This window comes from Adiantum capillus-veneris, chromosome 12 (genome assembly GCF_014529385.1).
Source record: "Adiantum capillus-veneris isolate H3 chromosome 12, ASM1452938v2, whole genome shotgun sequence".
Classification (NCBI taxonomy): Eukaryota; Viridiplantae; Streptophyta; class Polypodiopsida; order Polypodiales; family Pteridaceae; genus Adiantum; species Adiantum capillus-veneris.
Window position 1 is genome coordinate 67,093,328 of NC_140942.1, and position 72,089 is coordinate 67,165,416.

The 72,089-nt window shown below is 41.4% G+C and overlaps 1 pseudogene; it reads right to left on the bottom strand.

Moving 5' to 3' along the window:
* Positions 1-43,621: 43,621 nt before the first annotated feature.
* Positions 43,622-44,695, bottom strand: LOC147445864 (uncharacterized; annotated as a pseudogene).
* Between the last annotated feature and the right edge of the window lie 27,394 nt (positions 44,696-72,089).

The following is a 72,089-nucleotide window of genomic DNA, read 5'->3' on the forward strand; positions in this document are numbered from 1 at the left end:
CCTCCTGCCAATGACGTGCTGCAGCGGGGCGGGCCTCTCTCTGCGCTGCAAGTATATGACATCCAAGTAGAATAGTGTACTGAAATAAAGGGACTCCTGGGCGGTCTGCAGAAGAGAAGGGGTCCCTCCATAGCCACTCATCAGGGTCCCACTGTACTCGTGCCAGTGGACAACACTTCCAAGCAAATAGCCTACAGTGTCCTGTCTCGAGAGCTGCTGGGTCAGGGTCTATGACGCAAGTCCTCCCACAGATGCCCACAACTCTTATCCTCTGGAAACATTACTCTGCTACCTGCGGGTCCTCTACTGTAACTCACTGTAATCGTCCCCCACCCTGAAGCTCAAAGAACAGGGCTGGGACAGTCTCTGAACAAGCCCTGTCTGAGATGAGAACCTCCAGTCGTGTGAAGGCTCCCATCCATCGGGGTGCTACTGGCTCGAGAGGCGTGAGCCACTCAGATGGAACTGACTCTGAGATGTCCTGATACATGCTCTGAACCCCTCTCATGCCCTGTAGCTGGACACCCTGCACCTCCTCTGACAAACCTGTGAACTCTAGCTAGTAACCTAGAGAGCGCGCTGGACCTGCTGCCATGGGACCCCATGACACATGAGGCCTACTCCCAACCAGGTGGCCTCTTTGAGTGCTAACCATGGAGTTCCAGACAAGAGGCTATTGCAGGCGCTCCTCCGTGCATGTCGGTTGTCTCTGCTCTAGGCCACGCCGTAAGAGCTCCCAAGAGCGAAGCAAACTCACAGCGAATCGGTCCTCCAGTCTCCAGCTCAAACCAACTCGGCGCAACTCTGTAAAGATCCATCTGGTCGAAGGTTGCCAAGGGCCTCTTGACTGAGGCACCCTGGCACGAAGCCTCTGCAGTAAGAACTCTTTCCAGGGCTCCTCGCCTGGAAGAAGTCCTCTGACGACGAACTTCCCAAGAAGGGATTTGCTCTGCTGTGCTGGATCAATGATCCCAAGCGCTCCCTGAGAACAATGAAGTGTGATTACCGACCAAGCCACCTTGGCTCGGGCAACCTGAGTGTCGCGACTTGACCAAAGGAAGTTCCTGATCAGCCTCTCTACCTGGCTGATACAAGAACTCGAGAAGATCCAGCAAGAAGTGATGTACCACATAGTTGCCAACAACACCTGGTTGGCAACTACTACTCTACCAGCCAGCGAAAGTCGTGCTGAGCTCCAGTGGAACAGCTTTCTCTTGACGGACAGAAGAAGAGGAGCAATCTACTGCTCGGGGGACAAATCCAAACCAACCTGACAACCCAAGTATCGAACTGCAGTCCCTGGGGAATCCACCTGAAACCCTCTCCTGGCATCCACTCTGGCCCAGGAGCACTGCCAACCGAGAAAGCCACTGTCTTTCTCCAGTTGATCAATGCACCCGATGCACAGCAGAAGGTCTCAAGAGCCTGCCCACACCTGTGTAAATTGTCCTCCTGGCCCTCTAAGTACAAGGCCGATTCGTCGGCAAACTCAGCGTCCAGAAGCTCATCTCCCCGTATCGGGAGTGCTAAGCCCCTCAAACCAACCTGCTGTGACACCAAAGATCTGCTCATTGCCTTCGCATAGAACAGAAAGAGAAAGGGGGCAAGAGGACAACCCTATCTGACCGATCGTGTGAGCATGAAGCGCTCTCCTCTACCTCGTGCCAAAAGCACCTGACTGTGAGCATGTCTATACAAAGCCGACACCCCTCTGATCCAAGCATCTGAAAAGCCCATCTTGCGAAGCGTGCCCTCTAGAAAGTCCCAGTCAACTCTGTCGTATGCCTTCTCAAAATCGAGAAGAAGAATCACAAGGTCCTCCCCACGGAGACGTGCCAGGGCAGAAGCCCACCTGAAAGTGAAGATGTTGTCAAGGATACTGCGTTCCTTGACAAAACCTGTCTGAGTCCCATGTATAAGGCTCTCCAAAAGTGGCTGAATCCTCAAACTCAGAGCCTTGGCAAGAATTTTGTAGGATGAGTTGAGGATGGTGATGGGGCGCCACTGTCAAATCTCATCCAAATCGGGTCTCCTCAGCTGAGTGACCTTGGCATGCGAGTGCCCAGGTCCTACTGTCTCAAAAAAGGCACCTGTCACTGTGTCACCTACCTGAGTCCACTGAGATGCCTATCGGTGAAAGGCAAACTCATGGTGCCTCTCCTATGTGCAAACAAGCTCCTGTCGAGCCTGCTGTAACTGCTCCTCCAACCATGGACTGTCTGGATGCTGCTCCTGCATCCGCTGTAGTGAAGAAATGCCCCGTCTGAGACGCTGCTCCTCCTCTCTCGCTGCGGCCCGCCGAGCCAAAGACTCCTGGAGAAAAAAGTGGCTAAGCTGAGCTAGGCCTAAGGCCACTCTGTCTGCTGGTAGAGCCTGGCTGTCCATGCCCTCTGTCCAAAGAGCCTCTACCCTCTCTCTGGGTGCTGTGTCCAACAAGACCCGCTCTGGGATGCAAAGCATCGTGCTCCCACTCCTCTGCCTGTCTGCCACTGTGAGGATCACTGGTGCATGGTCCAGGAAGGATGTCCTTGCAAGGATGCCCACTGATCCCCCCAAGTCACTGAAGTGGTCACTAGTGTAGAAGCGATCTATCCGCGATAGATTCACTCCTCCCACTCTGCGGTCTAATCTAGAGAAGGCAAGACTCTCTGGAGGCCTCACAAAGCCAGAATGCTGCCATGTATCCGAGACCCTCAAGGTCATACACAACCTCTCCCAAGCTGCTAACTCGACTCCATGCACAGTAGCATGGCTGCCTCCAATCCTGTCAGAAGGGTCCTCCAACATGTTGAAGTCCCCTCCTACACACCAATGGTCAACTTGTGGCAAAGACTCAACAATCTGTGACCAAGACTCTGCACGAGCACTCACCACATTGGGCGCATAGATGTTCAGGAAGCCCACAAGGCCACCCTGAACCTGCAAAGTAATCCATTGATCCCTGCCTGGCACAATAATCCCTCTGCCCACAATGGCCTACTGCAATGAGTCCTCAATAGTCATACATACCCCACCCTGGATGCCTCCAAGTCCAAAATCAGATAACCAAAAGGAATCATAACGTCCACGCAAAATCTGACCACAGCGCCGGATGCGGCTCTCAGACAAATGGTGCTCCTGGAGCATAAGGAGATCAATCTCTCCTCCCACAAGGCAAGGCTGAAGCTCCTGCCGCAATCGGCCCCGCTGTCGCTGAAACTGGGGCCCACCTAATCCCTGCACGTTTCATGAGACGATCCTCATGGGGAGCGAGAGAGAATAGATGCTGCAGCAGCAGCAAGACGGTATTTCTTCGAGGCAGGCTTGGATGGGGAGTAATCCGCATCCAAGCGTCCTCTAGATAGGCAAGCCTGTAGTGAGTGCCTGGCCCAAGCCCAAGCAGAGCGAGCCGAGCGTAAAGCAACCTCCTCTATCCAGAAGTCCTCATGTATGTATACATAGCAAGGCAAACACTGTGTAACAGCAAAAAAGTACACCACAATGTGCCTACATCCTGCTGAGTCTGGGGGTGTCACCGCAAACTTGGCCAGTGGCCACAAAGTCTGCAGCAAATCTGTAACTCCAAGGGACCACTCTGTCTCGGTCCTACCGCAGAGAGGAAAGGAGAAACCAACTGCTGAGTCCAAGGCCTCTGTCCCCCTAGCGGCGAGGAACAGAGTGTGGACCCTGAAGCAGGCTACCTCGTGGTTTGCTGCGGAATCGCCGAGAAAGCGAGTGAATCCATAATCGAAGAAGTCCCAGCGATGTCGGAGGTCAATGCTTGTCAGACCACGAGGGATAGCTGCAACGGAAGATGTCTGAATTTGCAAAGGGGGCCGCAATAAGGGCTGACCCTCTCTTGCTAGGCGACTCATGGCAAAAGCGCTGCCAAGAGATCTCCTAGCTGCCGGTGAGGGACCAGTCTCCTAAGTCGACTGTGGTACTGAAGGAGGAGGAGGGGGAGAAGGAGCTGGGGGGGCGCAGGAGAAGAGAAACGGGGCAGGACAACAGAGACAGGGGGGCGAGGTGGGGAGTGGGCGGGAGCAAAGGGCGGGGGAGGGGATGAGGAGGAAGAGGGGAAATCTGAAGGTGGAGGGGCTGGCGAGGGTGAAACGAAAGAGAAGGCTGGCGTATGAGGCTCCTCCTACTCAAGAGGACCAAAGCGGTTCCCCGTGGGAACCCACTGCTGCTGAGTAGGCACGTGAGGGCCACTCTGAGTGTCAGGCTGTCGCTGTGGCCCCTGGCGTCGACGGCCACGGGCCTGCTACCACCCCTCCTCCACTGGAGCCCCAGGCTCGGAGGGTGGCTCAGAATCTGTGCGCTGTGTCGCTGGCTGAGGCTGCGGCCTAGCCTTGGCAGACTGGGGCTGAGGCTGAGGTGCAGGTCATGGTCTCCTTCGTGGAAAGGCCTTCGTTAGGTGGCCCATCTGTTTGCAAATGAAGCACTGGTTCGGGAGACCCGAGTACTCCACACTCTGCCTAAACCAACCCCCACTCACCCGAGGCAAAAGGATGATCTTCGGGAGCGTGTGGGTATCTCTGACCAAAACTCGAACTGAAGGGATGCCGGCCGCCTTGGCAGCTACTAATGCTTCCGTACAAGGTGTCTCCAAAACAGTCCCGATGGCGGAGCCAATCCTGGAGAGAAGTGGAAGGTACTCCCTCCGTAAACCCGGAAAGCAGACTGAGATGGGGATGTATGCCTCCTCTACGAGCACATCTGATGTCGGGTCAAAACCGTGTCGCGACTGTCGAAAGTGGGCGCGTGATGCTCGGATAGCCAGTGGACTCATAGCTATGACCTTGGAGGCCATCTCGGAAGTCTCGAACTCGATCTGGTAGTACCCCCGTCCGAGGATCTGGACATCCAAAATCTTGCCCACCTCTGCGAGAAGGCAGGCCTGGAGAAGGTCACGCAGTTCTCCTCTACTGGGTCGGGTGCCGAGAATCTTGCAAATGATCGAGGTCGCCTGCAAACACTCTACCTCATCGGTTAGGCTCGCTTGCTCTGTCCGTGAGAGAGCATGTCGAATGGTGGGCTCAGTGGTGTCGGGAGAGGGGGCTTCGGAGGAGTCCCTCTGAGGTGGAGCATGAGCCTCCATTAGTGTCTGCTACTCTGAAGGAGAAGGGCGGACGAGAAGGCCAACTCTTGAGAGATCGGCAAGGAGAAACCAACTGAGAATCCACTGCCAGGCAATTCAAACGAGGCCTTCGGAGGAGGGGCGGGGGGGGGGGGGGGGGGGGGGGCGAAGGGCTTGGGGATAAGGGGCTGGAGCGGCGAGGCAGTGGGCAGCGAACAACAGGGGGGGCAGTGGGCGGGGCTGCACTCTGGCTGGGCTGCGCGCAGGCTGGGTGTAAGCTCAGCACTGCGCGTGGACAGACAGCGCACAGGCAGGGGCAGCGGGAGGGCGAGGGCGAAGAGGGGACTATGGCGCGGGGAAGCAGGAGCATGCTGGGGGGGGGAGGGGAACGCGCAGGAGCAGTAGCGAGCATTGTATAATAGATGTTATATTGTTAAATTTAATATCTACCACTGTCCCAAAAGTTCCATTAGCTATACCTATTTCTAGATCTATGTTTTGTGTAAACATTACCAATGCCCCTATTGCTACTTTGGATAGGGTATGAAATTTTGTATCATTTATCCAATGTTGTAGTTTTGATATATGATGTGTTGTTGTAGCAATATCTATATTGAATGTATTGGAATGTTTCAATATTTTTAATAAGGTGATGTCATTATAGCATATGACATTTTTATTATGTTTACATAATATAGTGTCTTTATCTATATATTGTTCTAAATCTTTCTCCTGTATAAATGTATGTTTTAAGTATTTATTTAATTTTGATTAAAATGGTTTACTTTGTCTGATTATATTTAAGAATTCAATGAAGTTTGGATCTGAACAATGATGTATTGAGGTATATAATGTGTGGTGTATAGCTAATTTCCAAAATGTAGAATTTGTTATTACACATTTTTGGCATATCAAGTCTTTATTTTACAATTGCATATTGCAAGCAATTGTGCTATATCTCCAAATAGAAATAGTTTTTTAGTGTTAAATATTTCTAGCTTTGATAAATTACAAGCTTCTGAAATTTGGAGTATAATTATATGTAATATTTATGATGTCATCATTGAGAATTCATCAGCTATACTTACATCAAAAGATCTTATTTTAATTGAACGAATATCATTTGGTTCTAAATTAGAATAAAATAATTAATTTTTATTAAGTAAACAAAAAAATAATGTGAAGTATGTGCTAATTGACTAAGTCTTGTAGCTGCTACTCATGTGGGTGCTGTAAGGAGGACTCCTATGTTTTTGGTTATACATTTAAATATGATATATTGAACTAGAAACGTTTTCCCATATCCAGGTGTTCCAATTATTATATGTAACCCACCTGATTTTTTGAAAATTTTATTGTATATTAGTTCTTGCTCTTTAATCAAAGTTGTATTTTCTATGTGTTTAAGCTCTCGTAGATGTATTATTGGATCATATTGATTCCCTCCTATAGTTTTAATATTGGTCTGTTTTTCTATAAAATCATTTGATGTTAAATGTTCTTCTAAATTATGTATGGGATGCATTTGAAGTATTTGACTTGTAATTTGTTGTCTAGATTCATCAAGTTAGTAGATGTAATTGGGAATAATTTCCAACTACGTTCTCTATGTCTTCTTCATTGTTTATTATTTATCGTATTTGACATTCTAAAAAGTAATATTTTTCTATGTTGTTAATTGAGATCAATTCTTTTTCATTACAAAAATGTATATGTTTTAATAGATAGTAAAAAGGAAACCTTCCATTTGATGGACAAGGTGAAAATCGATAAATCTTACTAGTGTTTATACTCTTCTATTTCATTTCCACATAATTCATGCATTTTACATATCTTTTTTATTGTATGCTTGAGTATTTTGTTAATTCTATAGTGACGAAAGTATGAATAAAATTTTAAACTCTCCAATTCTAATGGTCTTGCTGTATATAGATCAATTGGATGTAGTATAGAGGTTAAAATATTTTGTATATATTTTTGTCTTTTTTAGGAGGTGAACAATCTATATAAGCTACCTTTTTTGATTCTTTTATGATTGGTATTTCTAAACACACTATGGCTCCTTCGATTGCTGATATTGGTTTTCTTAATACATAAGAAATATTAGTTTGAGTTTTGTATCATGAATATTATTTAGTCCTGATGTTTTTGTTGTTTCTAAATCGATATCTATTTTTCCTATAGGTTCTAATTTCAATGCATATTTTAGTAAGTAATATGATAATCCTGTATTGGTTACTTTTTGAATATTCATATGGGCTTGTCATAACAATAATACTCCTGCATGATAAGGGACCACATTTTTGTGTTCTAATGTTTGTCTATAATAAAGCCATTGTTGATTTTGTTCATGAATAATTGTCTTAGTATTACTTTGAATATCGTAAATCCATATTTACATTTAATTTTTTTATTTTGTAATTCTATTTTACAATATTCTCTACAATTGTGTATTTGTTTTTTGATAACTAAGTTATGCAATTTATATTCAATTGATGTGGGATCAAATTTATTTATTGTATGTAAATAAGGTATATAGCTATCTATCTCTGAAGATATTCGATGGATATCGTTTGAATCTACCCATAGCATTATATGTGAATGTGGTGAACCTCTATTTTTTATCTCATATCTCATATGAACCTCTAGTGGTTGATGGTACCTAATAATCTATTAGGAATAAATATGTATTTGTTAAAAAATGTATGTAATCGTTTGTGAAAAATCATCATGCACTCGGTTGGACAATCTATCTAACTGAGTTTTAAGCCTATCTTTTGGATAATTTTTTCTGAATCTTCTATTTCTACCCATCTACTAGAGGATACTTCGTCACAAGTTAGGGTTAAGAAGAATTTAGGTAAACCAAATGACTCTACCATGCATAATAAATCTTTTAAATTCTTATGATACCATGACGGAGAGCTTGGAAATGAATAAGAGATATCGTGTTTTATGATATAACATATGGTATCTAGATCAGATGCATGTGGATTTTTAAGTTCAAATTTATCTATATCTGATTGCAGCATTGTTAAATTTGTTGAATTTTCTGTTATCAAAGCTTGACATAGTTGGTACATCATCAATAAGTATGGCTTGTATAAAGTGAATATTGAGAAGAATGAGGCTATTCTCGTTTTTAGATATGTATGAAATTTTAAAGCTCCATCATGAGCTCCATATCCTAATGGAAATAGAAATGGAAATACGGCTTTCTCTATTTTAATATCTTCTAAATTAGATACTGCATCTAAAATTGCATATAAATTAATTATTTTTTTGTTATTTAATCTTTCATACATAACCCCACCATGAGATAACTTAACTATTTTATATTGTGATTTTAGTTGTGTGTTGTCTACTTGATCTAAGATACCTAAATAATTTATATTGTGTGCTACTATCATTAAGTCATAAGGAGAAGATGATGCATGTTTGTTTAGTAAAGTAGTAATTGCATTAGAGGGAATTATGGGAATTGCTCAAGTTTTTTGTGGTTGTTCATATATAGTATAGAAATTTACTACTAATGGATTATCTTTTACTAAAAAGAGCAATATTGTGTTTATGTCATGTAAGTTTTTTGTTAGAATATTTAATAAATCATTACTATTTTGATATGAAAATAGAGGATTATCTAATAATAATCTTTGTTCTATATTATCTATGGCTATAGATGTTATCTTTTTAGTGATATTTAAAGAGATATCTAAAGTAGATAGCATTTATACTTCATGTACATTCATTGTTAGTATTTTTTTTTATAAGTCGGGTGATAAGCTACCCAACATTTTCCTAATGTTGTTTTGAAAACATTTGGAGCAGCTATAAATTTCTATATTGTCTTGTTTGCTATTTCTAAATGATTTTAGATGTGGATTAGATATTTCATATCCTCCTAAATAGGTATTTTTTTTTCCTATATATTTTAAGTTTTGGTTTCCACAATTGGAACAATATTTATATGCTTTGATCGAATTAGAAAAAATATTTACCCATGAATCAAAATTTAAATTAAAAATATCAAAAGTTGGAAGTAAGTTTTTTTTCTACGTAAATGTCTTATAATCTTGGTATGCTTTGCTTTTAGTTTTAGTTTGGATGATTTGTTTGAAGATAATAGTTTATTTTTTTTCATCTTCAATTACATATTGTTTATTATTATTTTGTATATTTGGTGACATTAAGATTTCATTATATTTATATTGATATGTATATTATTTGTATTGAGCTTAGACTAATATTCTAATTTGGAAAGAAAATATTTTTGATCTTATTGTGGCTATCAAAATATTAATATTAAAATATACTTGTTACACTATAACATATGCGCGGTATTATCGCTCACATTACCGCAAAAAAACAAACAAACAAACTTGAAATATAAAAATTTCCATACGGTAATGGTCTAGCGGTAACTGATGCGGTAATGGATGCAGAAATATTTCTGCAAATATTACCGCGTGATTTGCTGCAACAGTACCCTCACATATTACCGCGTCAGGCTTATCGCGAGCATTACCGCGAAGAGATTTATTATAAAAAAACAGATGATCGTTTGGATTGTCCTTTCAGGACCATCCAAAAGGTCATCTATTTTTTTATTTATTTTAGTTATTTTACAAAATTATTATTAATTACAACAAAATATCACAATTGGACAATACATTGAGCCAAAAAAAGATTGATAATTTCATTTACATAAGTGGAATTACAATTGGGGGAGGTATTGAGCCAGAAAATGATAGGTATTGCATATACATAAAGGGCAAAAAAAGCCCGTGTGTACAAAATAGAGTATGGTCATGTGGGATAGGGCAAACGGGGCCTGCATATACAAAATATAGGATGCTCATGAGGGAGTTGGCGGCATTTCACATGGAACTCCTTGACTCTGCAAAACCATAAAAAAGAAACAATTAACACTTTCATATTTAATATTTGATATAAAATCAACAATTTGATTATTTAGATAAGATTAAACTTACATGTTGCAGACTTCTGCACGCATTTTCGAACTCCTCTCGAGAGATCATTTGATTTTCAAACAACCAACACCAAGTTTGATACTCGGTATGGTTCTCTCTATATCTCTGCACTTCTCTGGTCGGGCGACTCATGGTAATGTTATACTGACAAAAAATAGCAACCAATTAATTAAATGAAAAACATTAGATTTTTTAAAATAAAACTAATATTTTTACTTACATATTTGTCTTTCCAAGCCGTTTTTCCTTCCGAACCATAATGCGTAGGAGTTTGATGGGATCTGGCCTCAACTTGACGCGTATACATCCTCGCACCGGTTGCCCTTTCGTCCTTTTTCTCGCCCATAGCGGTCTCCCACTCCACATCATGGACATTTCCTAGCCAATAGCTATGCTCTAGAGACTCCATTGTCTTCTTTGCCGCTCTCCTCACACTAGAATTTTTGTTCTTCAAAAATGTTTTGACATGCTCTTGCAACCATTGCCTTGAGAATTGTTGCCCCTCAGGGTTGGGGAAACACATGTGCATGGTTGTCTCTATATATGTGAGGTTGTAGGGCTCTTGCTGATCAAATTTGAGAAAACAATTGATATATGTGGAGTGGATTAATTGTTTGACGTGTGTGCGGAATCTCCTGCCCTGTGCTGTCCCGAGATCCACCATACCTCCTCTATGAACCTGGTAGTATAACCCGCGAGCATCTGGTGAAGGCATGTCATGGTCCTCATCTTCTGCTGGAGCAGGGAGCGGAGACTGTGGAGGAGAATCTGTAGTACTCCCCCCCCCCAAAACAACAACTAGCTCCGCTCCCTCGTCGAGATCAACCGGCGCTAGCGCGCGAGCTGCCCTGACGTTGACTGCCAGAAGAGCGCCGACGTGAATCTAGGATAGAAGGTGGGATAGGTGGACGCCCGTGGCGTCAGACCCTGTGGCGTCGCACCCAACGGCGTCGGACCCTGGGGCGTTGGACCCTGTGAAGGAAAAGTTGAACCTGGAGCTGTAGCTGGAAAACTCTGTAGGTACGGAGTGCCACCAGCCGGAGTATAGACCTCTGATAATCCAAAAGCTGCTAGCTGCACCGGTGAATAGTGCTGTGTAAGGGTCTACTGTGAACCTAACCACTCAGCTCGAAGACGCAATGCCCTCTCCACATCTGGATCAGTCATAGGTACGGCAGTGGACCCACCTAGAGCATCCCGAAACCAGCCGAACCCTGATGATGATTGCTGAGGCGACGACTGTGAATGATAGGCAGAGAGAGGGTCGGGATATGACATCCCGTTTGCCATGAAATCCTCAATGCTGTGAAAGCGTGGTGTGGAAGAAGAAGACATGGTCTGCATTTATTACGACAAAGATTAAACTAGGGTATAAAATTTGAATATATGATAAAAAATTTACACATTGATTTTTTTCAAACATTGGATTTTTTAACATTGGATTCTCTATAGTATCCAATGTTGAAAGAATCCAATCTGGAAAGAATCCAATGCGTGTCTACAACCTATAAAAGAGTCTTGCAAAGACTCGAGTGCTAATAAGATATTAGTGTGTGTATTGACTAATAAGAGATTATTGTGTTTATGATTAGTGTGATCAATTGCGTGATCACTTGGACGGTCATTGGGGCCTAATACGTCACCTACGACTTAATCATAGAGGTATGTTTCTGTTTCTGTGTTGATTGTTGTTTAATTTAACATAATTAGTGTGTGTTTTAGTGTTGGCTTGTGTAATTGGCTTGTGCACACACTAATTAGTGTGTGTTAACATACACTAATTAGTGTGTGCATTGGCTTGTGTAATTGGCTTGTGCACACACTAATTAGTGTGTTTTAACATACACTAATTAGTGTGTGCATTAGATTGTGCACACACTAATTAGTGTGTGTTAACATACACTAATTAGTGTGTGCATTGGCTTGTGTAATTGGACTAATCACACACTAATTAGTGTGTGCATTGGCCAATTCCATTGGTCAATGCACACACTAATCACACACTAAATAGTGTGTGTATTGACCAATCACATTGGCAAATGCACACACTAATCACATACACTAAATAATGTGTGTATTGGACAATCCAATTGACCAATGCACACACTAATCCAAAACTAATTAATGTATGCATTGACCAATCACATTGGCCAATGCACACTGTGCTATTAGTGTGTACATTGACCAATCACAGTGGTCAATGCACACATTAATCACACACAAATTAGTGTGTGTTAATGAGCACTAATTAGTGTGTGCATTGACCAATCACATTGGCGAATGCACACACTAATTAGTGTGTGCATTGACCAATCACATTGGCCAATGCACACACTAATAACACATTAATTAGTGTGTGCATTGACCAATCACATTGGTCAATGCACACACTAATAGCACACTAATTAGTGTGTACATTCACCAATCACATTGGTCAATGCACACACTAATTAGTGTGTGAATTGGCCAATGCACACACTAATAACACACTAATTAGTGTGTGCATTGACCAATGTGATTGGCCAATGCACACACTAATAGCACACTAATTAGTGTGTACATTGACCAATCACATTGGTCAATGCACACACTAATCACACACAAATTAGTGTGTGTTAATGAGCACTAATTAGTGTGTGCATTGACCAATCACATTGGCCAGTGCACACACTAACAACACACTAATTAGTGTGTGCATTGGCCAATCACATTGGTCAATGCACACACTAATCAAACACTAATTAGTGTGTGTTAACACACACTAATTAGTGTGTACATGGCCAATCCCAAATTTAACATATTAGGTTATGCAAGTAATAAAATCTAACAAGTTTAGATTTTGCATGTAACTAATAATAAACAAATTTAAGTTTTGGTGTGTCTTTACTTACACTAATTAGTGTGTGTAAAGAACACATGCACTAATTAGTGTGTGTAATTAGTGTGTGTAATTAGTGTGTGTGTGTATGCATGTGTATGCATGTATGTGCATGCGTGTGTATGAGTGTATGCGTGTGTGTGTGTATGCGTGTGAAAAAATCAAAAAACATAACAACAAAAATTACATGGGATTGAAGCGCATATTGGGAGAGGGTAGGAGAGTGGAAGAGTAGAGATGGTGGAGAGTAGAAGAGTAGAGATGGAGGTAGAGCTCAAGGTTGTGAGGTTCGCGCTCTCGGCTTCTGTGGAGAAGACGATGAAATTCGAATTTTAGGGCTTTGAACTTCGCGGGGCACGCCGGTGCCCCTATTTATAAAAAAATTTGAAATTTGATTTCCGCTCCTATTACCGTGAGCATTACCGCGTCTCTTACCACAAACATTACCGCGTATATTACCGCGGCGCAAATTCGGGCCAAATAAACAGATGGCCACGTTCTGACATTATTACTATTGATCCTCACAATCTATTGGTACTATGTTTTTTATAAAATATATATAAAATGAAAGTGTTTCTAGTACTTTGAAATTGACATTTTTACCTAAATGGTTAATTTTTACTTTTTACTGATATTTTATTAACATTCTTTGGTAATTTGATTTTAATTAGTGTATGTAATTTATTAATGTAGGTTGCTTGGGATGATTTTGGCCCGTCCACTGAACCGGATAGATCACGGTGGTTGGCCAAGCGATTACCATGCCCATGCGTGCGGTGCAAATGCACCATTGCTCGACTTCGACGGATATGCTTGAGCCATGTAGAAGATTATGGACTATGGGACGATCCTCGCAAGCGTGCACGGATGGAAACAAACGATCCGCGAATTGTTGCGGCTATTGACGTCACCCAACATTGGCGTGTGGTTGGTGGAGGAGGGGAAAGGAGGGCGGAGGAGCGCATGCGCCAGGAATCCATTAGAGAGGGAGGAAGCACATCAAATCAGTCAAGTACTACTGCTCCCTCTTATCCGAGTGACCACATCCCATCTCCTTACGTGGATGCAGAAGACGACCATTTGCATAGAATGGTTGAGGATCTCTTTGCATGAACCAAAGTGTGCATGCGAAGAAGCTTCCGAGCGAACGAGGAGTGAGCTACTCAATTCAGCACACACCGCACTATATGATAGATGCTCTTGCTCCATTTTAAGAGCTTCTCTCGAAGTACTTAACCTTCAGGCGATGTTTGGATGGAGCAATGCTAGTGTCGACGCACTTTTGAGGTATGTTTATAGATTGTGAAGGATGCTTGTGGAGTGCATAAAATAGCTTCTAATGTACTTTCTTCTTGTGATAGGTTGCTAGGAAAGATGCTGTCAGCTGGCAATCACATTCCAGAGAACAGATAAAAAGCCCGCGAAGTGCTGACTGTATTAGGGATGGATTATGATCGCATTCATGCTTGCGTGAACGATTGTGTGCTCTTTCGTAATGAGCATGCCGATTGTGACACATGTCCATCGTGCGGGGAGCCTAGGCTCAAAGAAGGAATGCAGAGCAACAGAATTCCACGTAAAGTTTTGAGGCATTTTCCACACATCCCTCTCATCCAACACATGTTTAGATCGAAGGGTACGAGTGAGGTTTTGAGTTGGCATGCAAAAAACCGCTCCACAGATGGTATTATGAGAGTGCCAGCTGACTCACCAGTGTGGAAGCACATAGAGGACACATGGCCAGAGTTCATGGATGAGCCTCGTCACTTGAGGATTGGGTTAGCTAGTGATGGAGTGAATCCATTTGGTCACCGCTCTACATCATGGAGCACTTGGCCGGTGGTTGTTGTAAACTACAATATTCCGCCTTGGGAGGCAACAAAAAAGGGAAACATTTTACTATCACTTCTCATTTCAGGAAAGCACAAGGTAAAAAACATGGATGTATATCTGCAGCCTCTTTTTGATGAGCTTCAAGAACTATGGAGAGGCATAGATGTCATTGACATTTCACGGCCACCACGAGACCGCAATGCCGTCATCAACTGCATCCTCATGTGGACCATGCATGATTACCCAGGATTTGGAGAGGTATCTGGTAAGTATGCACATGTTAATTGTACTCTTTGATTTAGGTTTATCGTCTCATGTGTAACGTTTGTTTACCTTGTCATAATAATCAATATCTAATTCTCCTAAACGATTTTCTCATATTAAACTGATCATTTAATGTGGGGAGGTACCAGGGGAGAAAAAGCTAGAATATTGGTTAAGCTAGCAGACCGGCCACAATAGGGATCCAAAGGAGGGAAAATAGGGATCAAAAAGGGGGGGGCCATCTGCAAAAGAGCCATGTGCAACAATGGGCTAAAAAGACCCTAAGGTTCAGCCCATTAAGACTTCCAAAATGCTAAGGTTCCAAAATTCAAAGGTTGTGTCCAAAGGTCAACCCTAGGGGAAATTTGATGCTTAGTGTGTGTACAAAAGTCTTCTTCAAAGCCTACAAAGGAGGGGGCGAGCCCATTTAGTAGGGTATGAGAGAGAAAGCCACACACACACACAGGCTCCCTTTACACAAAGGGAATTAGGGACACATGTCAGCTCCCTAGGCCAGATGCCCACAAGGTGTGCCCAATTCCTATTCGAAGACCCTTGAAGTGGACCAATGAGAATTAAGCTAGAGTAAATTTAGTTTAATTAATTTAAAAACATTTAATAAAAGAAAACAATGCTAATTAAGTCTCCTAGAAGACTATTGGGCAGTCTCCCAAGGGGTCCAATGAGCATTCAAGAGCCCAATGGCTTGCCTGATTCCTATTGGCCAGGAGGCAAAGGGGTCCAATGAAAGTTTAGTTTAATTATTTAATTACCTAAAGCTCTCACAAAAGGGTAAAGGGGGACACATGTCAGAAGGCTATCACTTATGCTGCTTAACACCCATTGGTTTGACTTGGGGAGGTCCAATGAGGCAAAAGCCAGACCAATTTAGCAGGAAGGGATCGCCCAAGAGAGAGAGAGGGGGCTGATTTTTGCTTGGCATTGACACACACACACTCACACTTGACCATATGTAAAGAAAGAATACTCTATCTCCTCTCAAGCTTTAATGGAGAGCTCATCACCTACTCCAAGCTTGTGAGATAGAAGCCTACATCAACACTATCTTGGCATGTGGATGCAAATCCAACCAAGAGCCAAGCTTCAATGCATGCTCATCTTCTCTACCAAGCTAATTACTAAGCTAAGCTATGCTAATATGAGTGATTATGTGAGGAGATGTACATCATTCTCGTAAGATACTCCTTCTTCCTTTCAATCTACTCTCATACCCTGCTAGCTCTCACCATCTTCAAAGGTGTGTGAGGTCTTGGGTCTAAGAACAGGGATAATTCAAGTTGTGTTTGATTAAGTGTTTTGCTTAGTGCATGAAACTTCCATCTTCATTGTTGAGATGTAGAGAGAAGGAGAGAGACGAGACAAGAGACACACCATATACGCTCCCAAAGACTGACTCATATTGAGGACAAGATACAAATATATAGGTAAGACCAAGTTGAGTAGAGTGAGCCATATATAGCTCCAACATCCCCACTCAAAGAAAGGTCTCTAGCTTTGGATCAAAAAACCCTTGGGGAGTTCAAGGGAAAAACCCAAGCCCCTATACAATGTGAAAATATGAACCAACGACGATGATGTGAAAGTGAATTTTGCATCTATGTACAAATATTCAAGTGAATTAGAGATCACAATGTGCAAATGTGGAGTGTGCATAGTGCATGGTACCTAAAAGATTACAATGTCATATGTACAAAGCTATTACAATAGCAAAGAAGCTAATTTAGAAAGAGTGAGGTCGAAGAAACTCCAAGCTCCGAGCGCAAGAGGATGGAACATGACTCGTTGAGGCCTTTGGTCAAAATGTATGCAATCGTCTGGTCACTTGGACAGTGTTCAACCATAATGGTTCCTTTGCGTACTTCATACCTGGCATAATGATAATGGACAGCAATGTGCTTTGACTTATTATGTTGAACATAGTCTTTTGCAAGACTAATAGCACTTTGGTTGTCACACCGCAAGGGTGTGCTAGAAAGAGGAGAGTGACCAATATCAACTAGCATTTGTCAAAGCCAAATCAACTCACGAGCTGCAAGTGATGCCGCAACATATTCTGACTTATTCGTAGAAACTGCAACACAACGTTGTTTCTTGCTAGTCCAAGAAGCAGGACAACCATTTATAAAGAAGCAATTTCCACTAGTAGATCGCATAGATAAATGTGAGCTTGCCCAGTCTGCATCTGTGTAACCCAAAAGAGAAAGAGATTGCAAAGAATCCGATGTGAGTTGTCGTCGATAGACTAAACCAAAATCTGTAGTGCCTTTCAAGTATTTCAACACACGCTTTGCAGCAGACCAATGCTTAAGAGAAGGACATGCAAGATGTTTTCCAAGATAATTAGGAGCAAACAGAATATCTGGACGAGTGTTCATGCCAACAAACTGAAGACATCCAATCAAGTTAGCATAAGGTTGATTTGTGACAAGTTGACCGCCATTGTCAGAAGTGTTCTTCGTAGAGCTCGCAAGACAAGGTGTGTTGGCTGAATGTGCAGATTCCATACCAAATTTCTGAATAGTATCTGCAATAAACTTTGACTGTCAAAGGAATAAAATACCTTTTGTACGGTTCCGTTGGATTTGAATGCCAAGACATGAGTGAATCTCTCCAAGATCCACCATATCAAATGCAGAAGACAATAACTTTGTCACTTGCTGAAGAAATCCCAAATCATTGGAAACAAGGATGGTATCATTCACATAAAGAGCAAGAATCACAAAACTGCTACCTTGGCGTTTTATGTATAAGTTGGGGTCTGACGAGCAAGAGATTAATCCTTTAGAGGTGAGAAAAAGATCAAATTTTGTATATGAGGCTAGCGAAGCTTGTTTGAGACCATATAGTGCCTTATGGAGTTGAGCAACAAGGTCTTCTTTACCTGGAATAACAAACCCTTCTGGTTGTTCCATATAAATTTCCTCTTCCAAGTCACCATTAAGAAAAGCAGTTCACACATCCATTTGATGAGCTTCTAAATCAAATTGAACAGCAAATGCCAATAAAACTCGAACACTTGTAATGCAAAAAACTGGTGAAAAAGTCTCTTGATAATCAACACCAGCTACTTGGGAGTAACCTTTTGCAACTAAACGCACCTTGAACTTGTCAAAAGATCCATCTGCTTTTACTTTTGTCTTATACACCCACTTACATTTAATAGCTGTACGACTAGGAGGTAATTCAGTTAGTATCCATGTACCTTTAGAGATAAGAGAATCGTATTCTGCTTCCATAGCGTCTTGCCATTGATCCTTTTGTGGTGAAGAGATAGATTCATCATAAGTAATGGGATCTTCGGAAGTAGAAAAAGCATTATCAGCAATATCGTCATCATAAACATGACATGAGCCATGTTCAAAATCAATAGGCAGATCAACAAAAATATCAATATCATCATTGGCAACATTCGGAATGGATGGTTGTGAAGAGGAAAGTTGCTCTATAGGAAGAGTTTCATCTTCTGAAAGAAATGGAAAAGCTTGAAGCAATGATTTAGTATCATCAGAATCATCCATGGACCATGAGCCTCCCATAAGCTGTTCGTTAAAAGTAGCATCACGATTCACAATTACTTTCTTGGAGGAAGGGTCATAGAATTTGTAGCCTTTGGAAGTGTCAGAATATCCAATAAAAATAACTTTAAGACCAGGAGCATCAAGCTTTGTTCCCGTTTCTTTGCGAACATGAATATAAGCAATACATCCAAAGGTTCGAAAATGAGATACAGAAGAAATGTCACCTGTCCATGCTGTGATGGGTATCTTACCAGAGGGTGCAGTAGTAGGAAGATAATTATGAATAAATACTGCTGTCAAAGTAGCTTCAGCCCAAAAAACACGAGATAAGCCAGAATGAATCAACATACATCTTACAACATTGAGAATAGTGCGATTCTTTCGTTCAGCAACACCGTTATGTTGAGGCGAATATGGAATAGTGTGTTCATGATGAATTCCACTGTCAGCACAGTAACTCACAAACTCTCGAGAAACATATTCGCCTCCATTGTCACTACGAAGCTTCTTAAGGCGACGACCAGTTTGAAGTTCCGCAGCCTTATGGAATTGTTTGAAAACAGATAAGGCTTCAGATTTTTGTCTAAGTAGAAATACATTCGTATACCTTGAGAAATCATCAATGAAAGTAATGAAGTAGCGATATTGTGATCTCGAAGAAGGTAGAGGTCCACATATATCAGTATGAACAAGATCCAATATGTCATGAGAATGAGTTGTATTTGAAAGAGGAAAGGGTTTGCGATTGTGTTTCCCAAGAGCACAAAATTCACAAATTCCCATATGAGGATGGGCTTTAAGATCCATGACATGAACAAGATCACGACATTGAAGATCAAGGAGTTTTGAGAAATCAGCATGAACAAAATGGTGATGCCATACTTTGCAATCATGATCACCTGGAGCAGTGACAACATTTGCTACACCATCATTGAGAGAGAGTTCAAACAAATTACCATTTCAAAGAACAGTGGCTATAGTCTGTCCATCTTTCTCAATTCGGCATTTGGTATGATCAAATCCAACAAACAGACCAAGATCAACAAGTCTAGCAACTGAAAGAAGATTACGTTGAAGATCTGGTACATGTAATACTCCTCGCAAAATTCGAGTGGAAGAAGATAAGGTACCAAGATATAAGTCTCCAATACCCTTTACTTGACAAGTAGTATCATCAGCAAGATAAACAACACGTTGAACTGGCAGTGGATGATAGTTATGGAGCCACTTAGACTGATATGTCATATTTCCTGTAGCACCAGAATCGACAATAAAAAGTGATCCATCGCGTACATGAAGTATTCTTTCTGGAGCAACTAAACATAGGACGCAACTTGTTTCTGGTACAATGTTGTTTCGATGTTCAGTAGCATATGCTCTATTCCGATCTGTGTCGAATCGACGCTTATAACACATATGAGTGGGATGATCAGATCGTCCACAATATTCACAAGAAGAAGAAGAAGAGTCTCTAGATAAACGTGGTTGTTTTGTGGTAATATTGTGTTCTTCATCATATTGACGTGCCCAACAATCATCTTCAGTATGGCCATTTTTGTTGCAGTAAGAACATTGCTTATTAGGAAATTTGAGACGAGAGAAAATATTACCGCGACAGCCATCTCTGCGGTTTCCTCGTTGAAATGGACGCCTTGGAGCATAAAAAGCCCGTTCCATCTGTTGTGACTCAGTCTCCTCGTGTGAAATCATAGCTGTATCATGACTAGCATTACGACGTTCTTGACGTTGAGAGTATTCAATTAAAGACATGCAAGCTTGGTCGAAATCAAGACCATCTTTATTAGAGAGAATAGTAACAATGTTATCATAAGAAGAGTCCTTCACCGTATCAAGGAGAAGTGTAATTAGTTGCTTTTGTGGAACAGGATCACCGGCAGCAGTAAGTTGATTAATAATAGATTTGAAAGATTCAATATGTCCCGTCATGGTAGTACCAACTTCATATTGTAACTTGTTAAGCAACCCTTTCAAATAAAGTATTTCTGTGACAGATTTTTTCTGAAAGTTTGCAATAAGGTACTTCCATACGTCGTGGGAAGTAGGCAATTCGTACGTATCAAGCAAAAGGGAATCAGTAAGAGCAGAAAGAATATACCGACGAGCTACTTTATCACGTCGTTGCCAATCCGTATAGGCAACATTCCAATCTTCAAATATAGGTCCTTCAATGATAAGCACATTATCATTATCCGTATCAACAGGCGGAGGCGGACAAACATGATTTCAAAGAACAACATCGGAGAGTTCATCGCCTTCAAGAATTAACAACATCTTTGCTTTCCAGCCTGGAAAACCTTGACCTTGGAAAGGAGGAACAGAACGCTGGCCAGAAGGAAGGCCGTTGACGAGAATATTCATAGCCATATCTTGTTGCGAGAAGAAGTATAAGATAAGATCGCAGAATTTTCACACCATATATGGTGAAGGCCGCAATTGAGAATGAGAGAGATATGAGGACTGCGTTCTGTCAACAATAAACGTAAGAAGGATGCTCATGGAACTTCCAAAGATGTGAGAGACGTCACCCAAAAAGGGCAGGGTGAAGGAGAAGTTAATAATAAAAGAGTCCTCAAAATAGAGTGGCGTGAGACGCAAGATTGACGGCCACAATACAAATAGAAAAAAGCTAAATCTTCTCGAAAAAGTTAACGCCAAAATAAGAAAAACGATCGCGGACGCTTCACGAAGAAGTAGGAGGAAGAAAGCTGCGTCAAGCTCAATTGCAGTAAAAACAACATAACTTTCTTCTGCGAACTCCGATTGACGCAAACCTGGAACTCAAATCAAAGAGCTCAAGGAGATGAACAAGTTTTGGAGGAAAAGTGCCATTGCGCTATGCTCCATTGCGCTTTTCCCGTTTCTCCAAATTTTGAGCAGAACAGTAAGAAAAATTGAGATGAAGTTCAGGGTGTCATCAACAAGAAAACGTAATCAACGATTAGATTGATTATCAATAAACGTCACAAAAAACACTAATCATATTCTTCTTAACACAAAACAACCACAAATAACAAGAATCAATGCTCAAAAACAAAATTTGTAGCAATTTTTGAATCTTACATGCAAATCGCATACACATACTGTTTTGTCACCATGAATTGAATCGGCGCATGATCGTTACTGCTCTGATACCATGTTGAGATGTAGAGAGAAGGAGAGAGACACGAGACAAGAGACACACCATATACGCTCCCAAAGATTGACTCATATTGAGGACAAGATACAAATATATAGGTGAGACCAAGTTGAGTAGAGTGAGCCATATATAGCTCCAACATACATTGCACTAGCTAGTCTTGAAGGAACACAAAGAATTTTATTGTACAATGTCTCTCTTGATGGGAGAAACCATAATACAAAGCCTTTTGGAGGGGGGACCGGCTCCATGCAAATCCGGTCCTCAACTGTTGTCAATAGCTTAATTTCTCTCTCTTTTGAAAGTATTGTTGATGCTATCTAACTAGGTGTTATGCTTTTCGTTTCTCTCTCCACCCAAGCACTCTTGTAATTCTCATTAGAAATCTATTCTAATGAAATGCCCACTATGTTCATGCTAATTTCCGCTACACATAAGTTATTAGGCTATTACATGTTACATTGGTATCAGAGCTCAAGGTTTCTCTTTTCTTGCTCAAGAAGGGAGGTCCTCAAGCTAGCTACAAATGGTTGATATTATTAATTTCCTGTGAGTAAGTAGAATAGGGATTTTTCAGCCTTACAGTGCGCCTGCCTTTGTGCAGCTAACGGGGCATCACCGTCGAGAGCTATGGTCTTAATAGTGGAGTCCTACGGGGCTTGCCTACGGCTTAACCACTATTGAGCTATTAGAAGCTTGACAGGAGCCGGTGCTGTTTTGGTGTTGAAAGACCCTCTCTTCTATTCCTTGCAATGAATGGTATTCGAGCCGCGGGTACAGTAGCTTGAGTGCGTTTTCTAAAGGGGTAAAGAGGAGTAGCAACTAGGGCTTGAAGTGCCAAAGTACACCTAAAAGTTGTTAGAATGGCTGACAATAGTAAAGAGAGTGAAATTAATGTTGATAACTTTGATTTTGCTCATGAGCAAGCTACTAATGATGATTCAATGCTTGTTAACTATCTTGTTTCTAAGCTTCAACAAGCCATGGGCAATCCATCTCTCCAAAGTGAAGTGCAACGGCAGCTCCGTGCTCACGGGATTCTTCAAGCTAATCACCATGACGAGAGAACACCTAGGAAGCCTCCTTGTGAGACTACCAAAAGAGGTCTCTCTCCGATTCGGGAAGAAGAAGAGAATCCTCATGAAGGGCTCAAGAATTTACTTCTTGATGATGTATCTCCTTCCCAAAGGAGAACTCAAGAGCCTCCACTGAAAGAACGAGAAAGAAGAGAGTCTCCCACCACCTCGACGGAGATGGCTCCACGAAGACGGCGGGCTAAACGCTCTCCATCACCACCAAAGCGGAGAAGACCATCATATTCTTCTCCCCACCACAATTCAAAGAGGGATGATAAAAAGCAAGAGAAGAAAAAGGCGAGAAAGAGGACACCCTCTTCTCCATCTTCTTCATCCTCTTCCTCTTATGAAAGCTATGGTGAAGACGACAAAGATCAAGACAAGAAAAAGGCTCCACCTTCTTCAAATTCTTCACCTTCTGAAGAAAGTAATGGTGCAACCTTTGAACCATCAAAAAGAAGAGGCCATAGGAAATCCTATGCTGCATGGAAGAGGTCGTCCAAGTTGAAGAAATTGAAAGAGGGAGGGAAGAGCATCTCTTTCCTTACCTATGATGGTACCTTTGGTGCTACGGACAAAGTCTTGGCCTTTATCCAACAATTCGATGCGGCGTTTGGAGATGATGGCTTCACAGAGTCCTCTAAGCTATGCCATGTAGCTATGCACTTTCAAAAGTCCGCCAGACAATGGTGGTCTAGCCTACGAGCCAATGGTGAAGCTCCACGAACATGGAAAGCTTTAAGAGCTTCCATTATGAAGCAGTTTTTGGCCACCGATGCCAAAGACAAAGTACTCACCGAATGGCGAAGCTTAAAGCTCTCTCCCAATGAATCTATCCACAAATATGTAGAAAAGTTTTGGGACCTACAACTCAAAGCCTCTGTCTTCAAAAAGTTGGATTTTGGAGAGCAAAAGCAACAATTTTGTGCGGGATTAACCGAAGAAATGGCGGAGTATGTCAACTCCCAAAGGCCACGCACCATATCGGCGGTAATACACCATACTATGGTGTCCTCTCGAATCAATTTCCAAACGGGGGTTAAAAGAAATAATAAACCCCCTGGAAAACAAGGGTTCCAATGAGCCTAAGGGGAAGGACAATGTCAAAAAGTCTCCTAAGGGAAACTCCAACAAAGCTAAAGAGAAGGGAGTTTACAAAGGTAAGAATAAACTCTCTCCTGAAGAGCTCGAGCGTTATCGTAAAGATAACCGGTGTTTCAAGTGCGGCGAACAAGGGTATGCGTACCGCGCTTGTCCCCAAAACAACCGCCAAGATCCTCCTAGAGCTTCCTTGTTTGAAATCCAAGAGGAGGAGACTCACCAAACTCACCACAAAGGATCTCCTCTATGCCATGCTTGGGGAAAGGTAAGAGAACATGATGATTTTATTCTCTTTGACCCTGGTTCTACTCACAATTTTATATCTATAGAGTTGGCCACCAAGCTAGGAGTACAATCCTACGAGATGGGAGATGTCCTACCCGCAGACAGTGCCTTCAAGGGGCAAGAAGCTTCAGTCACTCCCTTAATCGGGAAATTGAGGCTTCATGTCCAAGGCTATGTGGACAAAGAGGACTTCTTTATCTCTCCTCTCAAGCATGAGGATGTAATCCTAGGGGCACCATGGTTTGACCCCCTGGCTGCCGATGTTAAATTTCCTGAAAGGAGAATCTCCTTTAAGTTCAGGGAAAAAGACATGTATATAGATGCTAAGGAAATGGGTAACCCCATCTTTCAACAAGTCAATAAAGAGCTCTATTTCCGTGTACATGATTTTTGTTAAAGACTCTCAAAATGAACCTAATGCTTTAGCAAAAGAAAATAAAAGCAACCAAAAGGAATTAGAGTTATCCAATTTTCTCAAGGGGTTTCAAGATGTTTTTATTGACGACATCCCTTGTGAGCTACCTCCTAAATGAGGTAATGATGACCATGCAATTGAACTTCTTCCAGGAAGTTCACCGCCTAATAAACCTCCTTATAGAGTTTCTCAAGCTCAACAAGAGGAGATTATGCGGCAAGTGCATGAGTTAGTTGAGAAGGGTATGGTTAGGCCAAGCTCATCTCCATTTTGCTCACGTGTGCTATTAGTGCAAAAGAAAGACGGCACATATCGTATGTGTGTCGACTATAGAGCACTAAATAGGATCACTATGAAGAATAGGTTTCCCGTTCCACGGGTAGAATACCTATTTGATAAGCTACAAGGATCGACCTACTTCAGTAGGTTTGACCTAAAAAGTGGCTATCATCAAATAAGGATAGTTGATCAAGACATTGTAAAGACCGCATTTCGTACTACATTTGGTCTTTACGAATACATTGGTCATGCCTTTTGGCTTGACCAATGCACCAGCCACATTCAACCGCTTGATGGAGAAGCTGTTCAGGCCTCATCGAACCTTCACTGGAGTGTTCTTTGATGATATTATCATCTACTCTAATTCATTGGAGGAACACAAGAAACACCTCCAGGTAATATTTCAAGTTTTAAGAGAGAATAAACTTTATGTTAATCGAAAGAAAAGTGAATTTTTCTTGCAAGAGATTCAGTATTTAGGTCACATTATCTCTCAAGATGGCATCCAAATGGATCCATCCAAGTTAGAGGTAATAAAAGGATGGCCTAAACCAAGGAATCTTCATGAACTAAGAAGCTTCATAGGTATGTGTGCATACTATAGACGCTTCATAGAAAAGTTCTCACAAATTGCGGGACCATTACATAACCTAACAAAGAAAAGCGTTAGGTATACATGGTCTGCTAAGGAGAACAATGCTTTCGAAAAGCTTAAAGAAAAGCTTATCTCTCAACCTGTGCTTACACTACCGGATCTCTCAAAACCATTTGAGGTCCAATGCGATGCTTGTGGTGATTGCCTTGGAGATGTTTTTCTCCAAGAAGGGCACGCCATAGGCTATGAGAGTCGAAGACTCGACCCTGTTGAGCAATCTCTAGGCATATACGAAAAGGAACTCCTTGCAGTTCTGCATGCCTTAGACTCATGGAAGCACTATTTATTGGGGACTCCTTTCATTCTGCGAACGGATCACCAAAGTCTTAAGTACTTCATGACGCAGACGGAGCTCTCCGACAAACAAATGAGGTGGGCAAATTTCCTTTCGCAATTTCATTTTCATATTGCTCACATTGCTGGCAAGCATAATCAAGTAGCCGATGCACTCTCAAGACGACCGAGAGTGAATGCGGTTTCCATAGCAACTCACAATGATCTATCTTCAATGATAGATGAGTATGCTATTGATCCCGATTATAGAGATGTGATTTCAGCACTTGCATTAGGGAAGAAAGAAGAACCATTTACTTTACAAGATGGTTATCTTCTCTATGGAAATAGACTATGCGTTACTAACCCCCTGCGTGAGAAAATAATGTATGAATCTCATGCTCCCCCGTATGCGGGGCATAGAGGGATTCAGTCTACCTTAAAGGGAATTGAAACATATTTCTATTGGCCTACCATGAAAGTGAACATACAAGAGTATGTTTCCAAATGTGTGGTATGTCAAAAGACCAAATTTGATAGAGGGAAGCAACCTGGATTGCTTCAACCCTTGCCAATCCCTAATTCACCATGGGAGAGCATATCCATGGTTTGTATCTTTGGATTGCCTAAGTCTATCCATGGGAATATGGACGATAGTAGACAGGTTTAGTAAACAAGCTCATTTTATACCTGTCAAAAAGACTATCAAAGCCCATCAAATGGAAACCCTCTTCATTTCACAAATTTTCAAATACCATGGCTTGCCAATGTCCATAGTGTCGGATAGAGATCCTAGAATGACCAGTAATTTCTGGAAGGGTCTCTTTGAGAATTTAGGGACAAGGCTAAATTTCTTTTCGGCCTATCATCCACAAACAGATGGCCAAAGTGAAATAGCTAACCTAACCATTCTCGATCTACTAAAAGCCTATGTAATGGAAGTAGATCAAAGATCCCAATGGGAGAAGTACTTACCCTTAGTGGAGTATGCTTACAATAACACTGTACATACTTCCACGGGAAAAGCACCTTTCGAGGTAATTGAGGGAAGACCAAAAAGTCCCTTGCTACTTAAGGTACATGGGAAGATCTTCGCTGCAGATGAGTATAACCGAGACCTACAAGAATCTTTCCAAAAGATCAAGGATGCTATCTCTATCTCACAGCAAAGGCAAAAGGCTGCTGCTGACAAGCACAGAAGAGCCCAAGCCTTTAAAGAAAACGATTGGGTCTTGTTAAAGTTTCCCAAGGCTCGATTAAGGCACACGACGGGCAAGAATCCTACGGGCCACCAAAAGTACTATGCTAAACTAGCAAAAAGGTACTATGGTCCCTTCTAGATTCTTAGGCCAATCAAAGACATGGCCTATCAACTTAAGTTGCCCAATCATTGGCTCATACACAATGCTTTTCATGTGAGCCTATTAAAGCCTTACAAAGGAGAGCCACCTCAAGAACCAACTATTGAAGAGCCACCGGAGATCGAGGACCAAGAGGAGGTGCTGCAGCCCGAGTCCATTCTCCGACATGAAGACAAGGTATTAAGAGGCGGTAAGACTATCCGACGATATCTTATTAAGTTTAAGAATTATCCTTTTGAAGATGCTAGATTGATGCAAGGCATACAATTAAAGGATAACCTAAACCTTGTCAATGCTTAAAATGCTTCCCAAGAGTTAGAAAATGTACAAAATGTTAAAAATGAACAAAGTTTTTGTCTTATAAGACTATCTTTTTCTTTATTTGTGCACAAAAATAAAGTAGTATGCATGCTTAGATCAAGTTTGTGGAGACGACGTCTCCCAAACACCAAGTAGATCTTGTCACTCTACTATGGAAGACTGATAGGACTGATGTGTAGACATGCTTGCGGCAACCTCAGGCTCTCAAGCGCCAAATGGACTAGTCATCCATTATTGAATGATGTCGTAGGGTAACATAGGGATCCTCTACCCACTAAGAAAAGGACTCATGAATATGATTTATCTTCTCTACACCATAGTCGAGGACGACTATGATTTCAAGAGAGAGGTAATGTCATAATAATCAATATCTAATTCTCCTTAATGATTTTCTCATATTAAACGGATCATTTAATGTGGGGAGGTACCAGGGGAGAAAAAGCTAGAATATTGGTTAAGCTAGCAGACCGGCCACAGTAGGGATCCAAAGGAGGGAAAATAGGGATCAAAAAGGGGGGGCCATCTGCAAAAGAGCCATGTGCAACAATGGGCTAAAAAGACCCTAAGGTTCAGCCCATTAAGACTTCCAAAATGCTAAGGTTCCAAAATTCAAAGGTTGTGTCCAAAGGTCAACCCTAGGGAAAATTGGATTCTTAGTGTGTGTACAAAACTCTTCTTCAAAGCCTACAAAGGAGGGGATGAGCCCATTTAGTAGGGGATGAGAGAGAAAGCCACACACACACACACAGGCTCCCTTTACACAAAGGGAATTAGGGACACATGTCAGCTCCCTAGGCCAGATGCCCACAAGGTGTGCCCAATTCCTATTGGAAGACCCTTGAAGTGGACCAATGAGAATTAAGCTAGACTAAATTTAGTTTAATTAATTTAAAAACATTTTATAAAAGAAACCAATGAGAATTAGGTCTCATGGAGACTATTGGGCAGTCTCCCAAGGGGTCCAATGAGCATTCAGGAGCCCAATGGCTTGCCTGATTCCTATTGGCTAGGAGAAAAAGGGGTCCAATGAGAGTTTAGTTTAATTATTTAATTACCTAAAGCTCTCACAAAAGGGGAAAGGGGGACAGATGTCAGAAGGCTATCACTTATGCTGCTTAACACCCATTGGCTTGACTTGGGGAGGTCCAATGAGGCAAAAGCCAGACCAATTTAGCAGGAAGGGCTCGCCCAAGAGAGAGAGGGGGCTGATTTTTGCTTGGCATCGACACACACACACTCACACTTGACCATGTGTGAAGAAAGAATACTCTTTCTCCTCCCAAGCTTTAATGGAGAGCTCATCACCTACTCCAAGCTTGTGAGATAGAAGCCTACATCAACACTCTCTTGGCATGTGGATGCAAATCCAACCAAGAGCCAAGCTTCAATGCATGCTCATATTCTCTACCAAGCTAATTACTAAGCTAAGCTATGCTAATATGAGTGATTATGTGAGGAGATGTACATCTTTCTCGTAAGATACTCCTTCCTCCTCTCAATCTACTCTCAGACCCTGCTAGCTCTCACCATCTTCGAAGGTGTGTGAGGTCTTGGGTCTGAGAACGGGGATAATTCAAGTTGTGTTTGATTAAGTGTTTTGCTTAGTGCATGAAGCTTCCATCTTCATTGCACTAGCTAGTCTTGAAGGAACACAAAGAATTTTATTGTACAATGTCTCTCTTGATGGGAGAAACCATAATACAAAGCCTTTTGGAGGGGGGACCGGCTCCATGCAAATCCGGTCCTCAACTGTTGTCAATAGCTTAATTTCTCTCTCTTTTGAAAGTATTGTTGATGCTATCTAACTAGGTGTTATGCTTTTCGTTTCTCTCTCCACCCAAGCACTCTTGTAATTCTCATTAGGAATCTATTCTAATGAAATGCCCACTATGTTCATGCTAATTTCCGCTACACATAAGTTATTAGACCATTAAATGTTACATACCTCTTGGCAGGATTGGCAACATCTGGACATAGTGCGTGTCCCACTTGTGGCCCTTCCTTTGTGACAGAGAGACCTCCTCTTCTTGGGAAGGTGATCTATCCCAACAACCATCGCTTCCTACCTCCTTCACGTTGTAGATATGCTCCCCCTATCAATGGAGGGCAGCCATTGCATTGGAACATGGCTGATTGGGCGAAGCATTGGGAGGAGCATCATGGTACCTCACCGCCTCCCAATGGGTTGCTAAAGGGTATGTCGAGGTACTCAATCTTCTTGTTGCTCCCCTATTGGGCTTCGTTGAAAATTCAGCACTTATTGGACCCTATGCATGTATTAAAAAATGTTGGGCAAGCTATATGGGATCACATAATTGGCAAGAAGGATTCATTGGGTGCTAGGGAAGATTTAAGAGCCATTAGACGTCTCCCCCCTTCAGCCACGCCCCGCTTGGGGGAGCGGAGAAAGATGATTCTCCCAAAAGCACCGTGGATAATGTCAAAGGCAGAGGAAGAGCGGACAAAGCAAGTTATTGCATCCATCAGAACTCCAATGGGATATATGCGGTCACTCAAAGGTGCTTTCACAAAAACCAAAAACGGTGGCTCCACTCAATTGTATGGATTGAAATCCCATGATTGGCATAAAATCGTTCAGGTAAGAGTAGAACAATTTGTGGTGTCTATGTGTTATATATAGGTTGACATTCACTAAGATGTTTTATTGCTTGTAGTTTGTACTTCCCATAACTATTAGTGGTTATGGGGACACTAAGGTGAAGGCTGCAATATTCAAAGTGGGTGAGATTGTGAGGTAATGGGTTTTTTCAAGTACTATATCATGTTGTGCATGCATGAACTTTGGAATTTTTTTTCATCTACTATATAAAGTTTGCCCTGTAGATTTGTGAGCTCCAAGGAGATAGAAGTAGAAGCCATACCAGTACCCCATCAACTAGCAGTAGAGGCAGTGTGTGCTATTGAGGATGCATTCCCACGTACAATCCTTGTTAGTCAAATACACCTATTGCTTCACCTTGTTGAGGAGATTGCCATTTGTGGGGTGGTTCACTCTAGATGGATGTTCTTCTTGGAGAGATTATTGAAGACTTTAAAGGATTTTGTTAGATTGAGGTCACAACCGGAGGTATGCAAAATAAATACAATATAGATAGCATTTAAACGCTATGGAGTTACTAATAAAAATATGTGGTTTTAATGTTTTCAGGCGAGCATGGCAGAAGGTTGGGTGGTTCAAGAGGCATTTGTGTATGTCTCACAGTATCTCATCACAGTGGATCCATCATTGCCTCGTCTGTGGAGTGAAGAAGAGGATCCTAGGAAGCACTCAACCATTCCCAGTGGAAAAGGCTCACTCTTGGTCGTGGATAGAGAGTTTCATGCCATAGTCAACAACTACTCTTTACTCACTGCCACTATCATGACCAAATGGGTCAATATGTACTTGGAAGCCTGCGCAGCTAGAGAAAGGGATAGAGATACATGGAAGAGGTCCCATGGCGGTAGACGTGCACCTCCTTTTCCTAAAGAGCTTGCAAAATATCCTCACTTGATTCAAGTAGAGTGGATCCATAATGCCATGACCAATGCCAAAGCACAAGGAGAACAAATAAGCCCTAAAGAATGGGAGTATGCGCGAGGATGCTTGCGCAAGGTGACTGTGTATATGCTAGGTATGCATGTATGAAAATCACTTAATGAAATGCGATGTAACCTCTTATGCATTGTGATTGTAGGGTCTCATTTTCAACTCCATTTGGTCCGAAGGCCGACTTTTTTGCACCCGCAAGATAGATGAGCATTGGACCACTAATGATTGTGGCGTGATGGGAAACTTTGACACAACAACAGATGAGGTCAGATAGTGTGGTACTATAGAGAGAATAATCAAAGTGGATTTCAGATCTTTTCACAAAATCCTCTTTGAGTGTCGATGGTTTGCGGGTGAGGTCAAAAGACATGAAAATGGGCTCATTATGGTGGATTCCACCCAATTCCATCGGGGAAAAACTGACAACTTGGTGTATCCTAGTAGTTGCGAGCAGGTAATTTAGGCTATGTGCAATTAACTTAAATTAAACATTTAAGCACCATTGTCTCTGTCGTAGATCTTGCCCAATGGCTTTGTACTCCTCATCTCCATTTGAAAATTGTACTTTCTTTGTTCTTCCAGAAAAATGGTAGCTCCCTACGACATCCTCATCATGCTCTCTGTCTTCCACCTGTATTACCTCTGTCTTTAAGCTTTCTCCTTCAGATTACGGGCGAGTGGTGTCAACAAGAGTTTGCCTCTTTTTGTTGATGATATCAATGATCTCCTTGTGAAACTCGCGCTTGGCTATGCCAAGGACTTCTCCCAAGGTAAACTCTATTTTGCTATTCAAAATTCTTTCTTCTAGAACTTTCTTTAAGTCTGTAGCAGTCTCAATATCAGACTGTAACTTATAAGTTGGAGTTTTAGGCTTACCTTTTGATGACTCCTTTTTCCTCCCAGTTGTAATTTCTTCCATAGTCACTTCAGGTGGGGGTGCTTCTTGTGTTGGAGGCACTCGAGGAGGTATTGTATCGCTTCTTCTAGTAATTCTTTTTGATGGTCCTTTGTCATAACTCTCTCACCTGCGCTTTTCTTCCACAAAAACTTCGTTTTTTTGACATTTTGCAATATAGGCATGTACTGACAAGGAGTCCACAGGATCATTCCATCCTGTTTCTAGACGAATACAGTAACATGCTTCATGTAGGACTTCTCTTGTAAGCTTTCCTTTCCTTGCTAGCTCCATAGCACTTGGACACAACTTACCATTTTCTTCAAAACTCCTCAATGGTTCAATCTTGACTGTATAAGTAGATGCCTCAGATGTAGAGATGGCATGGGTAGTGGCCATATCCTCTACCAGACTCTGCATTCCTCCTTTCCCAAAGTTAGTCCTTAAGGGTAAACCTGTCTCCCTTAAGTGAATCTTTCCATCCTTGAAGAAGACAAGATCTTTTCTCAAAGCTTCACTGAAGCTATCAGATTCTCTCCTAGCATGCTCTGTACTGTCACACCATATGCATCTATGAACAAAACCTTATTTAGGTTGTTGTTTTTGCCTTAAAGATGGTGCCAATGGTTGCCCCTTCTCTTCAAGCTTTGTAATTTTTACTTTTAAATCCCTCATACCTCTCATAAGCTCATCTATTATAGCGTCATCAACTTTTGGAAGTATAAAGGAAGAAGGATTTACCATCTTTTCAGAAGCTGTGGAGGTAGATGGTGCACTACCAACAACCATCTTATCCCGTCTCCTTTGGCACTTGGAAAGTAATGAAACAGCAGCTTCAACTTCGTTCCAATCTGTCTTCAGTCCCTGGTCAGCATATTTGTCCTCAAGAAGTAGCTCCAATTGTTCATGGAGCTCCTTTCCTGTTGCTTGTAAGAAGAGCTCTGTCTTTTCTGAGTCAAGTGTGGCCTTCTCTATCCTTGTGATTTGAGCATACCGTCGCTCAAAATCCCTGAGTAGCTCTGTTGTAGAGAGCCCCTCCTTCGGCCTGGCTACCCACTCCAGGAAAGTTCTCTTTGTTACTCTCTCAGAGTCCTCCATGAAATACTCCTCCTTCATCGCTAGCTTAAACTCCTCCCAATTTCTTCCATGCTCATTCCCGATTCCTCTCACATGCTCTCTAATCTCAGGAGTCACAACAAGATCAAAGCTTTGGAGCATCTCATCTTCTGGCACACGATGCAACTCCATCTCCTTTACATAGCCAAGAAGATACTTTGTCACATCTTTCCCATTAAACTGGTCCATTTTGTGCACCACTGCTTGAATAGCTTTGGTTGCTGACACTTCTCATCTTTCTGTAGCATGCTGTTGTTGCATAAACAAGGCAAATGCTTGAAACATTTGCATTGTAGTGGGAACAAACGGCATACCTAGCTGCTGCGGATGATGATCACCCATGGTTGAATTAGCTTGCAGATCCCCACTAACTCACCCTGCAAACTTCGCGTCGGGTTCACCAAAAAGTGTCTCAAAGAGTTGGCGAACTTGCCAAGAAGGTGCCGGGCCTCTAGCTGTGAGGGTTTGTGGGGAGACTGTGAAGCTTTTCACTTAAGCAAGCTTAGTGTTTGTAGAAAATACATTGTGTGTAGCCATTGGGATCTTACACACAGACACACACATACGCACACATGAAACCCTCAAAACAAGACAAAGATAAACACATCAAGGTTTTGATCGTATCTAATCAAAGGTAGGATGAAAGGGTTCACTGATGCATTTATAATAGCAAGTCGTTGTGCTCCAAATAGACTGTGAATGGTTCTTTGAAACTGTAACTTAGTGCTTACAAAGATGTAGATATTTTGCCTAGCGATAGGAATGAGCCGTGTATACAAGTCTTCTTGGTTCATAGTAATATTAAGAAAGCAAGACTCAACCACTAGAGGAGAATAAATATGTGCACATCGAAAGAATTAGAGTAGTCTAGTAGTGGCAAAGTAAGAGGATGTGGAGAAAGAAGAATCTCGTGCAGTCTTTCCAGCCCAAAGAGAAACACAATTCTCTGTTGGAAGTGGATTTTACGGCTACTACAAACGTTCATTCTAATATGTTGCACAAAGTGGAAGGGTTGAAAAGCTACACCATTGGGGTTATTCATCTAAGAAATCTCACAAAGTAGTCAAAACAATGGAGGAAAGAGATAAGAGAGACAACCAACACACAAAGACCCACACAAGCTAAATCCAAAGAAGTGAAGCACACCTCAAGACTCGTGATATTGTAGCCAACTTGATGAAGTAGTTGACGCGTAGTAGTCCCCAACACCATTCGCAAGCCACCAAGAATGCATCTTTATTGAAGAAATAAGGTTACAGAGAGTGTATGAGTACTACAAGTGAGGAGATAGAAGGCGTGAGGCATGAAGTAGCAAGCTCAAGATGTGTTGGGCTGAGATTGAGAGAGAGTTTTCCTCATGGAGATGGCTAGGAGTTTGGGTGATGGCTTGATAGAGTGGCTTGATTATGGGGATTGCTTGAGCGCTTGGTTGCTTGATGGGTTGCTTGATGCCCAAGTGAGGAGCAAGAGGCTCCATTTATAGGTGAGGTTGCCTCTTGAAGAAGATATTTTCTTAGAAATATCTAAGGGATTTGTGTGACAAGTGTCTCCCTTTTCAAAAATATCTTGAAATTATCTTCAAAGTTTCTAGATCTTTCTCATCAAGAAATATCTAGAGGTTCTTCGAGATTTTTCTCCAAATATCTTCTCCTTGCCGCCATAAGCCTCTAAGAGTAGCTTTATAAAAAATTGAGGGAGAGCTTGGCATACATCATGGATGACATCAAACAAACTCGTAACCACTTTTCTAAGGGATTTTTCTAGGTCCATAATCACTCCAAAGTGCACCTACTATGTGTAAAATGACACCTCATGGGGTATACTATGACTAAGGCCACTTTTGGCCATGCTATACATGTCATATGCCACCTAGAATGCCTAGTAGATAGGAGGTATATTTTATAGGCTCATTTCATCATGGCTCCAAGAAGACGTTCACAAAGAAGCCCGGGGTCGAAGCCCATTCCCAACAAGAGTAACACATCAAACTTCGACTAGCTTTTTGCATGCTAAATAGAAAATGCATATACTTTTGCATACTTAAGGTATACACACAAAATCCATAATATTGTAGGGCTTAGCTTGTGTTCCCACTATGTACGTGCCACGACACGACATCCACCCCCTCTAAACCTACACATCCTCCGGTATGTGCCATAGACAATGGTTGCAAGTTCGACTCTCTTGGAGTTTCTTCCTCTTCATCTTCATTGGGTGATTCCAAACCTTCATTCTCACTTACTTGATCAGCCGAATAAATATGTGCACATCGAAAGAATTAGAGTAGTCTAGTAGTGGCAAAATAAGAGGATGTGGAGAAAGAAGAATCTCTTGCAGTCTTTCCGGCCCAAAGAGAAACACAATTCTCTGTTGGAAGTGGATTTTACGGCTAATACAAACGTTAATTCTAATATGTTTCACAAAGTGGAAGGGTTGAAAAGTTACACCATTGGGGTTATTCATCTAAGAAATCTCACAAAGTAGTCAAAACAATCGAGGAAAGAGATAAGAGACATAACCAACACACAAAGACCCACACAAGCTTAATCCAAAGAAGTGATTCACACCTCAAGACTCGTGATATTGTAGCCAACTTGATGAAGTAGTTAATGCATAGTAGTCCCCAACACCGTTTGCAAGCCACCAACAATGTGTCTTTATTGAAGAAAGAAGGTTACATAGAGTGTATGAGTACTACAAGTGAGGAGATAGAAGGCTTGAGGCATGAAGTAGCAAGCTCAAGATGTGTTGGGCTGAGATTGAGAGAGAGTTTTCCTCACGGAGGTGGCTAGGAGTTTGGGTGATGGCTTGATAGAGTGGCTTGATTATAGGGATTACTTGAGCGCTTGGCTGCTTGATGGTTTGCTTGATGCCCAAGTGAGGAGCAAGAGGCTCCATTTATAGGTGAGGTTGCCTCTTGAAGAAGATATTTGCTTAGAAATATCTAAGGGATTTGTGTGACAAGTGTCTCCCTTTTCAAAAATATCTTGAAATTATCTTCAAAGTTTCTAGATCTTTCTCATCAAGAAATATCTAGAGGTTCTTCTAGATTTTTCTCCAAATATCTTCTCCTTGCCGCCATAAGCCTTTCAGACTAGCTTTATAAAAAATTGAGAGAGAGCTTGGCATACATCATGGATGACATCAAACAAACTCGTAACCACTTTTCGAAGGGATTTTTCTAGGTCCATAATCACTCCAAAGTGCACCTACTATGTGTAAAATGACACCGCATGGGGTATACTATGACTAAGGCCACTTTTGGCCATGCTATACATGTCATATGCCACCTAGAATGCCTAGTAGATAGGAGGTATATTTTATAGGATCATTTCATCATGGCTCCAAGAAGACGTTCACAAAGAAGCCCGGGGTCGAAGCCCATTCCCAACAAGAGTGACACATCAAAGTTCGACTAGCTTTTTGTATGCTAAATAGAAAATGCATATACTTATGCATACTTAAGGTATACACATAAAATCCATAATATTGTAGGGCTTAGCTTGCGTTCCCACTATGCACGTGCCACGACACAACAATGCAGAACTCCAAAAAGACCTACACATGAAAAAGAGCACTAAAAATTTGATTTAATAAGCTCTCTCCTTGGTAGACACTTATCCTATCTACTAGGAAGGAGAATGCAAGGATTTAGATTAGGATTCCTCGTCGTAGAATAGTGGATCCAAGTCTTCCATGCCAATACAAAAATATGAATCTCGCTAAATCAAGAATAACTCACTGAATAGATGCCAAAGAGGATCAAACCATTTGCTAAGCAACAGGGGTTAAGAAACCTAAGTGGTGTGCAATAGAACAAAAATGGACAAATCATGGGACTGAGGAGTGTTTTTACAAAAGAGGGTACATAAAGGAACACCAATATGCCCCACAAGCCCAAGTAGCACAATCACAAGCCCCACCAATGCCAAGATACACAACGGGAATTCTTAAAGGATTAGTAGGAGTTAAAAGACTAAAACCGGTCCAGACAACAACCCCATTACCAAGAATTGGACCTATAGGAGTCAAATACACAACAACGGTTTAAGAACCTTAGGAACATTCCCTAGTAATGATTCCAAGATATTAGGAGTATTATATTTGATATATGATCAAAATGGGGTACTATCCACTTGAATAATGAAAAGCCCCAAAATCATGGAGCATGATTAGATCAGTTGGACCACCAACTACTGTAATGTTGTAGAATAAGGTAGATATATCTTGGAAAAATGCACATTTTTATTTATAAAAAATGGAGTAATAGTGGGATCAATAAATTCTTATAAAAAGAAGGCTGCTCAAGGAGCACCTCAACAACCCAAGGGACCTTGTTATAAGTATGGGGGTGACCACCTCATGAGAGATTGTCCTCATGATAAAATCATATGGGTAAAAGCATATTTTTCTTAGTGTGGGATCACTCATTTGATCCCTCATTGCCCAAAGAACCCTAAAAAAAGAGAAAACATAGCCTTAAATATACTCAAGGCAATAGCATGTAGTAGTGGGTCAAAAAACAAAAACATGATACCAATCGAGGTGATCACAAGAGCCTAAACTCCAAAACGGAAAACAAACCCATCATAGAAGAACCAAAGATCTATGCACCTAGAATTGAATATTTTTTTTTGGAAAACTCATGGAAAGCTAGGAGAACTAGGATGAAATCTAGGGAGGAATGTTATTAGACTTTCTTACCCAAAGAACTGAAACAAACAAGAGAAAACCTGAGAAAACTAGAAGAAGAAACAAACAAGGAAAAGGGAACCCCTCAGGTGGTGTTAGATCCATGCATAGGTTATTAACCCAAGAGTGCTGGTTTAGGAGAACTCATACTAGTAGATAAGTTCAACGAAACATTAGATTCTCTCCTTAAAGCCTACGGCTTAAAAACAATCAAACTCAAGAACAAAGGTGAATGAAATATCCATATGCAAAGAGGAGTGCTTCTTTCACTGATAAAGGAGTTTGAGGCTAGATCTCAAATAAATCCAGAAGTGAAATTGTATGGGGAGACCAAGGATCTACTCAATCTATAGACAAGCAACCCCATTTTCTAAGAGCATTACCATCCTATATGGGAGAACACAAGGACAAATCCGATGTTGTTGCAGTCCCAACACAAAGACTCTATCTCTTCCAAGAAAATCATCAACTCTAAGGGGTTAATATACATTTTTTGAACACCTATGATATGTACAATTATTTTGAATAGATCAAAAGAGGAGCACACTTGAAAACCCATATAACACCCCTCTCTATAGCCCAAGATAATCATTACACCCTAATCCACTAGATTTCACCTTCAAAAATCACACAATTTTCATACAGATCACCATTTGCACACGACCATATTCACACATGCTTGAAACTATCAATGGATAGCAGACCATATAAATTTTTTTGGTTTACAGCCTTTACACAACACACAGCGTTCTCTCTTTCTCACTCACACACTCACAGAGGCTTGGGGAGGCACACACACCTCCCACACCAACACCATATGATTGGAATAGAGAAAGTATGACAAGGGGGAAGAAACAACAACAATTTGGCCTTTGATTGTGGCCAAAAAAACACTGTTTACAAACACCATGAAACCTTGCTACAACATGGCTCTCATGGTACAATCTCAGGACCAACAACAAAACCTTGTACAATTTTTGGCTTCACCTTTGTGTGACTCTCCTTGCTGAGAGTAGAAAAAAAATACATGCTGACGACTTCGTAGACTCCAAAACTTTGAGAACCACTCCTCCAACACCGACCGAGAGCTCCTCATTGAGCCCTTCCAAAATCTCCCTTGAACCTTCTCCAAAACAACTCACCGGGACCTTTCCTTCCCAAGAGAATCCCCCCACCCCCTCGGGGCGTGTGTGTCTAGCCCTCTTTTTTCCATCTTCTTGCTAATCTTGGCACCTAACTTGCATCCCAAGTCATTGCATGTACACAACCCCTTAAGCCCCAAGGCCCAAGCCTCACAGTCACGGCACCATGATTCTGGGCACTCCCTCTTACTAGAATGTTTGACCACTCAAGAGGCGTGGTCAAAACCACTTAAATACTACCACATAATTGTTTGCATCCCAGCAAGTGACACTGCCTATTCTTGCCTGCAGGTTCCATTGCACTGTCAAAATTTTTTGAGGGCCGGCCACCGGTGCCGAGCACGACCGCCTCTTCCCCATACATGGCACACATGCCCAAATGCCCTTGCCATGAGCTCAAGAGATATCTTTCTCTCTAGTGATGCCCCAGATGGAGCTTCCCTCTTGCTCAAATATCCCATGTTCTCAGGCTCAAGAACTCCATGTGGGTTAACTCGCAGTGCCACACGGCACCTCTTCGCGTTCCAAGCTCATGAGCCTCCATGGCTGTCAACCAAAACCCTTCAACACCACACAAAAATCATCAAAAAAAATTCCCCTCTTGGTTCAACCTTTTTCCATTCCCTACACTGGCATCTAATCATTGAGCCATAAAAGGGAAGTGAACGATCTCCTTGCCATCTTCGGATGTATGAAACGCCTTGCACTTGAACCTAGTAGGGCACTCTAATCAAGGCAACAAAAATTCTTTAAAAATATCAGCAAACCACAAAAAATCACTACCATATGTACAAGGCCCTACTACTTCCTTCTACCAAACCTCAAGTGGATTGCGTCACCCCCTACATCACATAGTCTTTGCCTGAATAACAAAATGTGGCACTAATTTCCTCCATCCATCTCTAGTCACTTTCAAAAGTGCTTCACACATGCACGTAACCATCCATGCACACAAAATTCCCATAACACTTTAGCACCTCTCCGAGCATTAATGTGTCCCATAAACATACCCGGCTCTACAAGAAACCTCCTCATGCAAGAAATCAAAAAACTTGCTCAACTTTATGACAATAATTGGGAAGCTAATACAGACCAATAAAGCAAAAGAGCATTGGAGAATGAGAAAACAGCTCACATGACTAGATCTAGTACCATGACCATTCTCCTAACATGAAGATATCATTTTCAATGTCAAGGGAGGTAAAAAGGATTCCTTGAGTAGTATAGTGAACTTAAGGATATTAACGAGGATGAATCGAGAGAATATTTTTCCCATATGTTAAAAGAGGCAACCAAAAAATGGTACTAGCACTATCCATCTTGCCAGATCAGGTCCTACAATAATCTCATTAATGCTTTTCAATTGAAATATTTAGACATTAGGGGAGATGAGGACATACTATGTAAACTAGACAAGATCAAGCATGACAAGTTGTTGGTCAAGAGCTATGTGAGAAAGATTAAGGAATTAACTAGACAACTCAAAGAGCCTCCATAAAAAGAATGGATGCAAGCCTCGTTGTTGTATGGCTTCAGAAGCAAGAAGTTGAGGGAGCAAGAAGTGCAAGGATCCACAAAGAAATTTAATGGTCTGGTGTAAAGAGTGTTGAAATTAGAGCTACCAACTCAACCTTTAGGAGTGGCACCAAAAAATCACAAATTTATAATCTACCACCTTCATTCTTATAAGATGTGTACCTTTGGGAGGAATAATGGAAGTCATCTCAGAAAGTCTCATAGTGGAGATGTTGGAGGAAATTTTTCCCTTAACATCACTAATAAGAATATTTACAAGCAGAGTTATGGTGGTAAAGTATGATGCTTGATTTTGGACCATCTATTAAACCTGTGATATCTATCAAAGGATGGAAAGGCCTACAATAGCAGATTTGACACCCTTGATTCTAGTACAACCACTAGGAGTATTCATGAAATAGGGACTAGAGTTCATGGGTTTGTATTATGTGAGCAAGTGGGGTAGAGGCAAAGGCACTACGAGACAATAGTGCTCATTAGGAAGAGAATAGGGTCAAGGAGGTCCTGTTCATTTGGCAGTTTAAGAGAGTCAAACCTCTAGTATTAAGAAATCAATCAAAGGACAAATTTTGAAATCAAGCAGGCAACTAGACCCGATCCTCTTTCTAATGAATTCAACTACTATGTTTCTATAAAAAAACATCATCTGAATATATGGTTTTCCTACAGAGAAAGTTTTTTATCATGGTAACAAAACAATCAAGTAAATTCTCATGAAGACAATCTAGAAAGAACCACATCAATGGGATAACAAGATCCAAAGAACATTATTGGTATATCAAATTTCCTATAAAGTCACAAATTGAATGATACCCTTCAAGCTAGTATATCGCATAAGGGTAGCTTTTCCCATGGAGGTGTCATTCCTAGCCTCAAATTAGTCACACTGAACATGAAATGGATTTCAATAAGAATCTGAAATAGAGGTTTAATGAGTTACTACAGCTAGATAAGATGAGACAGCATGCAATGATGGAACAAGAGGTTGTCCAACAAAGGAGGACACATTGGCATGATAGTAAAATCAAGGTCAAGGAGTTCAAGAAAGGTGATCTAGTATTGATATATCAATCAAAATTGGGACTAAAGAAGCCTAATTTGAAGATAGCATGGTCTAAACTTTATAAGACTGAGTGAGTATTCTCCAATGGGACAATAAGTTTAACACTAGTTTGGTACCGAAAAGGACACTTTAGTGTCCTTTTTAAACATTTTTATTAAAAATATAGCATCTTTGTTGTATACCATTTGACCACTAGCTTTGGAGCGAGTGTTATATACAATTTAAGGACTCGAATAAAAATTTTAGACACCCAAAAAAATGAAGATGACCTTTTCATAAATCCTCCCAAAGTGGATATGGTATAAAACAACACACTAACTCCTACGCATACGGAATTTTATGCTCGAAAAAAATCAACTATAGAAGAACTAAATTCACAAGACCTCTATACAAGTTAGGGAATGTAACATGACCAATAATTACCACATGAAAAATCATTTTTGCAATGAAACAATTCCTTTCTTTTGGTTGGATTTATCAATACAGCAACTCAAAGCTGCACGTAAGAGAACAAGTCGACATCAATTCATATAATGCATATATAATGTCAAATACAAGTCCAAGAAAGAGGATCACAACCAAGGGGGGGAAATATTGATGTCATCGTAAATGAGAATACCATAAACCAAATTGCATTCAAGAACATAAAACAATAGCAAGAGATTCAAAACTTGATATCAAACTTCCACTGACCGATGAAGAGATCACACAGCTAGCTTGGCACTAACACCCATGCGATCATATCCAGACATTGCATGATACTTTAAAAAGCATGGATCCACACACAAGTATTTCTTGCATTTGGGACATCCATAAATTGTCCTTGATGGCTTTGATCCAATAACTTCATTTCCATCATGTAAACGCCTCTTCCTTTCAATTCCACAAACATAGCAGTACTTGGTAGCTTCTGAACTCATCTTCACTAAGGTATGTCCATCCATTGGACCACCCACATACATAACTCATCTAGGTGCAACATGCTCACCAAAATGGTTGTCAACCAATTGTTTTTGAAGTCTCCCCATAAACTGAAAGTGACTTACACTTTTCTTACAATGAAAACTTCTCCAAATAATGTATGCATTTGCCAAACTCAACATACCCCAAAATAGTGCATGCCACCACTTCCAGCCATGTATAGTAGTATCTAGACTATAGCCAGATCCCAACACCATACTATCAAAGACATCACATCCAGCTTTGCACAAGTTGTATTGAATCGCAATCTCTGGACATGCAAGTGAAACTTTGCGGCCACTTCCAACTTTCCTTAGAACTTCACCTCTCTTCATACCAAATACATTGGAAGCAAAAAATATCTTCTTTTTATCCATCCAACTACATGCAAGAATACCTCTCTTTACATCATACGCAAATCGAGTTGAGCCATGCTCACAACGCTCAAGAGACAACAATTGCATATTTGGCATATTCTTCCTATTTGTCATATATGTACTTGTGGCTCTATGTCCCTCCTTAGTCGAATGCATCAAGAGTTTTGCTGATGTAAACCATCTATCGAAGTATACATGATGACCTTTCTGTTTCAAATCATTTACAAGCATGTCCACAACATGATAAGACAATTTTCGGCATGGTAACTTGTCATACACACGGAATGAGTAGTTATATCCAGTTTCTGAATCACACAAGTTCCATAGTTTTATTCCAAATTTATGTGGCTTCTTTGGATTGTACACTCTACATGGGTCTAACTTGCATTTGGAAGGTATTATTCTCTCATCCACTGTTACATTCTTCCCACAATTGTAATGCAGCTGAATGGTAGCATTCAATCTTTCTTCCAATGGCAAGATCTGACATAACTTGTGCTTTCTAGTACCTCTTACAAGTGGCCTTTGCGAGTTATCTCTTACATGCATGAAACGTTTAATTTACTGGTATTCCATCTGACCCATCTTCTGTGCATAATTTGGATAGTTCATCACCCCACATGTCTCTCCTTTCCAATAATAGTTCTGATCAGGAATATATTGACAAGCCATGCCAATAGAAACATCAAGAAACCGCAGAAAAGTATGTCTATCAATATCACTCCACCTTCTTGTGGATTCATGTTTGCATAAGACACGTTCTCTGCTTTCCAATGCAGACCTATTTGTTTCATGAGAAATCATGTCCACCAAGTCCAATGGAAACATAGACAAGAACAATTGAATTTCAGTGAACTCTCTCGGGATCTTTCCAAGGTCAGGACCACTTATATCCATAAAAGATGGAAGCTTTTTAAATGTCCCGTCTGGCTCCAAGCGCATATTGTCGCCACTCTTCCATTTTGGCATGCATGCATCAACAAAATCAGATTCATTATCACTCTCATGCAAAACTGGCCCTTCGACCTCCAAAAGCTCGTCCTCGCATTCATCTTCCTCTCCCACAGACGCATGTTCATCGCTTGAATCATCAACTTCTGGCATATCTGACTTGCAACCTTTTTTCACAAGAGGCTTTTGCATTTTGTCCCGCTTGTTGAGAAGTTTGTATCCCTTACTACGAGCATGAGTGGTCTTAGCTTTGCATGTAGCAGCACGAAGGTCAACATTCTCACTATTCGCATGGCACTTAAAAACCTTCGGCCGACCTCGTCCAATAACTTTGCACTTTGGAGGACGACCCCTCCCACGCACAACAGAAGTATGTGCTGACAAGCATGGATCCTCTTCACCAATATCTGATGCCTGCAAAGCTTCCTCATGTGCAAACATTGCATGCGTCACAAAAGTAGCATCTATTGCATCCATATCATATATATGTGGTAATCATCAAGAGCAGTAGCAACTGCATCATAAACAAGAGGAATATCCACATGATGGTGTAGATTAGAGCGTGTAAATTCCCTCTTTTGACTTGCCAAAAAATCAGCCAAAGAGATCTCATCATCATCACTCAAAGGAACTGCAACTGCATCAACTGTCGTGTGTTCCTCCGGAGCAATATATGGTCGTAGGGAATCCCATGATAGCATATACATAGTCTCATCTCCATCAAATACGCATTTGAACAACTTCTTCCGTGTGTTGAACGCAACAATTTTGCCTCTGTAAAGTTTTGTTTCCCAATCAATGGTATGGGCTTGCTTTGCCCAATCTGTGCCAAATTCAATAGCCGGGTATAGGACCTCGCGGCCTTCTAAAGAGCTACAATAAGCATTGGAAGGCAGTCGACGAAGCATAGTTCTTCCTTCCATGGTAAGGAGAGGCAAAACATGGGCCCTTGGGCGACATAGATCAGGAGAGTAGGCGCACGTTCTGTGCTCTGGTTCTCACGCAGGTTATTTCCAGAGAGCGTAGGTTTAGTGCAAATTCGAATTGCAGGGTTTTGGGCCGTAGGCGCTTGACTCATTGTTGATTTCGGCATGAAACGTGAGCCCTTGGATTGCTAGGACGATCCTATGGCTGTGAATTCTCCTCCCCCCCCCATGCTCAGCACTCCATAGCCAAACATGAAAATTCCATAAATTGGCACTAAAAATTGATTAAATTATGTTAGTTTTGATGACTTTTTTTGCCGAGACAAAATTCTAAGTTCATTTTCAAGGCATGGCCTTCGCTAAAAATAGTTTAAAGTTGGATTTGGAAAAATTGACATGCTTTAAAAAATATGAAAAGTTTATCTATTTATAGGACACTTTAGTGTCCCAGGACACTTGAGTGTCCGATTACAGAACTAGTGTTAAGTGACTTTTTTGAAGAGAGTTTTTTGGTTTATTGTTGACTAGAGTTTCCAATGGGGCCAAAATCAAATTGTATTATGCTACGTGAGAGGAGACCCCAATAGCACCAATACTTGAAAACCATTCAGACTAAAAAAATGAACCATTATATGAGCAGGAAACAAGGTATTATTAGTAAGAACCAATTCAAGGCCACATGGAAAAGCGAGATCAAATCTAGACAAAGGTGAACCAGTAATGCTAGTGCAGTTAATGGTCACCAGCGGGAAATAAATACACTAGTCTTGAAGAGAATCTCGTTAGTAATAATGATAACAACCAACCAATGTAGGAACAACACATCACAAATGGTGCACACAAAACCAAGACAGGAGAGGTGTGGATCATTCACGGTGCATGTTCATATAGCAATGAGACAAGTGCGCAATCCTTCACTTTATTCTTGCACGACTTGCACTGTGTCTTGTAGATCTTCCTCCACCATCTTCTACAAAATCATACCCGCAACAAGAAACCTTGTCTCCACTCACAGTTGCTCCATTCACAATAATTTTTGTTGTCCCGCACACACTGCTTGGTGTTCCTACTTTTGTTCTCCTACATCAACAAGTGACTACTCTCTTTTCACATAGTATTGTTCACAATGTGTGTATGGACACAAAGAAGATGTCAGACAAAATGAAAGACACTATGGATGAGATGACAACGCAAAAAAAAAACCCTTTTTTCATTAGTAGTATAAGATGTTGGATCTGTAGCACACAACTAAATAGGGAAGTATATTCTCCAAGAGAATTAACATAAGATCATCAAGCTATGGAACTTGGAAGTAGTGGTAGAGGCCACAAAGATCTGTTGTGATCTTGAGATCACCAAATAGGTAATTGTCACATTTAACCCTATCAAGAGGACAACTAAAGTGAATGGAACATGAATGGAAATTGGCTTAGGTATTTAAGTTGCCATGTGAAAACAAGGCTGCACCAAGTATTACTCGTGAGGTAAGTTGCTACTTGAAAGAAGATGAGCCAGATAAGTAGAAGCAAAAGTCAGATGGACAAGGCATTTTAGTGACAACACTAGATTGCACACCAATATACAAACTCATTGATAAAGAAATTAGTCAGAAAAATAGCGGCCACTTATACTTCTATAAAGTTGTTTCTATGATGTTGGGAAGGGTTCTGGACCCCAAGAGCAATATTAATATATCAACTAGTTTCTATACAGCAATGAAGTGAAGCAGATGACCAAAGTTAGATAGCAGTGAAGCTTGGTATGTATGATAGTTTCTCTACTAGGCCAACTACACTCCTCTGAATTCCAATGTTAAGAAGGTGTGGACAAAAATAGTTTGGGTTAGCACAAAAAAAAAAATTAGTCTATCATCATCCTTAGAAGACAATGACACAAAAAAAACTATGAACACTAGGTTGGTAATCTAACAGGACATAAAAGTGTCCTTTCAGGGTTTTGAAAAAAACCTCCAAAACCATAGTAGATCCACTCATTTTGTAAAATCCTTTCATGAGGTTATAGTTCAAGGCCTGCTAAACATGGAAATAATAAGAAACTTGTAAAATTTCTCATCTTTTGGTCACACCAAACCTCCAAAGTTGATGGACCAGTGAATTTTCATCAAAACAATCATTTCTTGTGTTTTGTTGCATAAAAATAAGACTAGGGATTTTTGTAGGACTTGAGATAAATTCCCTAGTTAACTTCAATGGGTTGGTGATCAGAACATATGATTGCTTCTCACTCACTATTTTTTGTTTTGCCAAAATAAATAGGTACAAAAAAGTTGAATTTTTACCATTTTGCAAACCTATCATCAAAGTTTCTATAGCCACGCACAATACAAATAATATATGCATGTTTTCTTAGTTCCCTATTGTTCTTTATGTTCATAAGGAGCCATGGAGCATGTCAAAAGAATAATACATCTCTTACAAAGGGAAATCTTGGGGACAAAGATGAAGTGTTAAATACAGCAAACATGAAAAAACTGGGTTAAACATTATGAGTTGTAGAATCCCATAGAAACTATTCAATATCTAGCCAAATTTGATCCTTATTACTAGATATGGTTACTACCTACAAAAAACATGTAGTTGTCACAAGAAACTAACAATATTAAAAAAGCTATACTTGATATACTAGAATGTTTCGTTTTCTTCCATAATTGAAAAAATCAACCATCGTTGTGTACTATGCAAAATAGGGTATTAGGTGCCCCAAAACTCAAGGAATGTTAGCTTTATGTTACAATATGCGACATAGAAAATAAAAAATGAATTTGGATATCATGAAATCCACCCAAAAAATCATAGAAGAGCTAAAATTGGCTAAAAAACAGGATTTGACAATTTTTGTAATTTGGTTATAACTTACAACTTTAATATTTATTTCTCCCTAGAAGCATCAGGACAGGTTGAGGACTACTAAAGATAGTTCTCTAGCATTATAGACCTCACAAACATGAATTCTAGAGTGGTATAGTTGCAAAAAGTTGAAAAAAGCCAAAAACAGGACCCGTTTTTTCACACAGTTTAGGTTGTGAAATGTTGTGCAAGGACAATGTTAAAGATGGAATTGATATTCCAAAAAAATGTCGAGTTTTTTTCAGCTCATGAGACAACTTTCTAGATAGATAGCACATCAAAATCCATTCTGAAACTCTTGACATAATTCAAGGAAAATGGTCACTTCACAGGACATAAAAGTGTCCCATTACCAACCTAGTGTTAAGGGTAAAGGCAAAGAAGTGGAAACAATAGGATTATAACAGTCTATACACTTAGACTGAATTAAGCCTATCTAAAGTGCACTAGTCAATAAAGCCATGATGGAGTTTCTCAATAACCAGAAGGTGTAAGATGAGGACCACAATAAGGAGCCGAATGATGAAGGGATAGATATTACCAACCATAGTGACAATGATAAGGATGATGATGATGACAATAATCTATCATCTCCTCCATCATCGGTATTTACCATATGAGGATTAGAGGGAACTGTGCAGCAGGACTGTAAGGAAAATACACAAGGGAGTTTTGGCAGACCAACACAAACAAAAGAGTAGATGGGAATGGATTCTTTTCCATAGCATACAAAACCAGCTAACTAGCAAAAAATGAGACAACAGTCTAGGATTGTCCAATGACTCGATAAAGGTAAGAATTTTATTTCAGATTCATTAGACTTTGAATCAGACCACTCTCAAACCATAACTACTCCAATGAATTACTAATGCTCAATAAGGGACTGAGGAAGCAGAAAGTGCTTGAAATCTATGAGTTTTTCATGATGAAATAGTTTACTCAAACTTGGAAATATTTAAAAGGCTAGATGTGGGTGCTAGGAAAATAGTAAACATCTAGAAGTTCATCAATTATCATAATCAAGAATTTTTCTAGTTGTTTCCACACCTGAGTTGTGTTCAAGTCTTGGAGAGATTGCCAGAGTGGTGTCTTAGCACTCACGATATGGCAATGAATCCCTACCTAAGGACACCACTTCTAACTTGAAAGCTCTTGGATTGCAATTGGAAATTATTTTAGGGAATAAGACAACCTACTACTGCATGAAGGAGATGTTGATTCAAATGCAAATCACAAGAGGGGTCTTGGATCAGCATGTCAAGGAACTATAAGAGAATCATGCTAGGACAGAAGACTCGGATGATCTTGAGAGAACATGAACAAAATCTTAAGATTCTCTACCGTCGGATGAGCACCACTAGGAAGATGATGCATCAAAAAAATTTGATGGTAATGGATTTCTTAGAGTTTGTTCACGATTTACCAGAATTGCTCTATGCCATTTCTGCAAAACAGGAAGACTTGTCTTCCATCTTTATTGTTAGCCTTTGTAATGACCTGCATTATTCCTTGCACTTGCACACACTACACCAGCAAGGACTAATCTTTACGAATCTCCTTCAATGACGGTAAAATTCATAATCTTAGTTATTAATGTATTTTTCTATGATAGGGACCAATCCTTTGGGAATCCTCCCAGTTGAAGGAAATCATAAACGTCTTGCCATTGTGGATCTTGTCCATCCTCAATTGTATTCTGGAAAATTTTAGCATCCACTAGTTCATCTTTGAGTCATGCTTAAAATTACCCTTATGTGCTTCTCAAAAGAAAATCAGTACCACAATGTGTTTTTCCTGACTCGTGAAAGATTTTGAATTCAAAATCCCTCAAAAACATCACCCATCTAATTAGCCTTCTGTAACATTTAATGGCCTAGTAACTTATGTGTAGCGGAAAATAGCATGAACATAGTGAGCATTTCATTAGAATAGATTCCTAATGAGAAAACCAAGAGTGCTTAGAGCAACAAAACCATAACACCTAGTTAGATAGCATGAACAACACTTCAAAAGAGAGAGAAATTAAGCAATTGACAGCAGTTGGGGACCGGATTTGCATGGAGCCGGTCCCCCCTCCAAAAGGCTTTGTATTATGGTTTCTCCCATCAAGAGAGACATTTTACAATACAATTGTTTGTGTTCCTTCATTACTGCAATGAAGATGGAAACTTCAAGCACTAAGCAATACAGTTATCAAACACAACATCAATTCCCTCACGGTCTCAGACCCAAGACCTCACACACCTTCAAAGACAATGAGAGCTAGCGGGGTATGAGAGTAGATTGAGAGGAAGAAGGAGTAGTCTTATGAAAAGATGTACATCCCCTCACATAATCACTCATATTACCATAGCTTAGCTTAGTAATTAGCATGGTAGAGGAGATGAGCATGCAGCTTGGCTCTTGGTTGGATTTGTATCACAAAGCCAAGAGTTGTTGGTGTAGGCCTCCCTTCTCACAAGCTTGGAGAGGTGATAAGCTTTCCATTAAATATTGAGAAGAGAGAGAGAGTCTTCGTACTCTACACATGAGCTTGTGTGAGTGTGTGTAGATAATTGCCTTAGAAAAATCAGTCCCCTCTCTCTCTTGGTCGACCCCTCTTTCTATTTGTTATTGCTAGCACCTCATTGGACCTCCCCAAGCTTAGTCAATAGGATTTTAGGATCATAAATGATAGCCTTTTGACATGTGTCCCCCTTTCCCGTTTTGTGAGAGCTTTAGGTAATTAATAAATGCTACTAAACTCTCATTGGACCCCTTTGTCTCTTGGCCAATAGGAATCAGCCCAGCCATTGGGGTGATGAATGCTCATTGGACCCCTTGGGAGACTGCCCAATAGTCTTCTAGAGAGATTAATTCCTATTGGTTATTTTATCAAGTGTTTTTAAATTAATTACTCTAGCCTAATTTTCATTGGTCCACTCCATGGACATCCAATAGGATTTAAGTACACCTTGTGGGCATCAAGCCTAGGGAGCTGACATGTGTCCCTCTTTCTCCTTCTGTACAAAGGAAGCTTGTGAGTGTGTGTGTGTGTGTGTGTTTATCTCTTATCCCCTACTTCTTGAGCTCTCCCCCTCCTATGTAGGAGTTTGTGAAGACTTTTTGGGACACACAGAAAGCATCCAATTTTCCTAAGCCTTTGACCATTGGACACAACCTTTGAATTTTGGTACCTTAGCATTTTGGAAGTCTTAATGGGATGAACCCTAAGGTCTTTGGAGCCCATTGTTGCACATAGCTCTTTCGCAGATGGCCCCCCCTTTGGATCCCTATTGTGGCCAGTCTGCCAGCTTAACCAATATTCTAGCTTTTTCTCCGCAGGCACTTTCCCATATTAAATGATTAATTTAACATGATAAAATTATTTAAGAGAATTAGATATTAGTTATTATGACATGACCTCTCTCTTGAAATCATAGTCGTCCTTGACTATGTGGTAGAGAAGATAAAGCATATTCATTATTCCTTTTTCCTAGCGGGTAGAGGCTCCATATGTTACCCTACAACATTGTTCAAAAGTGGATGACTAGTCCATTTGGTGCTTGAGAGCCCAAGCTTCCGCAAGCATGTCTGCACATTAGTCGTATCAATCTTCCATAGTAGAGTGATAAGCTCTACTTGGTGTTTGGGAGACGTCGCAAACTTGATCTAAGCATGCATACTATCTAAGTTTTGTGCACAATAAATAAAAAGAGAGTCTTATAAGACAAAAACTTTGTTCATTTTTAAAATTTGTACATTTGCTTACTCTTGGGAAGCATTGTAAGCATTGCCAAGGTTTAGGTTATCCTTTGATTGTATGTCTTGCATCCATCTAGCATCTTCAAACGGATAATTATTAAACTTAATAAGATATCGTTGGATAGTATTACCACATCTTAGTACCTTCTCTTCATGTCGGAGGATGGACTCAAGCTGCTGCACCTCTTCTTGGTCCTCAATCTCCGATGGGTCTTCAATAGTTGGTTCTTGAGGTGGCTCTCCTTTGTAAGGCTTTATTAGGCTCACATGAAAAGTATTGTGTATGAGCCAATGGATGGGAAACTTGAGTTGATAGGCCATCTCATTGATTGGCCTAAGAATCTGGAAGGGACCATAGCACCTTTTTGCTAACTTAGCGTAGTACTTTTGGTGTCCCGTAGGATTCTTGCCCGTCATGTGCCTTAATCAATCCTTGGGAAATTTGAGTAAGACCCAATCAATTTCTTTAAGTCTTGGGCTCTTTTGTGCTTGTCAGCGGTAGCCTTTTGCCTCTTCTATGAGATAGAGATAGCATCCTTAATCTTTTGGAAATATTCTTGTAGGTCTCGGCTATACTCATCTGTAGTGAAGATCTTCCCATGTACCTTAAGTAGAAGGGGAATTTTTTATCTTCGCTCAATTACCTCAAAAGGTTCTTTTCTCGTGGAAGTATGTACAGTGTTATTGTAGGCATACTCCACTAAGGGTAAATACTTCAGTTACATAGGATTAGTAGATCGAGAATTGTTAGGGTAGCTATTTCACTTTGGCCATCCGTTTGCAAGTGATAGGCCAAAGAGAATTTTATCCTTGTTCCTAAATTCTCAAAGAGACCCTTCCAGAAATTACTGGTCAGTCTAGGATCTCTAGCCGACACACTATGGACATTGGCATGCCATGGTACTTGAAGATTTGTGATGTGAAGAGGGTTGCCATTGATGGGCTTTGTTCCAGAAATTGCTGGTCATTCTGGGATCTCTATCCATCACTATGGACATTGGCAATCCATGGTACTTGAAGATTTGTCATGTGAAAAAGTTTTCCATTTGATGGGCTTTGATAGTCTTTTTGGCAGGTATAAAATGAGCTTGTTTACTAAACATGTCTACTATCGTCCATATTCCTGTATTCCCATGGATAGATTTAGGCAATCCAAAGACAAATCCATGGATATGCTCTCCCATGGTGAATTAGGGATTGGCAAATGTTGAAGCAATCTAGGTTGCTTCCCTCTATCAAACTTTGTCTTTTGGCATACCACACATTTAGAAACATACTCTTGTATGTTCGCTTTACTGAACCTGTTTACTATCATCCATATTCCCGTATTCCCATGGATATACTTAGGCAATCCAAAGACAAATTCCATGGATATTCTCTCCCATGGTGAATTAGAGATTGGCAAAGGTTGAAGCAATCTAGGTTGCTTCCCTCTATCAAATTTTGTCTTTTGGCATACCACACATTTAAAAACATACTCTTGTATGTTGCTTTCATGGTAGGCCAATAGAAATATGTTTCAATCCCCTTTAGGGTAGACTGAATCCCTGTATGCCCCATATAAGGAGGAGCATGAGATTCATACATTACTTTCTCACGGAGTGAGTTAGTAACACATAGTATATTGCCATAGAGAAGATAACCATCTTGTAAAATAAATGGTGCAAGGGCTGAAATCACATCTCTAAAATCGGGATCAATAGAATACTCATCTATCATAGAAGATAAATCATAGTGAGTTGCTATGGAAACCGAATTCACTCTCGGCTGTCTTGAGAGTGCATCGTCTACTTGATTATGCTTGCGAGCAATATGAAAATGAAATTGCAAAAGTAAATTTTCCCACCTCATTTGTTTATCAGAGAGCTTGGTCTGCATCATGAAGTACTTAAGACTTTGGTGATCCGTTCGCAGAATGAAAGGAGTCCCCAATAAATAGTGCTTCTATCAGTCTAAGACATGCAAGGAGTTCCTTCTCATATGCCTAGAGCTTGCTCAACAGGGTCAAGCCTTTGACTTTCATAGCCTATGGAATGCCCTTCTTGGAGAAAAACATCTCCAAGGCAATCACCACAAGCATCACATTGGACCTCAAATGGCTTTGAGAGATCCGGTAGTGTAAGCACAGGTTGAGAGATAAGCTTTTCAAAAGCATTGTTCTCCTTGGCAGACCGTGTATACCTAGCATTTTTCTTTGTTAGGTCATGTAATGGTCATGCTATTAGCGATAAATTTTATATGAAGCGTCTATAGTATGCAAACATACCTATAAATATTCTTAGTTCATGAAGATTTCTTGGTTTAGGCCATGCTTTTATTACCTCTAACTTTGATGGATCCATTTGGATGCTATCTTGAGAGATAATGCAACCTAAATACTGAATCTCTTGTAAGAAAAATTCACTTTTCTTTCGATTAACATAAAGTTTATTCTCTCTTAAAACTTGAAATATTACCTGGAGGTGTTGCTTGTTTCGTCTAATGAATTAGAGTAGATGATGATATCATCAAAGAACACTCTAGTAAAGGTTCGGTGAGGTCTAAATAGCTTCCATCAAGCGGTTGAATGTGGATGGTGCATTAGTCAAGCCAAAAGGCATGACAATGTATTCATAAAGACCAAAAGTAGTGCAAAATGCGTTCTTCACAATGTCTTGATCAACTATCCTTATTTGATGATAGCCACTTTTCACGGCAATCCTACTGAAGTAGGTGGACCCTTGTAGATCATCAAATAGGTCTTCTACCCATGGAAGGGGAAACCTATTCTTGATAGTGATCCTATTTAGTACTCTATAGTTGACACACATAGGATATGTGTCCTCTTTCTTTTGCACTAATAGCACAGATGAGAAAAATGGAGATGAGCTAGGTCTAACCATGCCCTTCTCAACTAACTCATGCACTTGCCGCATAATCTCCTCTTGTTGAGCTTCAGAAACTCTATAAGGAGTTTTGTTAGGTGGTAAACTTCTTGGAATAAGTTCAATTGCATGGTCATCATTGCCTTGTTTAGGAGGTAGTTTGCAAGGGATGTCATTGATTAGCGCAAAGTGCGACACGGACCCCGACGGCCTCAAAGAGACAGGAGCCCATGCATGATGAGTCGGCCACGGTGAAGCAAAAAGGGGGAACAACCTAGCTTTGAGCGGCTAGGATGCAGACAATGGTGATTGGAGATATCACGAACTCTACACACTGAGAGAAAGAGAGAGAGAGGGGGAGAGAGAGAGAGAGAGAGAGAGAGAGAGAGAGAGAGAGAGAGAGAGAGAGAGAGAGAGAGAGAGAGAGAGAGAGACGTAGGTGATGAGAATTCCTTGCAGTTTGCAAACCACTACTAGAATTCATAGCACTTTGTGTAATGGAATTGATATTTTGATCAAATATATCATCAAAATATCAATTCCATCACAAAAGTGTTTCCACGCTCTAGACATGTGGAAACACTATCTTATGGGCTCCAAAGTTCTAATCAAGACTGACCAACAGGCCATTAAACATCTTCTGACTCAATCTACCATTTCTGACCGTCATATCCAATGGGCCAGTTTTATTCAAAATTTTCATCCTATGATACAATATCAACCAGGTAAAGCGAATGTAGTAGAAGACGCATTAAGTAGAAAACTTGAAGTGAATGTACTCTCTGTTACTCATTCATGTGTCTTCGATAAAATCAAGCATGCTTATTTGAATCACATTTCTGTGAGTGATGTGCAATCTTTTCATTCCATGCCTAACACATATGCTCACTATCCACATTTTTCACATGCTTGGTTTGAAATAACTCACAATAATGGTCTTCCATATGAACACTACACATTGGCAAATGGTTATCTTTATTTTCAGCAAAAACTATGCATCACATCACCCTCAGGGAACTAGCAATGACTAAAATGCATGCACCACCATATATGGATCACCGAGGAATTCAATCCACATTCGCTGCATGTCAAGATCATTTCTTTTGGCCTGGAATGAAGAACGATATGACAAAATTTGTTTCAGAATTTTTGATATGTCAAAGAGTTAAACGTCATCATGGTAAGTATTATGGTCTTTTAATGCCTCTCCCCATCTCTGCTGGCCCTTGGGCACAAATCTCCATGGATGTCATCACGGGATTTCCTACAACATCCTCACACAATGACATGATATGGACCATAGTTGACCGTTCTAGCAAACAAGCATACTTTGTACCCTACAAAAAGACATTGTCTGCACCACAGGCTGCAAAGCTTTTCCTCCAAACCATCTTTCCTTATCACAGCTTCCCCAAGGTCATTCTCTCCAACCGTGATGGACGTTTTTGCAATCATTTTTGGGTTGCCCTAACCAAAAACTTAGGCTCTAAAATGGATTTCACATGTGCATTTCACCCTGAAAGTAATGGTCAAACAGAAGCCACAAACAGTACAATTATGGACCTTCTTCGATCTTATACCACTGAAAATACTGCAAACTGGGACCAACACCTCCCTATGCTTCAAATTGCTTATAATAACACCCCCCACTCCTCCACAAATCGTGCACACTTTGAAATTGTCTATGGGAAGAAACTCCCTGCCCCTGTCTCCACTATTAGCAATGATGTCCCTACGGCTCACACTTTAGCAAGAAATCACACACACATTTTACAAGAAGCCACATCTTGCATTAAACGAGCACAACAATGATACACTGCACAAGCCAATAAGAAATGAAGACCTGCACCTTTTAAAGAAAATGACCTTGTTTGGATAAGAATAGAAAAACGACACTTAAAAAGTGTAAAAAAACATCCTAAAGTAAAATTGGCCCCTAGATTTTATGGCACATTCAAAATTCTTCATAAGATAAATGACAATGCGTTCCGCTTGGGCATTCCCTCACAATGGAAAATACACAACTTCTTCCATGTCAGTTTGTTGAGACCACACAAGGGACCTATTCCCGACACCCCTACCACAGCTAACCCCCCCTTCATTGAGAACGATGAAGAAATTATGGGTCCCGAAATAATTTTAGATCATGACATGACCACTACCCGTAGAAGAAACCAGTACAGAAGATACTTGGTAAAATACAAAAACCATTCTTTGGAAGAGTGTCAATGGATTTCCGAACAATTGCTAAGTCTGCACTACCATCACTTGATACTTGCACACCACACACCCAGGGACACAGATTTGCCGATTTAGGCAGTGCCTCTCTTCTAGTGTAGATTCGCCGATTTAGGCAACACGAATTTTAAAAGTGCAGATCCGCCGGTTTAGGCAGCACTAGTGTAGATTCACCGATTTAGGCAACACAAATTCAAAATGCAGATCCACCAATTTAGGTAGCATTAGTGCAGATCCGCTGATTTAGGTAGCATGACCATTGGTGTAGATCTGCCAATCTAGGCAGCACCAAACTACTAGACCACTCTACCAGTTGGCTGGCCACCACTGTCGCTAGTTTGGTTTTGGTAACAATTGAGGACAATTGTCTTTTCAACCCCGGGGTATGTAATGGAATTGATATTTTGATGATATATTTATGAAATATCTGATATTTTGATGAAGCATTGCAATGTTGATTTGAATTGTGGAATATGATCAGTTGTTGGGTGTTGTGTGAGCAGATCAATGATTGGCACGTACTGGACAATAAGGCGATAGCAGTTATTCGGAATAAAACTTCCATCATTGGATTTTTTGTGGCAAGCCTTAGTATTTATGGTTTAGTTATAAGTTGAGATGTAGATATCTATTAATTGTTACATTGAGCTCTTTATGAGCCATGACTATTTTATGCCCAAGTGTGAACTGGATGTAACTCAATTTTGAGCATGAACTTCTCGATAAATTAAATACGTGCAAGAGGGACATGCTCACTCTTGCACGGGGGGAGATTGCACCCAACACCTGTGTCTTTCTTCTCTTCCCTCCTCCCTTCCCCCTTGCCATGCCGGCGTAGCACTCCGCTCTAGGAGGTGCGCCTGCACGTTCTCGCTTACTCTCTCTCGCTCTCTATCTCTCTATGTTCATGTACAGCTTTTATTCCGTGCTCGTGGATATGCCAGGTATGCGTATTTATCATTTTATGGTTTGTAGCGCGCTATTTCGGATATTATGCAGCGCAGCCAGGCTTACATTAGTAGCCTGTGTCTTTCTTCTCTTCCCTCCTCCCTTCCCCCTTGCCATGCCGGCGTAGCACTCCGCTCTAGGAGGTGCGCCTGCACGTTCTCGCTTACTCTCTCTCGCTCTCTATCTCTCTATGTTCATGTACAGCTTTTATTCCGTGCTCGTGGCTATGCCAGGTATGCGTATTTATCATTTTATGGTTTGTAGCGCGCTATTTCGGATATTATGCAGCGCAGCTAGGCTTACATTAGTAGCACTTTGCTCTTGAAAATTCACAAGGCTTGGAGACAAGTAGTAACACAAAAAGACTTCATCTATTAAATCTGCTTTCTCTAAACTAGAAAGCTCGACTGTACATATAAGAGGTGCAAATGGTATAATTTTCTCACAAAGAAAAAGCACATGTTTACCATTGGACATAAAGGATAAGGAGTTGTGTTCATAACTAGTGTGCAATGTGTTTCCTAAACCATGCAGCCACTCCCGCCCTAAAACTACATGAGCACGTTGCATGTTCATAACTTGAAATTAAAGGGTCATTGTATTCTTGAACAATAATCTTAACCCCTTGAACTACCGTGTCCCATACTTCTTTATCATTGCTAGACATCTGCTCGACCACATACTTGTGAGAGCAAGGAGTTTGTGTAAGCTTCAATTTCTTGACTAGCTTATAGCTTAGGAAGTTACGAGTTGCACCATCATTCACTAAAATACAAACACGTTGTTTGTTAATAGTTCCATGCATGCAAATCGACTCATGGGGGCCAAAGGTGGGCTGCCACATAGAAGAAGGCACACAACACTTGTGCTTTTCTTCCATTTGAAGAACCTCTGTAGTAGAATATTTAGGAGATGAATCTAATGTGAGGCATCGCACCATGTGCATGGTCTTTTCTCTGCCTTGCAAAAGAAGACAGTCCTTCCTATTATGTTGGTCGGAAAGACATGTGAAGCACAACTTGTGTTTCTTTGCATGCTCAAAATTAGTAGTGCTAGAGACCCACATGGAGTATCTCAAGATTGCTTAGGCTTCTTAGCCTCTTGTGGACGTGGAGAGGTAGATTGTCTTATTCCTCTTGGAACGTGTGGGAGATCTACCTCGCCATTGGCTCTTAGCCACATTGCTCTTAGTAAAGTTATTCTTAGAGTAGGGAACATTTTCCTTCCTCTCTTGTTCATTATGATATCTTTGGGCATGGCTAATGACTTCTTCCAAAGTTTTTGGATGTTGACATGAAGACGATAGTCTTTGTGAAGAATTCTATAAATACCCGATATCTTTTGAAATTCATCTAGACCTTCTAGTTTTAATATGATTTTTCAAGACTTCGAAAGGTACTGTGTGAGAGAGAGGCCAGACATGTGGCATGCATCCCATGATAACCAATTCTTATCTTCTTCATTGGAGTCCAAAAACTCTTTGGAGAAAGAAGCTTGAAATGTATCTCAAGACGGAGGACAAGCATCTATTGGAAATGTCATCCACCACGTATAGGCCTTGTCTTTAAGAGATAGACTTGTTTCCATAGTTGTATTTATATCTAGTGTGTGTCTCAATCTATGAATATCACTCCATTTCTGTAAGAACGTATTGACCGCATCCTTGTTGCAATCACACTCTTCTCCGTGAAACTCATGAATGGTGATATTCTTGAGTAGTGCATTGCTACCTTCTGCATGTTCTAAAACACTTGTCTCTTGGACTCCTTGATTCGTGAGAGCTTGGTTTTCTAGAACCGTGCCACTTGTGCCTCCTTGAGCTATCGGTGAATCCATAAATTTCACAAGTAGCTCAGTAATATTTGTAACATTTGCATTGAGGGTGGAAAGGTTGTGTTCAAGTACGCTTTGGTGATTTTTCAAAGTCTTGAAAGAAGCCACATCTACAAGACTATGATCTCTTAGATCATGATTGTCATGCATATTAGTGTTGGTAGTATCCGTGGTACCCTGATTTTGATCATGCTCAAAATCAAAAGTGTAGATAGGTGGGATATCCTCACTAGCCATGGTAAACACACACTAATGTAAAGAGAGGAAAAAAAACTTCAACTTGTACCTTGTAAATCTTGAAGTCTTTGTGTTTTTTTGCTCAGTGATTTGCGTCGCATGCAAACCTCACGTTGCAAAAATTGTAGCACTTCACGTGTCGTTCATCGTAAGAAGACCTTAATGGATTCTTCACAAAAGCTCGTTGTTTTTGTGAAGGCTTTTGTTCACTTTGAAGCTACCTCATGAGGAAAAAATAATTTTTGGAGGAAAAGTTGCCTTCCTCCAAGAAGTGAAAAGCAAGGGTGAAACTACTTCCTTGAAGTTTGAAGCTTTCCCTTTTCTTCTAGCTTTCTTGTCAACACAAGTATGCTATCTTTACTTGCTATACACAACAAGGCTCAATATCTTGATGGTAGAGTATTGGCCTCTTACCCTCATGGGGTGGGTTCAACCCTCCTTCATGTAAAAATTAAGTGAAGCTTCCTATGCGTGCAGCCAATGAAGCCTTTAGAACCTCCGTGCCATAGAGTTGTCGATCAAGTTTTCCTTAGTAGCCCCCTATGGAGGGTGTAAGTGGTATGTTCATTGTTTTCCTTCCCCGTTGCGCATAGAAACTTGTGCTTGCCTTCTTTTTACTTCACAATAGAGACGTCGTTGTCTGCAGATCGTGGGGGAGAAGCAGCACATCACATGCACATGCAATCCACTTTTTTTAAAAAATCTACGATACTAGTGAAAGGATGGTGGTAATGCGTGTGCTAGTCTCCACCTGATCGTGCTATCTTATAGCCTCCCCCTAGAGTACACACTATCTGGTCGTGCAGGTGGCCTTGCACGTAGGACCCATTTCCTTACATTACCCATGTCTTGTAGATTTGGTTGCTTTCAAGACTTTAACAAATTGGCAAATCTTACTTGAACGCAACCTTTCTACACTCAACGCAAATGTTACAAATCTTACTTAGCTACTTGTGAAATTTATGAATTCACAGACGGCTCAAGGAGCCACAAGTGACGCGGTTCAAGGAGCCCAAGCTCCCACAACTTAAGCAGTCCAAGAGACAAATGATTCAAAATATGTAGAAGGTACCAATGCATTGCTTAAGAATACCATCATTCATGAGTTTCACGGGGAAGAGCGTGATTGCAACAAGGATGTGATCAATATGTTTTACACAAATGGAGTGATATTCATACGTTGAGACACACCCCAAATATAAAGAAGACCGTGGAAACAAGTCTATCTCTTAAAGGCAAGGCCTATAAGTGGTGGATGACATTTCGTATAGATGCTCTTCCTCCATCTTGGGTTGCGTTTCAAGCTTTTTTCTCCAAAGAGTTTTTGGACTCCAATGAAGAAGATAAGAATTGGTTAGCATGAGATGCATGCCGCATGTCTGGCCTCTCTCTGACACAGTACCTTTCAAAGTATCACAAAATCATATTAAAACTAGAAGGTCTAGATGAATTCTAAAAGATACGGGGTTTTAGTTGGGGTCTTGGCAAAGACTATCATCTTCATGTGAAGACCCAATATCCAAAAACTTTGGAAGAATCCATCAATCATGACCAAAGATATGATGATGACCAAAAGAGAAAGGGAAATGTTCCCTATATACTCTAAGAATAAATTTGTCAAGAGCAATGTGTCTAAGAGCCAATAGAAAGGTAGATCTCCCACACATTCCAAGAGGAATAAGAGACAATCTACCTCTCCATGTCCACAAGAGGCTAAGAAGCCTAAGAAATCACTAGATAATCCACGTAGGTATCCTAGCACTACTGATTTTGAGCATGCAAATCAACACAATTTGTGTTTTAGATGTCTTTTGGACCAGCATAACAAGAAATATTGTCCTCTTTTGCAAGTAAAAGAAAAGGCCCATGCATACGGTGCATCGTCTCACATTAGATTCATCTCCTAAATATTGTGCTATACAGGTGCTTCATATGAAAGAAAGCCACCAGTATTGTGTGCGTGCTTCAATGTGGAGGCCCACCTTTGGCCCCCATGATTTGATTTGCATGAATGGAACTATTAACGGACAACGTGTTCGTATTTTAGTGGATGATGGTGCAACTCATAACTTCCTGAACTATAAGCTAGTCAAGGAATTCAAGCTTACACAAACTCCCTGCTCACACAAGTATGTGGTCGAGCAGATGTCTGGCAGTGATAAAGAAGCATGGGACATGATAGTTCAAGAGGTTGAGCTTATTTTTCAAGATCATACGATGACCCTTGGCTTTCAAGTTATGAACATGGACCGTGTTGATGTAGTTTTAGGACAGGAGTGGCTGCATGGTTTAGGAAACACATTGCACACTAGTTGTGGACACAAATCCTGATCTTACATGGCCAATGGTAAACATGTGCTTTTTCTTGGTGAGAAAAATATACCATTTGCAACTGTTATATGTATAGTCGAGCTTTCTATTTTACAGAAAGCAGATTTAATAGATGAAGTCTTTTTGTGTTATTGCTTGTCTCCAAGTCTTGTGAATTCTCAAGAGCAAAATGTTGTGGATTCTAGTAATGGTATGCAAAGTGAAATGAATTCTAATGATAAGCAAATTGTTAACAAACCTAACAAGCCAAGTTCTCTCAGTTTTAATTCTATTGAGCAACTTGCAATTGTTGTAAAACAAACATTACAGGAATTACAAGATTCTCCATCCAACATAACTCTAGTTTACTTTCTCCTTCTGCATGGAAAAATCTAAATCCCTTACTCATGAAGCATGGTGATGTATTCTAAAATGATTTACCACAGGGTTTACCCCCTACATGTGATGTGAAACATAACATAGATGTCTTACCAGACACTAAATTGGTGAGTAAACCACCTTATCGTATGAGTACTAATGAAGCCAAGGAGGTTGAGAGTAATTTGGTTGACTACCTTGCCCGTGGTTTCATTAGACCTAGCACTTTGCCTTGGGCATCACCAATTCTATTGGTGAAAAAGAAAGATGGTACTATGCGCATGTGTGTAGATTGTCACGGATTAAACGCCATAACCATCAAGAACAAGTATCCTCTACGTCAAGTGGGTGAGTTTTTTTATCATCTCCATGGGGCAAGATACTATACAAAGATAGATCTTTGTTCAGGATACCACTAGGTGCCATCCTTTTGCAAGATATCTCTAAAACTGCCTTTAGAACACGGTTTGGGTATTTTGAAGTTTTGATTATGCCTTTTGGTTTAACCAATGCTCTAGCTACATTTATGACACTCATGGATAGTGTTTTACGTCCCTATCTTGGAAAATTTATTGTGGTTTTCCTTGATGACATTCTCATTTACAGTAAGACTGAAGATGAACACATAGAATACTTACGAGTAGTGTTTGAACAGCTCAAGGTAGCTATACCAGCAATCGTTGACCAAGTTAAGAGGTTTGTGGTAGAGGCTCATGCTAGTGATAAAGCAATTGGTGTGGTACTTATCCAAAAGAAAATACCTATAGCCTATGAAAGTAAAGAGTTAGATAGATCTCAATAGAATTATTCTCTCTATGAGAGAGAGATTTATGCCATAATTCACGCTTTACAAAAGTGGAGACACTATTTATATGGTGCCGAGTTTGAAGTAGTTTTTGACCATGAGAGTATCAAATGGTTTACTACTCAAATGGACATAAGGATACGTAAAGCTAAAGAGAACCCCGAACCCCGACGGCCTCTAAAACACCGGGGACCGAATGGCGCGCCTCGAGCCTGTCATGGTAAAGCAAACAGGGGGCACCACCTAGCTTCAGCGGCTAGGATGCAAACAACACACCACCATAACAAAGTTTTCATCCAAGAGAGATGGATGCTTGGGAGTAATGATGAAAAGGAAAGGGAATGACATCAAGTGAGAGAGAGAGAGAGAGTGAGGGAGGGGGTATAGCGGCTTAGTACTTAGGCATCACAAAAGGATGGCGAATCCGCACACCCTTCACACATACACAAGCTCACTCCAAAACACAAGACTAGGTGGCGATTCCGCACACCTCACATGGGCAAAACATTTCAAGAAAACATACTCACAAAACCTCAAGCTTTATTTAGAGAATTAGGCGATGAAATGGGGAGCATAGGGTAGGGGAATGAGAAGGGAGAGAGTGGTAGAGCACATGGCGGATAGGTGGGAATTGATGGCGAAGACTCGCACGAGGATTATGGCCATCATCCTTCATTTAGTTGTCCTTCATCTTCCATAGCCAAGGGTGTAGAGGTCATGCTCAAGACAAGCATGGTGATTGAGGTGATGGTGATGGTGTGGGTGTGTGTGTGTGTGCACTAGGCACACACAGTGCATAGTGTGTTCTTTGGTGATGTTGTGTGTTTTTGTGTGATGGTGACCCCTCTTTATATAGGGGAGGAGGGGGGGGAGAAGTTCTAGAATTTAGAAATGAAGAAATCATTATCTACATAGGCCATGTGACTGTGGGCCCCACTTGTCTGGCTGTGTGTATATGTGCCAGAACAGCAGTATCATGAGAGAGAGACTAAGAGAGAGAGATGGGTTGATGAAAAAAAGTGAGAGGTGACATGGAGAATAAAGTAATTACAAGAGGGGAGAGAGGGGAGTGTGTTCAGAGGTGAATCTGTGTGCAGATGTGTGTGAACACAAGAAAAATCAGGTAACCACCGGGTGGGGATGGGTCTGTGGGCACCTTTTTTTAGTGAAACTGAGTGTGTGTGAGTGTGGGGGAGGTTATTTAGCTACAAGACAAGAGACATGGCGCCCTTTAGAGAGAGGGGGGGGTATTTGGGTCATGGGATATGATAGGAGAGAGAAAAGGAGGGTGGGGTATACTATTTTGGAAGATAGGGTAAGTTGCATGTGAGTTAGGGTGCATTATTGGTGAGAGGTGGGGTAGCTTGAGGGGAGAGAGAAAGGAAAAAGGACAAGGGGAAGAGAGAGGGGGTTGACCTCTTGAGTGGAGGAGAGGAAAAGGGACACACGGTGGGGCAACAGTGAAGAAAAAGGAGGCAAGGTGGGGATGGGCTACCCCGCAGGCATGAGGTGGCCTATTTTACCTTTCTCATACATTTACATAATCATACTTTATTTTTTTCTTACTTTTTCCAATGTATTTTATCACTCCCTCCCTAAGAGGGGGTTTTCATGGGGTGGGGACGAGAGAAGAGGGGTATGGGAGCTTGGCTTGTGAAAAGCCCCCATCATTAGCCCTCCCCTTTTGGCTAGAGGCATTCATGTCTCTAGCTCATCTGTTTGATCATTATCGTCGGAGGTGGCGGCTGATGGTGTGTCCTCATCTGGAATGTCAATAGGTGGAGCCTCGTCAAATCGAAGAAAATAAGGTTTAAGTCGCCAACCATTTACCCTGGTTTTATGAAGTTTTCCATCAGCCTCCATAAGCTGGTAGCTTCCATTGGCATACTTTTTCCTGACGATGAAAGGACCTTCCCATCGGAGTAGGAGTTTCTTATCCTTGCGCGTGTCGAAGCGATTATCGTAGAGGAGCACCAACATTCCTTTCTTCAATTCTTTTTTCCGGAGATGCTCGTTAAAGCTAAGCCGTCTATGCTCTGCTTGTGCTGCATAATAATTTATTGGTTCTTCTCTGTCCAACTGCAGTCTTTCCAAGTTGATGATGTGATCTCTCAAATGCATGTTGGGCTGTTGAAGCTGGCTTGCCATTACTCTGAGACTTTGTAGTTGCACTTCAATGGGCAAGATTTCTTCCTTACCAAATACTAGATGATACGGTGTGAATCCCAAGGATGTACGAAATGAAGTTCTGTAGGCCCATAAAGCTGGTAGTAGATACTTATCCCAGTCTCCAGGATGATTGTTTACCTGCTTGGTAATAATTTTAGAAACCATTCCATTTACCTTTTCAACTAGTCCATTACATTGAGGGTAATATGGTGAAGAGTGCCTCCTTGTAATGCCCAGTTTCTGCATTAATTCTCCTACCAAGTCTGCTCTGAAACCTGGCCCTCTATCAGAGATGATCTCTAAAGGTGTGCCAAACCTACAGCATATGTGCTCGTAGATAAATTTAGCTACCTCTACCGCTGTGATTCCAGTGGTGGCTGTAGCTTCTGCCCATCTAGTCATGTAGTCGACCCCCATGATAATGTAGAATTTTCCTGAGTTGGCCCTAGGTAATGGCCCAATGGCATCGATACCCCATTTTTCAAATGGGACATATGAGAGAATAGGTGTCTGTGGTTCAGGCATAAGTGACCTAGTTCCGGCCTTTTGACACAACTTACATGTTTTGCACCAGTGGTGTACATCACGGTTGAGGCTAGGCCATATGAAGCCTGCCTGCAAGATTTTCCTACTTGTTATGTCTAGGGCAAATTGACCACCACAAACCCCGTCGTGATAGCTAGCAATTACTCCCGTGATTTCCTGGGAGAGAGGGACCTTCCTGAGTATTTGGTCCTTACCCTTACAGTACAAACCGTCATTGATGATTCGATACCTTGTGGCCTTCCGCGTCAGCCATTGCTTCTGTCCCTTTGTTAAATCTGATGGGCATTCCCCTATTTCCAAAAAATGCATGATGTCAGGCAAGGCATCACTTCCTTGAAATAGAGGGAGCTTTAGTTTTATTACTCCAACCACCACTTCCTGTAGTCTTTCACTTGCTAGGGCATCTGCTTCTTGGTTTTGAGCCCTTGGGATATGGTATATTTGAACTTCTTCAAACTTACCCAACAAGGTTTTTACACCACTTAAGTGAGTCCTTAAACTAGGATTCTTGCATGTCCATGCTCCATTTACTTGCCTTACCAGAAGTAGAGCATCCCCAAATACATTAAGGTGTTGTACACCTTGCGAGACGCACCATTGTAGACCCTTGGTTAGTGCTGCATACTCAGCTTCATTGTTAGAATGTGAATCTAACAATTGGCCCAACGAAAATACCTTTGTCATCAAAGACAACTATGCTTGCAGCTGCTTTGTCGGACGCTCGCTTGTAGGCTCCATCAAAGTAGAGAGAGTATGCTCCTTCTACCATCGGTGGTACTGGAGGTAATCGGACTTCTCCTTCCTTAGATTGCTTCTCCTTCCTTTCAAAGACTTGGTAGGTCATGAGTCCCCCCAAACTTGCCCTTGTCGTGCTTTCTACCTGTACCGTGTAGTCAAACTCTTGCAGACGAACTAGCCATTTAGTAATTCTAGCAGACACATCCATGTGTTGTACAACATAGGGAAATATTTCATCCGTGGTTAGAATCACAAATTGCTTAGGCAGCAAATATAACCTAAACTTTGTAGTTGCAAATCTAAGAGCTAGGACTAAGTGTTCCACATGGGTGAAACCTTTCTCTCCTGCTGTCATCATTCGACTAGAGAAGTAGATTGGCCTCATGAAAGATGTCGTCGTATCCTTTTGGAGTAGCACAGCCCCCAATGAGTCATCACCAACACTTGAGGTGACATAGAATTTTTCATCCCACTTAGGTGGTGAGATAGTTGGCAGAGTGGCTAAGACCTCCTTTACCTTGTTGTAGTGATGTTCGCTTTCCTCGTCCCAAGTGAAAGTTCATCTTTGAGTGAGTTGCTGCAGTGGTAGAACAAGTTGTGATAGTAGATGTATGAATCTACTTAAGTACCTCACCTTCTGTAGAAAAGAGACCAGTTGACGTGCGGTCGTTGGTGAAGGTAGGGCTATGAGTGTGGACACCTTACCTCGGTCGGCGTTGATACCTTTTGCTGAAATTTCAGGGCCTATTAGAATGACTTTACTCTCCCCAATGTGGCATTTATCCACATTTAATTGCCCACCTAGGCTCTGCAACCTGGCCAAACCTTCAGTTACCTTTTCTAAATGTGAAATACGGGAGCTATATATACAAAAATTATCAATGAACACTCTTATGGATGTTCCAAAGAACGGTTGAAAAACATATGTGACATATCATTGGAATGTGGCAGGTGCATTTGTGAGACCAAATGGCATAACCCTGTATGCAAAACAACCCCGTGGCGTGATAAAAGTGGTTTTTAGCTGATCTTCCAAGGCTATGTGTATTTGAAAGTATCCAGAATAACCATCACAGACGATATAGCATTCAAAACCTGCTACTTCATTCAGAATTTCATCCAAGAAAGGGAGAGGAAAGTGGTCTCTCTTTGTAGCTGCATTTAGTGGTTTGTAGTCAACACAGACCCTCCACTTACCATTCTTTTTAGGCGTCACCACTATGGGTGACACCCATTCTGAGTTTTCTACAGGATAGATGAATCCCGCCTCCAACAGTTTCCTTACCTCGGCCAAGAGTGCCTTTTCTTGTATGACCCCCAATCGTCGTAGCTTTTGCACAACTGGTTTTACCCCTTCCTTCAGCTTAATATGATGTTCCACCACTGTAATGCCTGTGATTCTTTCATAGTTGTCAATGAAAAGGTTAGGAAATCCCATCAACATTTGCAAAAAACTATCTTTCTCCTCAAGTGTTAATTCCATAGGCAACATACCCTTCAACCTACTTCCTCCTAGGCCAGGTGATTTTCTCTCCTCTTCATTGGGTTTCCCTTTTGGTGATGGATCACCAGTTGTGCTTACCCTTTGTGGATCCTTCATAATGATACCCATCACATCAATGGAACTGTCGCTTTTGTCGGTGGATGTGGTCTCCTCCTCAGAACTGGAAGATTCGCTAGTGGTTTCATCTGCCGATGTTTCCAGATTCATTTGCTTCTGCTCGCCAATCCTCATGTCGTAGTAGATTGTCTCCCCTTTCTTACCGGTCATGCGTAGAAGGCCAGTACCCCATTCCTGTTTTGCCTTCATGGCCATCAACCATGGCCTTCCCAAAATTAGTGGATAGCCCTCCCCCTTAGTAGGCATTACAAAAACATCTACCTCTACCTCAGTGTTGAAAGATTTGATTTTCACGGTGCTTACCACACCCACACACTTTACTTTTGCGTTGTTTGCCATCTTTGCCTTGCATGGAGAAGGCCTGTCAACCTCGAGCCCTAATCAAAGCATCATAGCTTCGCTCATTACACAGATTTGTGCACCTCCATCAATGTAGGTGTTTCCAACCCTCTTTCCTTTTATGTTTACGTCGACAATTGGAAGGATGTCATCCATGTTGCATCCCGAAATTGCTCCGGCTACCTTTGTTTTGGAGCGTCTTGTACTTACCATTTTAGACCATTGTCGCCTTACTTTAGGTACAAGATGTAGCAACTGTGGCCATGTAATCTTCGGTGCTTGCTCTGCCACATCCAATGTTAGATCATAGGGCTTAGAACTTTCCCCTAGCTGGAAGTCGGTGATGCCCAATTTCCGTCGTGGCCTAGATGGCCTCTTGCTAGTTTCTCCTCTCATGCTTCTCTCATTATCTGATTGTGTAGCTTTCTCCCTCCTAGCTCTTTTCACAGTCATGGCTTCAAGTGGTTCTAAAAAAGTTACCTTCTCCTTACCCTTATCCCTCTCCTTTGCTCTGGGTGGATCCACTACTATGGCTTTTCCTTTCTCTTCTAGCCTTATGATGTTTACAGGGCGATCAGGTGGTGGGGCTAGTGGAAGAGGTGGGATGGATGCTTGTAGTGGTGTCTGGGGTGGACGTAGAATTTGTGTTGGTGGGGGTGGTGCTTGGGGTGGGGGTGTTCTTTCTCTAGGGGGTGACAATTGGTTCCTCCTACCTCCTCTATTATAGTTTTGTCGTGGTTTGGGACAGTAGTACATACCGTGACCGTCTTCTCCGTAGTTGTAGCAATGATACTCCCTGTTTTGTCGTCGTGCTCTTCCAGGGTCTTGATCTCTTTCTTGACTCCTCCCTTGCTGTATTAAGTGGACAGACAAATTCTGCAGTTGGTCAGTAATATGGGCCAACATATCTTGTTGGTCATCTCTTACCCCAAGAGCCGGTGTTGGTGGTATGGTGGTTGTCGTAGTTGCTCGTCAACGCGATGTTCCTGCTTCTGTTGACTCGGTTTCTTTGGATTTCATTCGCAGCTTCTTGTCCTTAAGGCGAGCAATCTCAACGACTAACTTGTACGTAGCCGGGAATCTACCTTTCACCTTCTCCTTGAGAAGCGGCCATAGGCCATGCGTAAACCGATCTTTTTTTAGGAAATCGGGTGCAGCTTCACCCCTAGCCAGTGACTCAACCCACCGTTCCCACAAATCCACAAATTTGGACTCATAGGTGGCATATTCTAAAATACCCTCCTGCTTCAAGTCTCTCAACTTGTCCCACAACTTTTCTGAAGTGGTACCTCCCCCAAAGCGCCTCTTAAAAGCGGTTTTTAAGGGTTCCCAGTCATCCTTGGTTGCTTGTGGAAGTGAATTGTACCATGATCTAGCTTCTAGCTTCATGAGATGCTTAAAGATTCTATCCCGGGATTCATCCGTATCTTTGTTTCTCACTACACATGCTACTTCAAAGTCATCTAGGAAGTCTGTTACCAAATCCTCCCCCTTCTTTCCTTTAAATGTTGGAGATGCTACACTTGCCATGATTACTGAGAGAGAGCTAGAAAGACACACTGCTTAACTTGCAAAAGTTTTTTTCTTCTTTACAAGGAGGCGTGTATACCCTCTTATACTAGGACATAGATTAAAACTTCAAACGGTACACTGCCTTGTACCAAAGGTAAGACAAATGGTTGATCTGATGCCAGAACCTCCAAAAACCGCTCCCCATCCGGCATGGTGTCAATGATGTGCTGGTAGTGAGCCTTGATTGAGCGTACACGTGTTGGTATGTGTGATCTGTCTTGAGGTAGGTTGTACTTATTCATGTGAAGCTTAGAGGTGCTTAGTCACTGTCCAAGCTTGTGGGAGAGGGTGGTGTTCTTTCCTGAAACAAACTCAGTAGATCCCTAGTTTCTCAAGTGAGAGTGTGCGCCAATGCTTTCGTTATATGTGCTGCAGCATTAGGTGCGACTTGAAAACTGACTGTGGTAATTATCTCGGTGACTTGAGCTACCCGATTCTCAAAGTAGAATAGTGTTGATTCTCTATTTTGTAGAGCTCCTTCCATTTTGTTGTTGTGGGTTGGTTGTAGGTTGCGGACATGGTTTCGACCTTCTCCTTCTTCTTCTTGGCACTTGGCCTATGTATATCCACTGAGTTTGGCGTGTTGGTTGACTCTCCCACTGCAAATCGATGACCGTTAAGCCTGGCGAAGTTCGTCTAGTTGTGCTACTTATCCAAAAGGAAATACCTATAGCCTATGAAAGTAAAGTAGAGAGAGCTTTATGCCATAATTCATGCTTTACAAAAGTGGAGACACTATTTATATGGTGCCGAGTTTGAAGTAGTTTTTGACCAGGAGAGTATCAAATGGTTTACTACTCAAATGGACATGAAGGTACATAAAGCTAGAGAGAACCCCGAACCCCGACGGCCTCTAAAACACCGGGGACCGAATGGCGCGCCTCGAGCCTGTCATGGTAAAGCAAACAGGGGGCACCACCTAGCTTTAGCGGCTAGGACGCAAACAACACACCACCATAACAAAGTTTTCATCCAAGAGAGATGGATGCTTGGGAGTAATGATGAAAAGGAAAGGGAATGAGATCAAGTGAGAGCGAGAGAGAGAGTGAGGGAGGGGGTATAGCGGCTTAGTACTTAGGCATCACAAAAGGATGGCGAATCCGCACACCCTTCACACATACACAAGCTCACTCCAAAACACAAGACTAGGTGGCGATTCCGCACACCTCACATAGGAAAAACGTTGCAAGAAAACATACTCACAAAACCTCAAGCTTTATTTCGAGAATTAGGCGATGAAATGGGGAGCATAGGGTAGGGGAATGAGAAGGGAGAGAGTGGTAGAGCACATGGCGGATAGGTGGGAGTTGATGGCGAAGACTCGCACGAGGATTATGGCCATCATCCTTCATTTAGTTGCCCTTCATCTTCCATAGCCAAGGGTGTAGAGGTCATGCTCAAGACAAGCATGGTGATTGAGGTGATGGTGATGGTGTGGGTGTGTGTGTGTGCACTAGGCACACACAGTGCATAGTGTGTTCTTTGGTGATGTTGTGTGTTTTTGTGTGATGGTGACCCCTCTTTATATAGGGGAGGAGGGGGGGGATAAATTCTAGAATTTAGAAATGAAGAAATCATTATCTACATAGGCCATGTGACTGTGGGCCCTACTTGTCTGGCTGTGTGTATATGTGCCAGAACAGCAGTATCATGAGAGAGAGACTATTAGAGAGAGATGAGTTGATGAAAAAAAGTGAGAGGTGACATGGAAAATAAAGTAATTACAAGAGGGGAGAGAGGGGAGTGTGTTCAGAGGTGAATCTGTGTGCAGATGTGTGTGAACACAAGAAAAATCAGGTAACCACCGGGTGGGGATGGGTCTGTGGGCACCTTTTTTTAGTGAAACTGAGTGTGTGTGAGTGTGGGGGAGGTTATTTAGCTACAAGACAAGAGACATGGCGCCCTTTAGAGAGAGGGGGGGGGTATTTGGGTCATGGGATATGATAGGAGAGAGAAAGGGGGGGTGGGGTATACTATTTTGGAAGATAGGGTAAGTTGCATGTGAGTTAGGGTGCATTATTGGTGAGTTAGAATGCATTATTGGTGAGAGGTGGGGTAGCTTGAGGGGAGAGAGAAAGGAGAAAGGACAAGGGGAAGGGAGAGGGGGTTGACCTTTTGAGTGGAGGAGAGGAAAAGGGACACACGGCGGGGCAACAGTGAAGAAAAAGGAGGCAAGGTGGGG